This window comes from Malania oleifera, chromosome 4 (assembly GCF_029873635.1).
Source record: "Malania oleifera isolate guangnan ecotype guangnan chromosome 4, ASM2987363v1, whole genome shotgun sequence".
Lineage (NCBI taxonomy): Eukaryota > Viridiplantae > Streptophyta > Magnoliopsida > Santalales > Ximeniaceae > Malania > Malania oleifera.
This window is the reverse complement of record NC_080420.1, coordinates 15,999,019-16,071,107: the sequence shown is the minus strand read 5'-3', so window position 1 is coordinate 16,071,107 and position 72,089 is coordinate 15,999,019. Positions and strand designations below refer to the sequence as shown.

Here is a 72,089-nt window from a genome sequence, read left to right as displayed (position 1 = left end):
CATTTTCAATTCAATTCCCCTGTTTGTTTTTGCTCGAGTTTGTTATCAATTTTTGAATTGAATTAACCCCTGTTAAAGGGATTTGAACTGAATTCCCCCCGTTTTTGAATTGTGTAATGGTGCAGATTATAGTCGCAATCTGCATTGGAGCTAAATTCGGGATTGATGGGAACCCAGGAAATTTGCCCAAATGGTACGCAATCGTTGTGGTTCTGTTCATCTGCATCTACGTAGCGGGCTTCGCCTGGTCATGGGGACCTCTGGGATGGTTAGTGCCCAGTGAAATTTTCCCACTGGAAATCCGATCGGCGGCTCAGAGTATCAACGTGTCGGTGAACATGTTCTTCACTTTCATAATCGCGGAAATCTTCTTGACGATGCTGTGTCACCTGAAGTTCGGGCTGTTCCTGTTCTTCGCGTTCTTCGTGGTGATCATGACGATCTTCATATACATGTTCTTGCCGGAGACGAAGGGGATTCCGATTGAAGAGATGAACGAGATATGGAAGCGGCACTGGTACTGGAGCAGGTACTTCGACAAAGAAAGCGAAAAGGAGGTGGAGATTGGTGGATTGAAAAATGTGTAAGAACTAAGAAGAAGGGGAGAATATTGGTGGGTTTGGGTTGGTCCGTGCATATATATATATATATATATAGGATCATTGCAGAAGCTGGAACTGGAAGAACTGAAGCTGAAGAAGGGATTTTATTAGTTTTATTTTCACTGTTTTTCTTTTTCTTTTTGGATGCTCCCAGTTCTTTTCTGAAATAATCTTTCATAGACCAAATGCTTTTCTTTAAGTGTGCCTTTGTGAAGTGTTCATCAACGCAAAAAATATAAATATATTGATTTAGGGTTCAACAATTAGATGATCTCTCTCTCTCTCTCTCTCTCTCTCACAGTTTGCCATTGCATTTTCATTTGAAAAATGCTTAGAGCCATGTGTTCACAGGATAACAAGAGATAAATTATGGGCCAACGGATTATTCTCTTTGCTTTTTTTTTTTTCATTTTCCAAGCAAAATCTTTGATTGAAACACACCTTCGAAATTTGTTAGACTTTGTCAAAATTGTATTCAAATAAATATTCTTCGAAAAATAAGGGATGGACCCTATTTATGTGTTCCACCAGTTATTATCTCCTCTCAAATACTCTTAGGTTTAATCCCCAAAATTTTATTATTTTTACTAATAAAAATATTTATATTTTCAAAAAACATAAAAATGAGATGAGCATTGATATCAAGGGCTTACGTGGATGGATGCATGGGCCCATCTGTCCTCCTCTCTTAATGTTCTAATGCCGGGCACGTCCATTAAAAGAATTAAATTTTATGGCAGTCAAAATCATAACATACCTTATATGCATTATATAACCTTGCTTAGGTCTTCCTTAATTCGTGGTTGATATGCCAAACAACTGAAGGGGCAAAATGGGTTAAAATTTGTTGAGTGACCATGGCCTTTCCATTTAAATTAGGTTCAGATTTAACTGAAGATGGGTCATTTATAAACTGATCAATTCGAATCATACCTATTTAAGAAATATATTAGACGATTTGAATTAGGTACTTATCAAGTGACCCGTTTAATTTGATATATATAAAAAAATCATTTCATCTTATATCATAAGTTTATAAATCTACTCACATTAAATTGTCTATCTTCACGTTCTATTTTTACTTTATAATTTTCACTTCAAACATAATATTTTATAATTTTATTTTATAGATGAGCATATGACTTGTATACATGTAGATTGATGTGTGTACGCAAGTATATGTGTGCGTCGGTGCAGGCACCAATGAAAATAAATAGCTACAAATCTCTCTAGGAGACTCAATTTTTAGGCATGTTGACTCATGCTTGTACATTTCTAAGTCAAACAAGTGCGGTCCAAATATTAATGTGATATGCTATAATTAGTAGATTCCAAGTTGATTCCAACCCCATGCCATGAATTATTTCATTTGAGATGAAATAATACCAAAAATTCCGGTCACCATATTTTTTTTTATATGTAGTATCCGTTCATTTTTGTTTTACAAGTGAAAGAGAATAATAACTTGAGCACAATTTTTTTATTATAGGATATGTTTGGTGTCTCTTTGGTGTCATTGTGAAGAAATAGATTAAATATAGTGTTAGTTTTTAATTATTTTTGAAAAAAATAAAATCAGATTTTTTATTTTTTAATTGCTTTGACAACTTGTTGTTAGAGTACTTTCATGTTTAGAATTAATTTTTATGGATTACATAATTTATATTAAAATAAAGTAAAAATTAAACTTAAAATGTAATTAAATAAACTATCCATATATTTTATTTTAAAAAATTGAGAAAAGATCATGTAAGTTATTCAAAAAATATCTTTACTATTTTTCAATTATTATGTACAATAAGATTGTTTTGATATTGCAAAAAATTCAGATATTTGAAATATAATATCTAAGCAAAAACCGCAATATTTTATTTTTCTAGTATAAAATTTCAAATTTATATTATTCTTATTTTTAATTATTTAACAATATTTTTAATTATTATTTTATTAAAAAAAAAGCATTTGTTCTGTTATATTTTAATTTATTTTAATTTTACAAATATTAAGTTGTCCGTATTGGCTTTTTAGCTTCTTCTTTTTTTCAAGTTTTTAACTTTCATTCCTAGTTTAGGTTTTTATAGTTTCTGATTACAATACTAAATTTCCCTTTATTGTATGAGAAAAAAGTCAAAAGTTGACATTTTTTTCAAAGTGTGAATTATAGGAAAAATTATACAATTAGGTTATCTAGCCCTCTCCAATTTCAAACAACCAATCATATTCTCAATTTTTTTTATAATTTTGAAAATTTTTAATTTTAACCAATAACCAAAATCGCAATCATCCAAATTCAAAAACATAATAAATAGTATAAAATATAATATGGGGCAAGTAATTTAACTAGGGGTGGCAAATCAGGTTAGCAGGTTGGTTTGGACGGATCATAAACGGGTTCGGGTTCAGATTGACCCGTTTACTAACGAGCGACTAGCATATAAACTCAAATCCGCCCTTTTAATTAACGGATCATACATGGGTACTCATTAAGAACCCGTTTAAAAATATAATTTATTTATTGTAAATTTTTTAAAACATTTCATACAAAGTGACATATTTAAAAATAACATAAAAACAACACTTTTTTATTTTATTTATTAATATCTTAATAAAAAAACATAAAATATAGAAAATAGTACATCTCTTTAATTAAAATTTTTTTAATGTAATATATATATATATATCAAATTAAATGGGTCACTTGGCGTGTACCCAACCCAAACTCGCCTAACCTGTTTATTAAATGGGTCAGGTTCGGATTGACCCGTTTATAAACGGGTCACCTTCTACTAAATTCGAACCCAATTTAAACGGACAGATCATAGATCATGGGTCACGGGTCACCCATTGGGTTCCGACCCGTTTTATCACCTCCTAAGTTTAACCTCATAATTTCTCCAATCATAGGATCTCACTTGTACCAAATGTGGGTTTGGGTGGAGGGGCCTAATTTGGGACCAAGGAGGAACAAATCCATGTTGAGAATTAAATAAATGGTGCACAAAACACCCAAGAAACGTACAAGCTCAACACCATCCCCACCAAGCCATCAATTGAAACGGTATCTCTCACTCCTTATCCTCATCCTGTGAAAATAAAATTCAATGAATAAAATTAAGATAATTTTTCTAGATTTTTATAAAATTAATATAATTTTTTATTATATTTTATCTAAATAAACAAAATAAAATTTAAAATCTTTTCAAAAATAGGATTATGAATTCCTTAAACCCTTCCTCATCCAATAGCATTGTGATCCAATTGGTCATCTCTTGATCTCGTGCAATTAAAAGACAAAAAAATTTAACGCATTTAGCAATTTGTTTACGAATATAAAATTCTTAATCGCATTAAAATCTTCAATTTGAATTTTTTTTTGGATTGATTATAATAAAACACATAAAATTTTATTGAATATGATTAAGATTCTTGCAAATCTCTAGTTACGACTCAAAATAAGGATTTTTTAAAAATGCACGAGGCATGTCAAATTGTTTGAATTTGAACCAAATATATTTAATTTTATTGGTTTGAACATCTAGTTGGGTGTGTATGTGTGTTATATGAGATGACATCCTGTTTATTCTTCTTATTAAAAAAAATTCTTCGTCCTTCATTCTTCATAAGAAGAAGATGTCATTCGTTTAGGAATATCGAAAATTTGAGTGGCTGAAGCTGAAGCAACTATCTTCGAAGTAACAAGAAAAAAAAAATCCATTGGAGTGGGATAATCAAAATTGAAAAGAGAATTGCTCGCTTCCTTAACATCCTGTTTATTCTTTTTATAAAAAATAAAAATAAAATTCTTCATCCTTCATTCTTCATTTTTTTTTTAAATTTATTTTTTCTTTCTCTCATATCAGTTAGTTTTTAAGTTTGACCCCCCCCCCATTTTAGTATTTAAGTTAGATATTTTTATGTTAAAAGTTTTTGTTGGAATTGGTATATTACCAAGAGTAGGATGAATTGGAAATTTAAAAATTATTGCCTAGGTAAAGTTCAAATTCACAAGCAGTATACCGCAACTTATGGTCTTTCTAAATAATCCTAATTATCACAAATATTCTTCTGAACAGATACGTAGACAATTAAAACAATCTTAGTATATCAATCATTCAGAGTAATAGATAATAACATACGTGTGCAATAAATAAAGTGCAGAAATTAAAGAGTATGCACAAGATACGTTATCAGGGTTCAATCAATACTGCCTACGTCCCCACCTCAAACTAACAAGTAAGAGGATTCACCACTAATGCACACTTACAGGTGGAGTGGCACCGATTACAACCTCTCTCTCCTTACTGGGCAAGGGAATACCTCAAGTCACATTCATAGGGTTGACCCCAACCTTTACAACACCTTACAAGATGGTGCACCTAGTTCTCTTAACCGAGTCTGAACCAATCCGGTGTTCTCTTAACCGAATCTGAGCAATTCGGGACTCTTCACAGGGCGAGTCTCCCTCTTCCGACTACACATCGGGATTACAACCAATAAAATATTTGTATACAAATAAATTGCTTCTAACACAAGTTGATGTGTACACCAATAAGCACAATATGCACTCACGTATGATATGAAAATAAGCTTAATGTGAGTATGGTGATTTTCTCATAAAATAATTTTTGTATAAAGATGTTTATGATAAGTGCTCAAAGATTTTAACCCAAATAAGAAATCCCTTCAAAAATATTTTTCTAAATAAAATATTGTAGAATCTAGGGTTTATGGTTCAAAAATATTTTTGCAAGCACAAGCAAGTGAGCCTTTAAATCTTGCAATGGATATGCAAGATTCACAAGCAAGAAATAGTTTTTCTTCAAGGATGTTTATCAATGAAAATATATGGAGAAAACTTAGGATTTACTGTGGCGACCCGAAAAATTTCGCTTAAATTTCTTTGATACTACTTGTAATAACCTGAATATTTCATATTATAATAATCACTAATAAAGACAACAAAAGTCCTTAAATGCTAATTACCAAAGTACTTAACTAACCCAATACAACAACAATATCATTTCCAACATCACAATTTACATATCCTTAAAAGAATAGTCTGAATACATCAAAAAGATGATTTAATTAAATATTTATTCTAAATAAAACTTTCTATCCCTGATTACTATTATGCTCCTCATGGCATCTGAAAAATATTTGATGATGATGGGGTGAGACACTTCTTAATAAGACGAAATAGTTTATTATCAATGTGTAACAACATGAGTTTTAGTGTAGTATAAACACATTCAATAATTAACTTAACTTTAATTGAGAAATCATGTAAAATTGTACTCACACCTATATATTTGAAAATACTTACTTTCTTCTCAAAACATGCTCTAGCTTAATAAATTTCTCTGTATACGTAAATTCACATATATGCATAAAAGAACCTCCCTGAGTGGATAATTATATAACAACATGAATTAACTCCGCATGATCAGGTTGTGCAGTTCGAAGACTGGACTTAACCATGGCTAGCCTACCACCAAGCTAAGTCAAAATTATATCTGTAACTGTAACTGTAAGTACGATTTGCCTACCCAGCTGGTCTAGACTCTAAGGGGTAACTCTACTCTTCACTAGTCAAATCAACTATATACCATTAACACTTTCACAATAGTGCGACTGCACCGATATCTATGAAGTTACGGTACTGAACTTAACTCTGGTCCATCAGAGTTCTTAAACCATATAATGCGATTTATAAAATAATATAGTAACATGATCTCATTTTCACAATTCGGTATAAACTATCATACTATAATTCTGTATAAAACACTATCATACTATAGCTCTGTATAAAGCACTATCATACTATAGTTCTGTATAAAACTCTGTCATACTGTAGCTCTGTATTAAGCACTGTCATACTATAGTTTTGTATAAAACTCTATCATACTGAGCTTTGTATAAAACACTGTCATACTATAGTTTTGTATAAAACTCTATCCTACTGTAGCTTTGTATAAAACATTATCATACTATAATTCTGTATAAAACTGTGTCATACTGTACCTCTGTATAAAGCACAGTCATATTATAGTTCTGTATAAAACATTGTCATAAACATATTATCTTTGTCTATATAGTACCATAAAAACTGACAAATTTAATTATGCATAATAGTCAATCTCATGTCACACAATTTGAGTGATAATTCATAATATAATAATCCACCTAAAATAACTATATTTTTCTGCTGAAACAAAATAATGGTATAATCATCTCCAGGTTTTACTTAAACTCAAATACCCAGTTTTTCTCAAAACAAATATATAATAACTAAAAATTTACATTTCCATATGCCTAGATACTCAAAAAAACTTATATATTATTCTTGATAATCTGATAAAATCAAATCCCTTTCATTTAATTTCAAAATATTCCCCAAAAATCTAATATAATCAAATCCCTCCAATTTAATTTAACTCATACATATTCTTAAAATAAAATCTGAACATAGATATAATTAATTTCACATACTCAATTTAAATCGGACATATTTTACTTAACATAAATCTAATTAAATTCACATACTCAAAATTTAATCGGGAATATTTTAAAATAAAAATCTGATATAATCTATTCCCCTTACCTTAGCCCTAGAGTGGTGCCTACGACGTCCCAATGACAAATTCACTCCGGTTAAAGTGTTCAGGAGCGGAGTTAGGACTCGGATATGATGTTCGTTTTTCGACTTGACTTGCAGAGAGAGAGAGAGAGAGAGAGAGAGAGAGAGAGAGAGAGAGAGAGAGAGAGAGAGAGAGCTTGAGGAGAGAGAGTGTGTGTGTTTCATGGCCAAGGGGTGGGAAATTGAAATGGGAAATGAAATCTTCTTCAGGATGATTTCATTACCTTTATATATATATAAAATATTATAATATTATGTTATATTATAATATATTAATATATTATTATTATTATTATTATTATTATTAGGATCACTATATCTTACTGTCTTCCTTTCTGCAATATACATAATACTTCTCATTAAAGGGAATTAATTTTTAAACATTATTTTGTTAATTTTCAACATTCACGTATACTAATTATGTTTATATACACTTATATGTATATTATTTTCTGAGGCGTTACATTCTCCCCTCCTTATAAAAATTTCGTCCTCAAAATTTGCTGAATATAACCCCAAATAAAAATTTATCGTTAACCTAACAAGTTTTTAGTTAGATTCATAAACAACTCTATTAAAAAATGATAACCAACACGAACAGATGGATTGGACATCTTGGTCTAATACCCCTTGCTTTAGCACCAACACTCAACAACTTTAATTCTCATTTTTAGTTCCCCAAAGATCTAACACTGACATAACCTTTCTCTCTCAACAGATAATATATTCTGGATCCTACTTTAAAATGGTGCCTACAAAATCTAGTATCCAAATTGTAATATGGTTAGGATCCCTAGTAACCATCCCCTTATCATCCTCTAACTCCAAAATAAAATTCCTTCTGAATAAAGAGGTGTTTAAGGCTTTTATCATCTGAATACAGTTCAAATTTGTTTCCATATGTATTTGAACGCTATAATTTTAATACAAACATAATAGCAGCTAATTCCAAGTCATGGTTTGGATAATTGCGCTTGTGAGGCTTTAAGTGTCATGATCCATAGGCAACCACATTTTCCTTTTGCATCAATACACATTCCAATCCATTCAAGAAAGCATCTATAAATAAAACATAACGATCCTCATTAGTTGGAAGAGTTACTCTTGGAACTATTGTTATTTGATGTTTTAATTACTATAACTCTCATTCTCATTTTTCACTCCACACAAATTTCTTTCCTTTCCTTGTCAACTTAATCAGTGGCACAGACATTCTAGAAAAATTCTGCACAAACCTGCGATAATACCCTGCCAAACCTAGGAAGCTATGAATTTAAGCCACATTTTTAGGGTTTCCCAACTCAATACAACATCAACCTTAGAAGAATCAATAAATAACCATTCTTTGGTTATGACATGTCCCAACAAATTTCGCACTAGTTGTCTAGAACTCACATCTCCCGTTTAGCATATAACTAATGCTCCCATAATGTTTGTAAATTTAATCACCAATGTTGTTCATGCTCTTCTTGAATCTTTAAATATATCAAAAATCATCTATAAAAATTATAATAAATTGATTCAAGTATGGTTGAATAACTTGATTCATCATATCCACGAAAATGTAAGGTGCATTGGTAACTCCAAATGGTAACACAAGAAACTTATAGTAATCATACTATGCACTAATGTCCGTCTTTGGAACGTTAAATTCTCAAATCTCAATTGGTGATAATTTGATTGCAAATCAATCTTCAAAAATTTTTGGATTTTACCAATTGGTCAAATAATCCATCAATTCCTAGTAGTCGATACCAATTCTTAATGTAACGTGATTTGTCACGCCTAAACCTACAAATGACCTCAGGTGTGAATATAGTAACCTAACATGTCTTTGTATCAATTAAAACATACATGATACTATATTAAATGAGGGTCCGACCCTGTGGGGTTCACGCACACCCTATACACATCCATGCTCATCAAATACGCAGCGGAAAATATTCTTTCTATACATACATCATGACATACAACGTACCATACCAGAGTCTATACATAACTAGAATCTACATTCCAAATACCATACACACCCTATGTGTCTACAAAACCCAATAATGGCAACACGGTTACAACATCCGTACTTACATAGGTACTCTACCTAGCTAACCGACAACCACGCTTCCGGACGCTAGGATGCTAGTTTCGACTACCTGAAGGACCTAAAAAACATTTATATATTCCAGGTGAGACACTTCTCTGTAAGGAAGAAAGCAAGTTATATTAGTGAGTGACATACAAGTGTTATTTCAACATAAAACATAACACGATACAGTTCCAGTATTTTCACAATTCTATTCTAGTACATACGATACCAAACATACGGTCAGCGTCATCACACTCAAGCACCCGATACCCTGCAATAAGCGAAGCCTCACAGTGATATCGTTGCTAGTACGGTGTCCACTCACACCCATCAGTGACCAGCCAAAACAAACAAGCAATATTCCACACCCTCGAATATAGAGCCTAACACTCTCGCCCATGATAATTAGTCGAGACATGGCGTCAGTGTACGGTAATTAGCCGCCCCTAGCTGATTTACAAAACCTGAAATAACTTTGAACTCATGTTCCTATACCCATCAGCGTACGGTAATTAGCCTCCCCTAACTAATTTACAAAACCTGGAATATTTTACATGTAGCAACTTGCTTAATTAACTGATTTTTTTTCCCCCATATTATACATGCTCTGATACCATACTGAGGAAAAACCCATTCATAAACCTAGGCAGCAAGAAGCGGAAATCATACAAACATAACCATTATATACAATACAAAACCAATACCACACAATACCAGAGTACTACATATTTCCCAAAATATACATATATCACTGATTTCCCAAAATACCTTCATCTAGCTAGGGTAATACAAAAATGCTCCCAAAAATGATACTCACTCTTTGTCAGGGCACAACTGAAGCCCTTCTATTTGCAAGCCTGGTTTGCTCGCCTACCTGGATCGCCTGAAAAATATACCAACACTGGGATGAGCCAACGCTCAGCAGAGAAGAAATGTGCTATTACTAGTGTGTGGCAAATGAGCTACTATATATCATGAAATTTGTTTCATATAAACATGAATAACTGAGTACAAAAGTACATCACAAATAATAAAATACACCACCCCTTTTCCCTATTGCTTAGCACATCAGTATTATGGTTATAATTCAGAATACTTCTAATGTATATAAGTAGGATCCCTGTTACTATAAATCTCTACATATGTAATAGTAACTGAAATTGTTCCCTGTGGCTATCTGTGTCATGACATGCCCCTCATGACGAGGTTGTGCGGCCCGTAGCTGGATTTATCCTGGATGGCCAACTAGAAACAAATCACTGAACTCCGTCAGTCGACCTGCCCACCTCAACCCATATCTGGATGGGGAGCCTAACCTCCTCAAGGGCCTAGGTGGTCGACCGTACCATGTATTATCTGAATAAGTGGTTGCACTCATAAAGTAACATAGTATCTGTAGCAACGGTACCGTGCTCTGTAGCTGCAAGTCCAACAGGGTCTGATATCATATAATATATTTCTATACATAACTAACTGATTTACCATGATTCTGAAGTACTGAAATAACCATGATGCTACATAACGTACTGAAATCTGAATAATCATAACATGGAACTGCATATTCGTAATACTGGAATTCGTATAATCATGGTACTGAGATTCATAAAATCATGGTACTGAAATATCGTAAAATCATGGTACTGAAATCCGTAAGATCATGATACTGAAGTTCGTATAACCATAATACTGAAATTCATAAAATCAGGAAACTAAATTCGTAAAACATATCCCCATACCATATACATAATCACAAGCCACACCATACTAACATACATAATTTTCATAAATAAATAAACTGTAAAATATTTAGAAATTTCCTAGCATAGCATATTTCCCTTACCTGACTACTGGAAAGCCCCTAAGGAATACAAGTCTAACACCCGCAGGGCCTCTTACAAAACACCCCGAAACCAACATATTCCAGAACAAAACATCAGTATTTTTCCACCTATATCATTTCCTATAACTGCCAGGAAGTCAAAAACTGGATAAAATACCTTACCCTGAAATTGGGATGATTTCCAACTCTATTTCCCCGACAATCCGCTCCGGTAGATGCGTAAAGAACTCCTTCTGGAGCGTCGTGGTAGCTTCGGATCGTCGATCCGACGACTGATGGGGTCGAAAATGAAGAGAGAAGGGAGAGAGAGTCGTAGGGGAGAGAGAGAGAGAGAGAGAGCGGCGAGAGAATGACAAAAATCTCGGGTTTTCACTATTTATAGGATCAGATTCGTCGACGAGACACGTCACCTCGTCGACGTCGACGAGTCCTTCACAAAATTCATCGACGAAGCCCTATATTCGTCGATGAATTTCAGACCGCCCCAGACCCTCTCTCGGTATTTTCTTGTCAACGAAACCCTATATTCGTCGATGAAATTCTGAAGACCTTCGTCAACGAAACCCTGTGTTCATCGACGAAGCTTGGCATTTTTCTAAAATTTTTTAATTATTTAATATTATCTCCAAAATGCAATGTCGTCGACAAACGCGGAGCGTTCGTTGACGAAGTCTACGGCCTCCTTCTATTTCTGTATCTATTTTCTCTCCCTTTTAATTATTAAAATGCTATTATTCTTCGGGTCATTACATTACACATAGCGATTCATTCCAAACTTATTTGAGTATACAACAATCATATCGTTTTCAGTTCGAGAATACAGTTTAATACAAATACAGGCACGGTCATCCCTTTTACTACAGTTTTATACAATATACGATTTTCCAATCGAAATAGAGATGATACCCGAAACCCCAAATTTGTCCAATATACAGAGTTTTATAGAATTATAGTTTACATGGTTATACAGAAATGTGATATATAGTATTTTATAGATCCATGTTTATACAGCATTATATAGAACCATGTAATACAGTATTTTTATAGAAACATGTTTATACAGAGTTTTACAGTACCATGATTATACAGAATGTTTTATAGAACCATGATATACAAAGCATAGAACCATGACATACAGAAATACAAATTATACAGAATTACAGAGATTTATAGCGTTATGGTTAATACAGATGATACAGAATCATGGTAAAATAGATAGATCTTATATAGAAATAGTATTATATAGTATCAAACCCTGATGGAACAGACTAGTTTATAGAGCACGGTACCGTAGCTATACAGTATAGACAGTGCAATCATATGTCTCAGATAGAGTATGGTACAGTTGATTGTGCCACAAGTAGGGTAGAGGACTCCCTGGTATCCAGACCGGGTGAAGTGGGGTCTTTCGTGCTAGAGGCATACATAGATGCATATAATTAGGCTGACATTGGAGGGCCAACTAGTGTCTAGCCCCGTCTATGAGCCGCACAACCCAATCATAAGGGGTTAAATCCTGACATATAGCCATCCAGGGGAGATTTTCAGAGTTATGTATGTATTATAGCATCCACAGAAAACATAGATTACTTATTCTAGATAGAACTAGGATTGAATAGATAACTCAGAAAATAATGTATTTTAAATGACATAGATATGTATTGTTATACTGATACTTTTCATACGATATCCTATTTACAGTTTTAATTAAAGGTTATAATTTATGTACAGACTCATATGCCACACACTGGTAATAACATGTTTTCTCCTTACTGAGAGGTGTCTCACCCCAGCATTATAAATATTTCAGGTAACCTAGAGGGGCGTGCAGGGCCAGCTCAGAGATAGAGGAGGCAACTGAGTCGACGTGGTTTTGGGGTGAGTTTTGGGCTGTGTAGTAGTGCCCATAGTATTTTGGGGATTTTTTAGGAAAGGATGTATATGTGTGTATGTATGTACAAGTGGGTCTGTAAAACTTTGGTATTGTGTATTTTGGGTTGTGTATTGGATGTTATGTTTTTCCACTGCATAGGTAGAACCAGGGATTGCACAAGTTACCACGGTGCCTACTCTAGGTCGTGATGATGATAGATGTTTATTTATAGGGTATTCAGAGATTATGTTTTATAGCATGATAGATGATGAATAAAAAAAAAAGGATAGAAATTTTGGGTCGTTACAATTTAGCTCACATTATTGGCACTGAGCATATTTACTATCACCTGTGCATGCATATTTATCTGGACTGTATTGTGGTACATATCTGCTTGATTAGAAGCACCTCATTCGTATGCAAAAATTATATTGATTATTGTATTCCAAGCATGGGCCTGAAAAGGGAGACTTGCCCTGGTAAAAGTCCCGGATTGGCTTTGACCTAGTTAGGAAAGTTAAGTGCACCATCCTGGTAAGGTGTTGTAAACGGTGTCGCTCCACTCGTGAAGTGAGTCCTTAGTGGAATCCTTGTGCTTGTGAGCCAAGGCGGGGACGTAGGCAGGATTGGCTGAACCCCGATATTATATTCGTTGTCAAGTTTTTATTTCCTACATTATATTCTGCTTTGTGCTTGATTTAATTTTCTTGCTAAATATACTGCATATCTAATTGGCATGATATTGCATTTGATTGGGAAATACTGAAATTGTGTTTCTTGTACTGAAATTTGATTAATATATCAAATCTGAAATTTCATACATACTTAGATTGCCCCTAGGTTGCGTAATATTGTTGCTTGACTAGTTGACCTAGGAAGAAATTTTAAATCTCTAATTCACCCCCCCCCCTTTTGGGATTGCACCAAAGTCAACACACACTGAAATCATCCATGTAGTATAATGCCCCTCTCTTAGTACCACGCCCAATGATCTCCTTCGTAAGAATATCCTAAAGAAGACAAAAAGTAGGATAAATGAGCACAATACAATTTAATTATGTTGTTACTTGGCTAACGGAGAGTAACTTATGAGATAAAGAGGGAAACAAAAAATATTAGACAATGTGAGAGAAGGTGACAAAGTCATCATGCCAGCCCCAGTGACTGAAGAAACAACCCCATTGGCATTTGCAATGCTTGTGCGTCGCGGTGGGGAAGTGTGTGAGATATCATTGGAGTCAAACGTCATGTGGTCAATAGCCTCAGAGTCAAGTGTCCAAATATCACTATCAGCATTTCGACAAGAAATAAATAAAATAACACTAGAGTTGCTGAGGTTGCCAGTGTCCTCCATTGATGTCGAAGGAATCATCGTCGTTTGTCGTGAGGTATGGCAGGGTATCGTCAGCTGTTGACGAGTTCTGGGTTGGAAGATGGGTGTTTGCCGTGACGAGTTTTGGTTTGGATCAGCTATTGATGAGTTTTGCATTAGAGCGAGAGATAAGGGTTCGGGGCTAAGAGTTCAAGGTTCTAGTTTGGATGTAGTGGTGGATGGATCTGTGGTGTCAGTCAGCGAAGGGTTCAGCTCTTCCAAAAGCACCGTCAGAAATTCTAGTTTGGGCAAAAGATGAGGGTTTGGGGCTAAAAGTTTAGGGTTCCAGTTTGGATGTCTCGTCGGCTGTGGATGGATATGTGGTGGTAGGCAGCGAAGGGTTTGGCTCTTTTGAGAGCACCGATGGATGTTCTAGTTTGGGTGAAAGATGGGGGTTTGGGGCTGAGAGTTTAGGATTCTAGTATGGATGCAGTGGTGGATGGTGTTAGTTTTATTGTAATCCCAAGAGGGGGGTGAATTGGTATTTTAAAAATTAATCCCCTAAGTCAATCAACTAGTAGCAGTATTACACAATCCTAAGGTTAATCTAGTGCAGATAAAATAAATCAATATATATATATATATATATATATTTAAGTGAAATTAAACTTCACAAGTAAACTAATTAACCATGCACAATAAAGCAGTAAAGAGAGATAACACCAGATATGTTATTGAGGTTCGGCAACAGTGCCTATGTTCCCGCCTTGACTCACATGCACAAGGATTACACTAAAGCTCACTTAACGGGTGGAGCGGCACCGAAATACAACCAGGTCAATTAGCACAGGGCTGACCTCAACTTTTACAACCAATCCTTTTGGGTTGGATTAACTGTAAGGTCCCGGACCCACCACGTGGGGCCCAGAGTGTTATGAGACCAATCATACGTCTCATTCAATATTTAATTGACGTGGGGCCCAGGTCAATTCACGCAGCAGAATTAATTGAATAACCTCAAACAAAGTACTAGAGTTCTATATTTACATATGCAAACCCATAAAGTTCAATCTCATTCTTCATATTACATAACTAGGACAATATATATTAGACATAAAATTATACACATATCCATTTTGATATCCACTCATAAAAACTAACCTCGCCCTAGAGCTTTCTAAACTCGATCACCTGGAAGACCTGAAAAGATTAAATATTTGCCAGGGTGAGACACCTCTCAGTAAGGAAGAAATAAGTTACAACAGTGTGTGGCTGAAGTGTTTAATATATAATTACCAAATATACAGACAATTGTATTTCACTACCAATAGCAGCCAAGAAAACGCATTCATAGTCACATCATTGTCAACTTCTCTGCCTCCCAATAACATACACACATACATAATTATTTTTACTGATAATTCTCGAGAATAGGGAAGTCTACCCGCACATACAAGTAGATTCCCTCTGCTCTAGTGCTAACACTAAGACACTCACCTTTCTTAGTAAGCCCTTGGATTATGTATCTAGGTATTAGCTTTGTCGTGATCCTAAGAGGGAGGGTGAATTGGTATTTTTAAAATTTAATCTCTAAGTAAATATTCTAACATCAGTATATTCACAACCTTATGATCAATTTAGTGCAAGTAATGAAAACGTATACTGGAAAGTAAATAGAGCAGTTTAATCAAACAGACATGCACCAGAGAACCGTAAAGTAAAGGTGACATGCAGAAATGTTATCGAGGTTCTTCCAATTGCCTACGTCCCCGCCTTGGCTAACAAGCACAAGAATTACCACTATACTTGCTCACTTAAACGGGTGGAGCGGCACCTATACAAACTAGGTCAATTAGCACAGGGCTGACCTCAACCTTTACAATCAGGTCTGTAGTGACCTAGAGAATAATGGTATGTTAATAATAATAAGGGAGAGAAATGGAAACATGAACAGAAGGAGGTCGTAAACTTCGTCGATAAAATCGCATTTTGGAGATAATAATAATAATAATAATAATAATAATAATAATAATAATAATAATAATAATAATAATAATAATAATAATTTCAAGGAATTGCCAGAACTCGTCGATGAATACAGGGGTTCGTCGACGAGTGCATAAGGAAATTCATCGACGAATACAGGGTTTCATTGATGAAGGTCTTCAGGACCTCGTCGACAAAGACAAGATTTCGTCGATGAGAAAATACCGAGAGATAGATTTGGGCTACTCTGAATTTCGTCGACGAAGGGTAGGGTTCATCGACGAATTTACTGAAGGACTCATTGACGAGGTGACATGTGCTGACCCTATAAATAGAGCAAAATCGAATTTTTATTCAAATTTTAGTCTTCTCTCTCTCTCCTCTCTCTCTCCTACGAACCCTCTCCCTTCTCTCTTCGATTTCGGCCCCTCCAATCACCGGATCGACGATCCAAAGCCACCACAACGCTTCTGACGAAGTTCTCTGCAAGTCTGCCGGAACGGATCGTTGATGAAACGAAGTTGGATTTCATCCCAAATTCAGGGTAAGGCCTTTTAGCCCATTTTTGGTCTTCTGACAGTTATAGGAAATGATGTAGGCGAATAAATACTGATATTCTGTTCTGGAAAATATTATTTTTAGGGTGTTATGTAGGAGGCCCTGCGGGTGTTAAGCTAGTAAACCATAGGGGCTTTTCAGTAGTCAGGTAAGGAAAATATGGTATGTTAGGAAATTTTGAAATATTATACAGTTTATTAAATTATGAAAATTATGTATTAATGTATGGTGTGGCTTGAGAATATGAATATGGTACGAAGATATGTTTTATGAATTTCAGTACCATGATTTTATGAATTTCAATGCCATGATTTTATGAATTTCAGTACCATGACTATACGAATTCTAGTACCATGATTATACGAACTTCAGTACTATGATTAAGCAGTTATCAGTGTTATGATTATACAATTCTCAGTATTATGGCGTATGAATTACAGTTACAGTTTATGCAGCATCATGGTTATTACAGTTATTTCAAAATCATAGTAAATCAGATAGTGGTATACAGAGATATATTATATAATATCAGACCCTATTGGACTATGCAGTTACAGAGCACGGTACCGTTGCTACAGATATTATGTTATGTTATGAGTGCGACCACCTATTTAGATAATACGTGGTAGTAGGTCGATCACCTAGGCCCTTGACGTGAACAGGCTCCCCATCAGATATGGGTTGAGGTGGGCAGATCAAACCAATGGAGTATAGTGATTTATTCCTGATTGGCCAGCCAAGGTAAATCCTTCTTACGGGCCGTACAACCCTGTCATGAGGGGTTAAATCATGACACACAGTTATCCACAGGGAAAGTTTTCAGTTACTATTACGTATGTATAGATTTACAGAAATAGGGAACATACTCATGTACTCTAGAAATATTTTGAATAGTAACCTACAATACTGTTTTGTTAAGCAACATGGAAAGGGTGGTGTATTTTATCACTTGTACCGTATTTACGTATTCAGTTATACATGATTATATGAAACATATTTTCATGATATTATAGTTCATTTGCCACACACTAGTAATAGCATATTTCGTCTTACTGAGCGTTGGCTCATCCTAGTGTTGAATCATTTTTCAGGTGATCCAAGTAGGCGAGCAGACCAGACTCACAGATAAAGGGACCACAGTACTGCCCTGTCAGTGAAGTGAGTATTGTGGAGGATTTTTGTATATCCCAATATAGTTGAGGGCATTTTTGGAAACAGATATATGTGTATATTTTGGGGAAACATATTAGTACTCTGGTATTGGTATTGTATGTATATATTTACATATGGTTATGTTTATTTGATTTCTGCTTCTCGCTGCTTAGGTTGATAATTGGGTTTAACTAGTATGGTATCAGAGCATGTAGAATGTTATAGTATAAAAAATAAAAAACCAGTTAATTAAGTAGGTTGTTACAGTTCAATTAACACAGGGCTGACCTCAACCTACACAATCCTTACCGGGCTGGATTACCGCCCCCTCAGGCCACTCCTGGAAATACAACAATATTCTCTCAAATATATGGTACAGAAATAGTGCTTTCACATAAATCAAATATGTACCCAAATACGCGCATTCACATACACATCAATGATATGGATATAGTGTAAGCTCAATGATGCAAATTTTGTGCAATCAACACTCAATATAATATAATCAATAAGATGCTCAAGAGTATTTAACACAAGCAATATCTTGGAATCTAGACAATATACTTCAATAGCTGATCAATATTCCAAAGATACGAATCAGATAATCAAACTAGTTGAATAAGATTTTCCTCAATGAAAGACACACAATACTAGTTTGAAAATATTTGCTTGTTTGAAAAAATCTTTGCACAACAAAAACAAAGCTATTAGACACTTGCAATAAGATGCAAATATCCTAAGCTTACTAGGTTATCCCAACACAAGATTTATAGAGTGAAAATCTATGGGATAAACCTAAGCTAAACTCCCCAAAAATAATAACTCAATCACACAAGCACACTGGGAGTATTAGCTACCTCTACTAATTAATAACCCAAGCAAGAACTCTCACAAAGCTCTTACAATACCAAGATTTATCAAAGGATATTTGAGAGTATTTGAGAAAAGAGAGATTTTGAAATAGAGAGGATTTTTGTTAATGATTTTCTGTTAATCACACACTAATCTTGCAAATGAACTCATATTTATAGTCGGGGATAAAAATATAACCATTTGGGATATGATGGGAATAATTAAAAAAGTCTCAAATGATTAAAATGCAATTAGCTCGAAATAACTCTGTTTACCCGCTGTTAAACTATTTTTAACCGGGCAAGGTTCGGGTGGCTGAACCTTGGTTGGTTCGGTCGCCCGACCTGACTCAATAACAAACGGTGTTCAACGCAGTTCAGTCGCCTGGATGGTGCTTTGGCAGCCCGAATTAAAGTCAGAGACATTTCTTCGTACATTCGGGTGCCCAGTCCTAGGTTCGATGGCCCGAATCCATGTGTTGGGTCGCCCGGGGTTATTTTTGAACTAAACCGCTTGGTAGCCCAAGTTGGTGGGATGTCCCTTTTAAAGGGTTCGAGCGCCCGAGGAAGATATGTGTATTATAGTTCAGTCACCCGAGAGCCCTGGTCAACTGTTGACATGTCAACAATTCAGGTGCCTGAGGAGTTTTGAACTCCAAGGGTTCAGTCACCCAAGCTCTCTCAGCATTTTGATATTTGTTCAATTTTAAGGTGCAATTTTAACACACTCATATATTTTATGTTATGTGTGTGAGTGTTGGAGCCTAAGGTCTTGCTATGGTCTTTTCGAAAGCCGTTTTGAGATAGTCCTAAAAATTCGGCATCGGTCGACCGAAGAATGCCCTAAAGTCATTCAGCCTCTATGGTCATTTTGAGCTTACCATATATCCAATATGCATGATGTGCAGGTAAGGGAAAATACAGACCACATCCTAAGTTACTATTACAGATCCATATTACAAATATTGAATTTACAATTACAAAAAAAGAGTCTTCAGGGTCTTCTAGTTGCTTCAGGTGCCCTTCCTTGGGATATTCATTTAAGCCTACATAAACACTTGAAAACCATCAAATACCTAAGTATTTGTCATTATCAAAAATGGGTGTGACCTATAAGGTCAACACTAGGTAAAGTCTCCGAGAATAGAGAGGGTCACATTCCCGTACAAGTGGCTTCCCTCTACTCTGGTATCCACAGATAATTACCAGAGCACTCGCCTTCCTCGGCAAGCCCTCGGGCAGAGTATTCTACTTTACCATAAATACTTAAACAATTAAATTTGCACGCAACCAATGCCACTCATTTCACCGAGTTCCATACATATACGCATACCACAATCAATCCACACAAGATATACACATTTTTCATTCTCACCCACACATGGTTCACATCTACACAGAATGCAACGTCCACACAGGACTCTCATACATACAACATACACGTCCACACAAGACTGGTCCACACAGGACTATCATACATACAACATACATGTCCACACAAGACTATCAACCACACAGGTTACACAATCCTTACAGGACTAATCATCACACAGATTACAACACATACCACCTTATTCATGGTAAATAGGTAAAACAAACTCCTCATACCACTGCCAATGTTTTAACCCCCAATATAAACGCCCATATAACGACCTCCTCACACCATTGCCAATGTTATATGACGATTATATCAGGTACGATATAACGGTTATATCAGGTACGATATAACAACCTCCTTATACCACTGCCAATGCTATATCACAATTTACATGAACCACAGAACAAATCAATAACAACACCAAACACTCAAGCACATCACGCATCTACCACAGTACATACAATCAAACAATATCCACAACCAACCAATATTTTCAACCAAGCAGAGTTCGCAGCTCAAACAATATTCACAATCACAATAAATCATCATTTCACAGTACTCGCAATCATTTAATTATCAAAGTTGTTTTCATGCCACACGGTTTTTCCCAATATAATATATATTCAAAAACAATATTTCCAATGCCTGCACCATTCAGAATAATTTACCTAAATATATAAAATTGTATACCCAACAATTAACCAGTTTAAAATTAGTATAAATCTGTTATAAAGTATTTCCCCTTACTTGTTCCTAGGGATTTTGCCTAAAATCGAACAAAAACGAGACCCTATATTCCAAAAATCCCAACTACTCAAATCTAAGAAAAACGCTCATTTAATACTTCCTAGGTTCCATATATCTCAAAATAATAATACAACTTTAAAATATCTCCCTTACCCTGATTTTGGGATGGTTCTCAAGTACTCCAAACCGAAAATCTGCTCCGCCTATGTTGCAGAGAATCTTTCCAAGAGTCTCATGGTAGCTTCCAATCATCGAATTGGGCTAAAACCAAGCTGGATTCGAAGAAAAAAGGCAGAGAGGCCTTTTTTAGAGAAAGAAACAGAAGAGAAAATGAATTCTTCCGCTGAAATTTTGATTTTTGCCTATTTATAGGCAACTTGCCACGTGGCCTCATCGACGAGACATTTGAACTCGTCGACGAGCCCAAGAACACAGTTCGTGGACGAAACCGGGAGCTCGTCGACGAAATTCAAAATATGAGAACCTCTATCGGTAAACCCTCATCAACGAGACATGCATACTCGACGACGAGGCTTAGAAGATTGCTCATCGATGAGAAAATCAAGTTTGTCGACGAGCGCCTGCTTATTATCCTTTAAAATTTCTTTTCCCTTTCTTCTATTTCCCTTTTTTTCCTTTTATTATCTTCCTTATTATTTTAAATAGTTAAAATTTTATGGGTCGTTACATTAACGCCCCCTCAAGCCTCGCCTGGAATACAACTGATTCACAATATAGTTTACGTACAATATGTATGCTTCTCAATTAAGCAAATTTGTACCATTATAATTAACACACTACCATATGATGAGATATGATAACCTCAATGTAGTTTTAATGTCAACTCTAAAAAATAAAGCAAGTATAGAGAGTGTATGTGTTAGGATCTTTGTATCAAAATGATAATGCTAATCATAAAAAGCAATAACAAAGATCACAAGCACACTTCAAATATCGTCAACAAATATTTTTCTCAAAATAAACTTCTAAAGATATTTGAAATCGGTTTGTAAAAGCTTATTTCACAAACAAAATACAATACAAGCTCTTGAGTATTGCAATGATTATGCAAAATTCACAAGCTCAAAGAAGTTTTTCCTACGGAAGACTTATTAACGAAGTCTCTTACAAAAACTTAAATGGTACTCTCAAAATAAAATCAATCTCAATCAAAACAAGCAAATGAGAATATAAGCTTAAAGAGTTAAACACAAGAACACTCTTGCTAATTAATTTTCGCAATATGAATGAGTAAGAATGAAAGTAGGAGGCTTGAATGTGAGAATTGGGATTTTTGAATTTTAGAAAAAATATGCTAATTGTATTTGCTAATCTTGTCCTAATCCATGCAAATGAGGGGGTATATATAGGCACCACCAAAATTATAACCATTTGATACCTATTTGGTATTTTTAGAAAATTTTAAATAGGGTTAATAAAAATTAACAGCGTTTTAACCTCGGTAAAATCCGAGCAACTCGAGAGGGTCAGTCGACCATTTTTATGGTTCGATCGACTGGGTTGCCCAATTCGGTCAACTAGGATGAATTTGAACTAGGAAGATGGTCGACCAGGCTTAAGGTGATTTTCAGAACCTCCGAGGTTCGGTCGACCAGATTGAGTTCGGTTGACCAAATTTGGATGTTTGGTCGACCAGGCCAAGTTTCTACTAAAAGTTTGATCGACCAGGGCATTGGGATTTTCCACGTGTCAATTCGATCAACCATGGCGTTGCTACTTATTTTGAGGTCAGTCGATCGAAAGGTCAAACCATTGACCCTAGGGAGGTTCGGTCGACCGAAGTGCTCAGGGTGTTGGGGTTCGGTCGACCGAACATGCCAACTTTGTGCATTTTCTGTCCTATTCTTCTTATGAAATTGTCCTTATTCACATGATAATTAATTTTAAGATTATGGGTCATATGGTCAATCTAAGGCCTTTGAGCTTATCTATCTTATAATGCAAGTGATGCATTAATTATTACAGACTTTTCCTATATTACTATTACAGACCCGAATAAGGCATGATATAAATTACAATAAAAATAAACATTATGGGTCTTTAGTCTTCAAGTCTTCACAAGCCATCAAATATTCTTGTTGATATGAACCTGTATACAAACTTGATAGGCATTAAATGTCTAAGTATTTGTCATAATCAAAACAGGCTATGACCTATCAGGTCAACAGATGGATATGTGGTGGTGGGTGGCGAAGGGTTCAGCTCTTCCAAGGCTTTAGGGTTTTGGTATGGATGCAGTGGTGGATGGATCTATGGTGGTGGGCGGCGAAGGTCTTAGCTCTTCTGAGGCACTTAGGGAGCACCACCGGACGTTGTCGCCTGTCCTTATTGCGACGATTGTTTCATGGAGGGGATCGACTCCGCACCTTGCTCTGATACCATGACAAACTTTTTTAGGAAAAAATTGTATTTCCTTCATAATTTTACAAGGATGGTAATACACATATATAGAAGATTATTGAAACCTATTTTTGGATATACAAATATTATGGTTAGAATAAAGGATGATTCTTGAATCAAGGGATTTACAATCAAGGCTCATCCTTATAATCTCTCTAATTGATTCTAATGACAACTCACGCCAACATTTGATGCTCAAGTTAGTGGATGGCTTCTTCAGAAGATTGGAGAAGTGAGAAAAGGGGGTGAGGAATGAAGTAAGTGCTTTCCTTTCTTGGAGGAGAAACCCTCTCATTTATACTTGCTTCCTTGTGAGAAATCACCTAAGTTACCCTAGTATCGCCAATTGATCATTATTCTTTCACGCCTTCCTCATTAGGGAATTTGTGTTTGGCTAATTGTTGTTGGTACTCTCACATTTTTTGAGAGAAGATTACTCCACATGGATTGTTCTGGTTAGACATTCTAATATAGCATGTGCAATGACGGATTGAAGACCCTTTTGTCAGTGGTGGTTGAAGCTTATGCATAGCACCCTTCTATTTTTATTTTTATTTTTATTTTTAATTTTGTAGGATTATTGCTATTCATTTATAATTATGAATAATTATTATTATTATTATTATTATTATTATTCTAATATAATTTGGATTTCTTTTTCTATTTTTCAAAACTTTTGAAATAGTCCAACAAAATTTTATACTAGGACCTTGTACAACACTTAGATTAGTGGCGCAATCATAAAATAATTAGCTACTTTAAGCTACTCATTATATAATATTGGGAGATTTTTGTCAATTGAATAGCAACTATACATAGTCCATACTAAATCTTGTGTAAATCCACCCTTCGACACATGTAGGCGCCATTTCTAAGCGCATGGAATTAGGGCAAATGGGTTACCTTAGTTTGTGAGTTCATAATAACAGATTGTTATTTCATGTCTTTTTTTCTTAGGTAATATATGCTTAACCTTGAACAACACGCTTATGTTCTTGGATGTTGCATGTTTTGGTTGGGTCGGTGCTCTGATGCGGTGCGCGGAGGAGTTACATTAGACCCTTGAAATTAGTGCATTGTTAATGCCTCTAATGTCGAGGTTTATTAAACTCAAGCTGCTTTTCTTTGTGAAAACTGTTCTGATAATGTAATTAGCACATGACGGACCTGACCTGCCATCCACTTAGAGCAGCCCCTCTAGTCACAAGATCGTCACGTGACTGACCTGATTCACTCCTCACTTGACGAATAACCAAGCCCACCCTTATTTAGAGAGATTTCTAATTATATGATCAGCATATGAGTGACTTGATCTGTCTCCGCTTATAAAAACTCCTGATCAAATACTCAACTCTCATAATGACCTGATCGATACATGACTAACCTCATCTTCTCTCTAACTCAAAGCCTCTAGGGTTTACTTTGTATGCGCTTGAAAGTAGTTGAAAAGTGGCAGGGAGGCAATGTTAAAAATAAACCAGTATATGGGAGTGGAGTGGGTGCCCCCTGGAATGCAACTACTAAGGCTGCTTCCCTTTCTCATATAATGTAATAATTGCGCCTCTGTATTGTGAGTCAAACGCGATTCCATTGTAGAAGTGGTAGAGTTGTGGAATTGCTTCCCACCCCTTGAATGGGCTCATCCCATCTGCCTTCTTTCTTTTTGTCCTTGCCCTGCCAAAAAAAAAAAAAATTTGAAAACTACATCGTGTCCATGGCACAATGGTTCATCTCCTAATCCCAAATTAAAATTTAAATAAATATAAATTCTTGATCATGTGCTCGAGAAAGATTTGCGACTATACAAATCTTGTTGGGGTTGTGATGAAAAATTCTTTGCGCTGAATTCATGTATATTGAATATATTTATCCTCCATTAACAGGTGTCGGGTAATGGAACATAGTGAAGGAGTCTGAGATGAAAGACAGACTATCTCCGACTGTGTTTTTTTATAGTACCCTAAACTTTATTATCTAATTGGTATTGATCTACTAAAATATTTTTAATTTAAAACAAAAAAATATTCCCTTTGTCTGCCCAATATGATACCCAATTCTCCATGCTTCAACCATGTCGCTTTGTTGTATAGTGCCTTTGCTATTCCGTTTCTTTGTTTATAGAGAGGGCATCTTACTCTTCACTCTTTATATAGCTAATCATGATTCATAAGATGGCAAGGGACGCCTATCAGATTCCCAATGCCATCATAGCCGGAGATTTGAAAGTCCAGAATTGGGTTGTCCTTTGAGAAGGTCTTATCCAAACAAGTGATTCAACAGTTCCCAGTGGGAACTTTTTTCCTGGGAAAGTTGGGGAATCGAATTTCCCGTGCCCTGAATACTTTTTCCGTAGAAAACATGATGACATAGCCAAACACTTTTGGGGCGAGGAAATTAAAGTACTGGCTAGTGCAGCGGTGAATCAGATTTCATAAGAATAATGATGATGATGATGGTGTCTGGATAAAATGAAATGGAGCTTCTAGGAAAAGGGTATAGAGAGGGGCGGTTGGGGTCACGGCCTAGCAATGAGTTAAAGAGGATTCTCATGACCACATTTCACTTTTGTTTGGAACCCTTTAAATCCCTTTCACCCTTTGGACATCTTCTTGGATAAGATAGTGAAAAATGGATTAACTATAAAATGGACTCCCTCTCTCTCTCTCTCTCTCTCTCTCTCTCTCTCTCTCTCTCTCTCTAGGTGTCATGTGCATTTTGTGGTCTAGGAATGGTCGGTCCATTATTCATGACCCTAAAATAACATATAGTATATGATGAGATAGAAATTTAAAGAAGAATTTGTTTGTTGTTTCCCTGCGACTCACATTTTTTGCTATATTTTTAAACCTTTTTTTTCTTGTCCTTTGTGTTATCCTTTCTTGCTTTCTCGTGTGTGTGTGTGTGTGTGTATGTGTGAATATATTTGCCTGAATAAAGTTGATAAAATAGAAGTTAAAGAAGAACTTGTATGATGTTTCACCGTAGATCACATCTTTTGTTCTCTTTTTTGTGATACATTTTTATCGCTTTCTATGTCTATTTTTTTTTTTTTTTTTTTTATCTTACATTTCTTTTCATTTTCTAGTTGAATTTCTTTATGATGGCTTCTGTCTTTTAGTTTATCTCTTCTACAAATTTAAGAACATAATAGATATCATAATTCAATCCTGAAATTCTTCAAGGGCTTTCCTATGAAAACTTCACTTTTTATTTAGATGAAGACAATATCATTTTTATTTTTATTTTGTCACACTGACAATATGTCATTCATATATATATGTCTCTTCATGAAAATGTTGATGTCCTTTAAAATGTCGCACCGAAAATTTAATGTCATGGGATTGAATTTAATAATTTATTAAATAGCAATTTTATCTTTTGATTTCTAGTAAAAATACAAAAAAAGTGGATAAATTTATTATTTTATTTTGTGAAAAAATAATTAAATATTAATAACATTTTTGGAAGTGTCAATAGCATACCCCTCTCTCTCTCTCTCTCTCTCTCTCTCTCTCTCTCTCTCTCTCTCTCTCTCTCTCTCTCTATATATATATATATATATATATATATATATATATGGCTAATGGGGCTTATATATTGAAAGAGATGACTAGAATCAAAGAATGAGAAAGACTTGTGAGAGACGATTTCTCTATTCTTAGCACTTAGCCCATATAAGTGAGGCACGATTTTATGTGAGTCTTAGTGATGTGGGTCTCACTTCATTAGATTCAAATATTCCAAATCCTACATGCGATACTCATATTTTACAAGTGTCTATTATATAATATTATGATAATTGCCCATTTACAATGACAAAGATTTGTAAGGGAATGGGATAGTAGTTCCTCCATGAATCCACCAATCACAAGATGCCATTTTAACATTTCAATCCATGCACATAAGAAGTATGGATTGGTTGCCAAGCGACTAATCATTATTTACACTCTCCATCATAGAATAATTGACTCATCCAATAAGGAAAGTAATACATGGTTAAGGATAAACATTGACACCTTAAATGATAAGGATAGAAATTCTTATTAATGAATGATTCCTCTACATAAGATTGGAAATAACCAATCATAAAATTTTATATTAATGGTAGGATCCACAAAAATGATGTGAAAACACGTCATTTAGACTCATACTAGCTTGTAACTCCCATTTGTAAGTATTCAAATGACAATGCAGTGGCCTTGCAATTGATGAGTTCTTAAATATGGAGAAGTTGTTGCTGTCAAGTTTCTACATAACATTTATAACATAAAATAAGGTCAAGTTTCACATAAGCAAGTAAATTAGACAAGGAGATACTATTGGTAAAAATTAACTTTTACGTCTTGAATTCATCAATTATAAGATGATATTTAGTATTTGAATCCATATTAGTGAGAGTTATGGGTTGGTACGAACCCAATAATGAGGGCTCCACATCACTTTTGTAGATCTTACTGTAATGACAAATGTCGTGCCTTAAAAATAAAGATAAGAAAATTGAAACAAATGTTAATTTACTTTATAATGAAAAAAAGAATGGATACAATCTTTGTATATTTTATAATAAAGTAAAATACCCTTTGATTCAATCTCCTTGAAAATGGATCTAATGATTTGAAGCCTTGAGGAGCATGTTCCCAAAGACAATATGGTGGATCTGCCAAAAAATCAATTGGATGCTTTGCAAATAATGAATTTCTCTAATCTAGACTTAATTTGGCCAGATCTATTGCTTTGATGAAATGTGTGATGAATCTTCCAAAAGATCAATTTGATAACATACGAAAGGTGAATTGGTTCAATTTTTTATCTCTATGGATGGGACTTGCCAATTTGATGATTCGGGATTGGTGCCGAGCGAATTGATGGTAAATCTTCCAGATGATCAATTTCACGATCTACAGAAATTAAATTAGCCTAATCTTATCAATTTAACAAGATCTATTGATTTGATCAAATTAACAGTTCATTGGATTTAATTTTCGTTAGCGCAAGTATAATCACAAGCTATGGATATCTGATTCTTCAATTACTAGGATTACTGAAGAGTGAAGGTTGGTCCTTGCTTTTTGGCTCCCAAGTCAAGTCCTATTTCTCTTCTTCTCTTTTTTCTTTTTATTTTTATTTTTTCTTTCTTCACCCCTTTAGAGAAATCATGGATGATATTTATAGATAAAATTTGGATTGTGTGGAACCCTTGAAAACTTACATATTTGGCACGTATCCTTCATAAAATTTGTAAAATGGGCCAACTTTGTTACAAGCCCAAGATGCTTTTTATTAATAAAACTCATTATTTATTGGGTTCTTTAAAACAATTAACCAAATATATTTTATTTTAGCTAATTTTTAATTAATTTTAAGCATTAGTATTTTTTTAATGCCTACATCTACTATTGATATAACTTTTAATGATTGGTATGTTTCAAATTATACGTAGAGTTTACTTTTCATAAATATTTCTCGCTATTCAAGTCATCCTTCAATTATTGCACTACATGTGGGAACATTGATTTTGGGCTTATATTTGGATCTAGATGGATTTATACAAAATCTAATGTAATTTTGTATTGTACTTTTTCCAAATCTACACAAATTCAAATCTAAGACATTTCCTAAACATACAATTAAGGACTTTTTAAATTTGAAAAAAAAAAATCGCAGTTAATGAAGATTAGCTAAGCTCAATTTAGCCATCTGTAACTTTTGTATAATAATTGAATCTGTTCAACAAAGTCACTTCAAGATGGGGACGCAGCTCGCTTCAAATTTCAATTGTTATGTTCAATTGTTGGGTGACAGAGAGACATGCCATACCCTCCCACTCAAGATTGATAATGGTTCACTGGGTCGGATTCATTTTTTTATTTTATTTTTTCCTTTTTGGGAGGGGATGGTTTGGATATAGTATTTAACAGCATGAATTTTTTATTTCGGTTTTGAATTTATATAAATTTAAAAAAAATTATAATTTTTGCTGTATTTTTAAAATTTATATAAATTTAAATACAAATTCTGAATTTCAAAATATTTTTCTATATATATATATATATATATATATATATATATATATATATATATCCCTCAGCACCATCTCTCTTTGACTTGTTTATTAATCTATTAACCTCAAGTTATTTGAATAGAAGCAATTATTTTCACTATACCAAGGGAGGAAAAAAAAAATTGGGTGCTATAAGAGTTTCTTGTCCCCTTTATTTAAATCATGCCATGTACTGTATAAGGTCAAATTACTACTAGCATGACATAGTTTTATTAGAGGGGACATATGGTACTCTCGTAGTGTAATGGTCTTGGACTTAACTTTAGTGAGGTATTGTCCTTTTGGTTCACTAATCTCACAAGTTTATCCTATAAAATGTGTCTCACTTAGTTGGAGTCCAAACTCTCTTCATAAGCCTAAAATCTCCCTAGTACACATCCGATGTGGGACTGCTGCAAGCTCTATTGTCCAATTTCTGATGTCTATAATTTCCCAAGTGCACATCCAATGTGAGTTTGTGATAGGCTCTCCCGTCCGATTTCTGACATCTTTGTGAGAGTGATCTCCCTAGTACACATCCGATGTGAGACCGTGACAAGTCCTCTCATTTGATCTCTGACGTCCTCATCAAAGTGGCCTACATCTCTATGTAGAATCCACTCACATGATAGTAACCTCCCCCCCCCCCCCCCCCCCCCCAAAAGATAGATCTACTCTATAAGGAGTCTACCCCTTCAATCTGTTGTCGAGCAAGGTACCATTCCCTTCTCTTTTTCTTTTCTTTTTTTTCTTTTCTTTTTTTTTTTGGTAAAAAAGGGCGGCACCTCCTAACTTTATTAGAAAACCCCTCACTTATGGCGAAGGAAAACTGTGATTACAATTTTGAGACTTTGGGACAACAAAAGCAAATTCCAAGACCCTAAAATTAACTTAACCAACATAAACCAAACCAAAAAACCAAACACCAGCAACCAAAAAACTAAAAAACTAAACCACTAAAAGTGTAATAACACAAAATATCATGAGCGCAAAGAAGGAAAACCCAACAAGTCCAATTGAATCATTCCCTTGACTTGCTAAGGAAAATCATCTTGGCAACTATATGATCAAGAAATACCAGATTCACCTTGTTTGGCAAAGAAATTTGCACTTTTATTCGCCTCCCTGTAAACATGTTCCACCTTAAACTCTATACCTCTTGATGCTAGCGTAAGTTCTTCCCACAATTCCCATAAGTTCCAAACTGAACACTTCCCAAAATTTATCCACTGAACCAACAAAGCAGAGTCACATGCGATCTCTACTTGATAAAATCCGAGAACTTTGCACAGATTAATCCCTAAAATAATCACCTTCAATTCAGCCATGTTATTTGTTCCAAAACCCAATAATGAGGAAAAAGCTGCTTTAAATAAACTTTTTTCATCTCTTATCACCCCTCCACCACCACAATTCCCTGGGTTACCTCTACAGCTCCCATCCACATTCAACTTAACCCAACCTATCCCAGGTTTACACCATCTGACTACATGAGGAAGACGCACCCCCATATTTTTTACTTGAATATCCAAAGCATAAAGGACTGCAATATTCGTGCAAGAAACAAGCGCACATTTATTTAGCTTGTCTGAAATGGATCTCAGCCAATATTTAATATCAAACCACACAGTTCTCTCCGAATCATGAATTGATTCCATCCTAACTCTACATCGACGAGTCCAAAGTCTCCAAATGATGAGACTAGGTATAAGACCTACCAAAATGCCAAACTGTGAGGCCCGTCTTACACAACTAAACCAGACATTAACTCTGTCTTTCCAAGTACTCATTGCCATACAACTAACACCCAACGCCACTGCTGCTTTTTTCCATACCTCCTAAGTAAAAGATCTGGTGCAAAACACATGGTCTAGAGATTCAATCTTGGCATTTGAACAACAATCACATCGAGTGGCCATCTGGACACCTACTTCTTCAATACGAGTATCAACCGGAAGACGAGCGAACCAAAACTTCCACATACAAATTGACACCCTTTTTGGCAACATAGGATACTAGATCCATTTTGCAACTGAGAACTCCTCTTTATGCTCCCTTATAATTTCCCAAGCACTTGTCATGGTGAATTTCCCATCTGTTGAAGGTTCCCAAATTACTGTATTTGGACCCTTCTTACAAGAAATAACAGAGTTCATTACTTCCTCGGCCTAATCTTCACCCAACAGATTCACTAATAAATCAACATTCCACCCATTCTATCCCAACAATCTCGAGTTTGAAGCTTATGGTTACTAATTTCCTGAACCTTAGCACAAAGGGGGCCGAAGGCTAACCAACGGACAAACCATAGAGAAGCCGACCCTTCTTTAATTCGAACACGAACATGATGAAAAACGTCATACAAGAAGGAAATTGCAAAGATGTGGGTAAAAGAGAGTTAGCTCACTCGTTCATCTATGACAAGGCCTTCACCAATAATCTTCGGACCAGTATATTCCAGAGGCTTCTTGCGGGCTTCAAGCTCAGCCTCGGCCTCAGTCAACTGGCGCTTCAATTTATCAAGAGCCTTGAGGGAATTCTGAAGCACAATCTCATGATCGGGTAATTTTTACTTCACATGTGAATGGCAAAATGCAAAATGCCCACAAGAAAATAAAAGTATACTGAAACAAAGTCAAATCAACAGTACTTATAGGATTGGGGTGCTCCACATCCAGAAAAACAACCCGCAGTATCTGCTCCACTGTCACTTGATCCTTCTGCTCATCAAACTGAGCAAAAGAGAAGCATTAAGTTCTATGGCAGTAGAGAGAGAGAGAGAGAGAGAGAGAGAGAGAGAGAGAGAGAGAGAGAGAGAGAGAATGGGGGGTGGGCGCAGAACAAATGGTAAGCAGTAGAGTGGTTTTGCTACAAGTCAACTCTAGTTTTATGAAAACTTAAAGCTCACGAGGCAACAAATCCTCCAAATTCCATTCCCTCCCCACCCCCCCCCCCCCCCCCAAAAAAAACACAAACCAAAACAAAGCAAAACCAAACAAAAATAAAAAACACAAAAAACAAAACACCCCTCTTAAAAGGAACCAAAAAAAAAAAACACAAAAGAAGAGATAACGCTCCTCTACAATCAGAAGCTACTATTAGAGCTGGAGTCTAAAGACAACTAGGAGGAGCTGAGTTGGAAAACGTGGTGAAATTAATCTCACGCATTGCAAGCTAGGAGCTAAGTCAGAAACGCGTGGTGCATTAATCCACCATTAAACCTCTTCGTTGTAACTTCCATATGTAATTGATTTTATTTTAATTGTAATGTAAATTCCAAGCCCTATAAATAGAGGGCTATGGAAGATGTAACATATAGTGCAGAGAGAGCATAGAGAAGCTCAAAGAGAGCAAAGAGGAAGAAGGGAGGAAGATAGAGAGAGAGAGTGTGTGTGAGAATTGTAATTTTTCCGGCGATAGTGAATATTTGGTGTGTGTTCCGTGGACGTAGGTCATTATTGACCGAACCACGTTAAAATTTTGGTGTCACTTTGATCTGAATGCTCACAGGTTCCTAACAAGTGGTATCAGAGCCCGATTAGAGCAGAAAAGCCTAATCGGAAGTGACTCCAAAATTCAGAGCTCTGTCTAGTTGATCAAAACTGTGTTTTGAGGCCACCATTGCATTCAGCTCGCCGAGACGAAGAGAAAGGTGCAAAATGAAGCTTGAACGGAGTTTTGGAGAAGCCTCACGCGCCCCCACGCGCCTTGCCGGAGCAAGACCCCTCTCCATGCGCCGGTGAACAGATCCCTCACACGCTACATGCGTTGCACGTGTCTTCTTTGCCCGATCTGCCTCGACCCGACCCAGTTCACTACCCAACCTGACCCGACAAGTCACTCAGACCTGGGGTAACCTAAGATCCGATTCCTAACCCGGGTCTGACCCTACGCCCAGGGCGCCAGATCAGGAAAGGGCCACGTCAGCGTCAGAGTGCCACGTCAGGAGGTGGACCCCACTGCCACGACAGCAAGTGGGCCCCACCCTACCACGTCTTCAGGTGGGCCCCACACCTACCATGTCAACAAGTTTGACCAGGTTTGACCAAAACTTTGACTGAGCTTTTCGAAGTCATTTTTGGCCGTTGTTCGAGCAACTTGAACCATTTTTAGGGTTTTCAATCGTTTCGGATCCAACCGCACTATCCATTTGAGTTAATTCTATCTTTAGATTAGTGAATCAAGATGTCAAATGAAAAGAGCTCAAAAATTGAAATGTTCAATGGAAACAATTTTGGTTTCTAGAAGATGCAAATAGAAGATTATTTGTTTGGGAAGGAATTGCACTTGCCGTTGAAGGGTAAGCCAGCATCCATGAATGAAGACGAGTGGGAGTTGCTTGACCAAAAAGCCCTCAGAGCCATTAGAATGACATTGTCGAAATCTGTGGCGTTCAATATCAAGCATATAACATCCACCAAGTCTCTGATGGATGCGCTCTTTAATATGTACGAGCAGCCTTGAGCCGCAAACAAGGTACATCTAATGAAAAGACTATTTACGATGAACATGTCTGCAGGTGAGAGTTTCAGTAGACATTTGAATAACTTCAATGAGTTGTCTAATCAACTCGCCTCAGTCAGGATAACGTTTGATAATGAGATTCGAGCCCTACTGATTCTCAGTCAGTTGCCTGAAAGTTGGAATGGTGTCGTTACTGCCATCAGTAGCTCCGCAAGAAAATCGAAGCTTGTACACAATGAAGTCGTCAGCATGATTTTGATGGAGGAAATAAGAATGCAGTCGAACCATGGCTCCACTTCAAGTTCAGCCTTGAACATGGAGAGTCGAGGCAGAGGAAACAGACATGGAAGATCAAACAAGCGCGGCAAATCTAGGCCCAGACGGTCTAAATCCGAAAATCCCAGAGGTACTCAGGACACAGGTTCCCAGAGCACAAAAGTTATTAAGTGCTGGAACTGTAGAAAGACTGGTTATTACCAGAACCAATGCAGAAGTCAGAAGAAAGAATTCGAGATGAAGGCAAAGACAAAAGCAAATATTGCTTCCGAGAATGATGAGATGTTGATCTGCTCTTTGGAAAGCAAGCAGGATTCTTGGGTCTTAGACTCCGGAGCCTCATTTCATGCCACATGCTGCAGAGATTGCCTAGAAGAGTACACACTAGGTAATTTTGGTAAGGTGTACCTTGGCAACGATCAACCTTGCAATGTAACCGGCAAGGAGTTGTGAAGATCAATATAAATGGGTCAGTATGGAAGCTGAAGGATATTACGTATATTCCAGACCTAAGAAAGATTTTGATCTCAATTGGTCAGCTGGCAGATGAGGGATACACGATGAAATTCATTGGCGATGAATGAAAAGTTTCAAAGGATGTACTAACGATTGCACGAGGTAAGAAAAGCGCAACACTTTTTCTAATCTCCAGTTACTCCATGTCTATTTCAGTTGCTGAAAGAAATGATGATAGTGACATCTAACACCAACGACTTTGTCACATGAGCGATAAGGGACTCAAGGTGATACACTCAAAGGAAAAATTGAGTGGTCTACAGTCAATGCAGGTTGACATGTGTGAGAATTGTATAGTCAAGAAACAGAAGAGGGTTAGTTTCCAGATAAACACCCATGCCCCAAAGAAGAAGGGACTAAAACTAGTCCACTCAAAATGTATTAGGCAGAATACCGAGAATCCTCAGGTGGAGGAACCAGTGGAGCAGATCGTCGCATCACCATCTCCTACTCTAACTTCGAAGCTTAGGAGATCTACTCGGTCTCATATACCAAATAGAAGGTATATTTATTACTTACTTCCTACAGATGGAGGAGAGCCCAAATGCTATGATGAAGCATGTTATGTGGCAGATACGAGCAAGTGGGAGCTTGCGATAAAGGATGAGATGAAGTCCCTCACCTCCAACAGAATGTGGAAGTTTCCCAAAGGCCTTCACAACAAGTGAGTGTACAGAATCGAAGAGGAGCATGATGGTTCCAGAAGGTACAAGCCTCGGTTGGTAGTCAAAGGCTTTGAGTAGAAGAAAGGGATTGACTACACCAGCATTTTTACACCAGTTGTGAAGCTGACAGCCATCATATTAGTCCGTAAAAATCGAGCAAACAAGAAGGTGGCGACTACAGAGAAACTGAAGTTGTGCTCAACTTCAGTTAGTCTTCATACTTGAAGACACATATTATGAGCACATCATTTATTCATGATACTCTGGTTGAGGAGGTATCTCTTTCTCCAAGTGGGAGATTGTTAGAATTGGAGCCAGAAGACAACCAAGAGGAGCTGAGTTGGAAAACGCAGTGAAATTAATCTCACGCGTTACAAGCTAGGAGCTGAGTTAAAAACGCATGGTGCATTTATCCACCATTAAACCTCTCCATTGTAACTTCCATATGTAATTGATTTTATTTTAATTGTAATGTAAATTCCAAGCCCTATAAATAGAGGGTTGTGGAAGATGTAACATATAGTGCAGAGAGAGCACAGAGAAGCTCAAAGAGAGCAGAGAGGAAGAAGGGAGGAAAAGAGAGAGAGTGTGTGTGAGAATTATAATTTTTTCGACGATAGTAAATATTTGGTGTATGCTCCGAGACGTAAGTCGTTATTGACTAAACCACGTTAAAATTTTGGTATCACTTTAATTTGAATGCTCACAATCCTAACAGCTACAACTGGCAGCTAGCAAGCCAAGCTTCAAAGTCCAAGAATAGACTAGATGCCAGCAACATGTCAAGACATTGTTCATGTAATGACTAGGAATGCAGGTCAGATGCATGGACCGCATAGCTCTCTTTTCAACAAGTGGCAGGTTTAATGCAGCAAAAATCAGCCTTTTGATTGCATATAAGTCCCCTAAAGATCAAACAATTTGGAGCATGTTCAATCCCATAAAAAAAAAAAAAAAAAAAAAGCGGAAGTACAAAATATTGAATATATATATATATATCAGGCAAGTTCCATCCAAATTCTCAGTCAGACAATGACAATTACAAACCACCATCATATCAGTTAGACATCATACTAGCTCTGGCACATAGTCCACCGGTCCTTTCACCTTTAGACTCATGATTTAAATTTGAGCATGAATTTTTTTTTTTTTTTTTTTTGCCTTTTTGGGAGGGGATGGTTTGGATATAGTAATTTTTTATTTCGGTTTTGAGTTTATATAAATTTAAAAAAAATTATAATTTTTACTGTATTTTTAAAATTTATATAAATTTAAATACAAATTCTGAATTTCAAAATATTTTGCTTTATCCCTGAGCGCCAATCTCTCTTTCACTTATTTATTAATCTATTAACCTCAAGTTATTTGAATAGAAGAAATTATTTTCACTATACCAATATTAAAATCATGTCATGTACTGTATTAGGTCAAATTACTAGCATGACATAGTTTTATTAGAGGGGATATATGGTACTGTCGTAGTGTAACGGTCTTGGACTTAACTTTAGTGAGGTATTGTCCCTTTGATTCACTGGTCTCACGAGTTTGTCCTATAAAAGGTGTGTCACTTAGTTGGAGTCCAAACTCTCTTCATAAGTCTAAGATCTCCCTAGTACACATTCGATGTGGGACTATTGCAAGCTCTCTTGTCCAATCTCTGATGTCAATAATTTCCCAAGTTCACATCCAATGTGAGTTTGTGATGGGCTCTCTCGTTCGATTTCTGACATCTTTGTGAGTGTGATCTCCCTAATACACATCCAATATGAGACCGTGACAAGCCCTCTCATTTGATCTCTGACGTCCTCATCAAAGTGGCCTACATCTTTGTGTAGGATCCACTCATATGATAGTACCCCCCAAGATAGATCTACTCACATAATAGTACCCTCGGAGGCTTTGATACCAAATATAATGGTTCTGTGCCCAACTCCGCTAAGGTATTGTCCGCATTGGCCCATTGGTCTCACGAGTTTATCCTATCAAAGGCGCCTCACTTAATTGGAGCTCAAATCCTCCTCATAAGTCCAAGATCTCCCTAATACACATTCAACGTAGGACCGTGAAACGTAGTAAGAAAAAAACTAATCTTAAAATTGTTCATTGATACATCCTCACTCGAAGTTGTAACTAATTAAAGATCTATTTAAAGTAATGATTTTATTTTAAAAAAAATAAAAAATAAAACAAAGAAGGAAAATTTTTTTAAATTAAGAAAATATAAATGTTAATAATGAGTACATAGAATTTTTGTTATATATTTTAATTGATTGTTTATTTTATTTTTGTTGATAATTAAATAAGAAAAGTTAGAATCATTTATATTTTTTTCTTTTTCCAAATTTTTAAAAACTTCTAATGGGCCCTAAACGTCAGTACCCTCGCATGGAATGTCTTAAATTAATTAAATAATCTCAAGTCTAGTGCTTCCCTAAAAACATCATCCATGTTAATATTACAAGAACCAAAAAGAAAGACATTGCTCTCTAATAATTTAAAAATATTCTTGTAAACTTTAAACAATCATGCGTTCACGTAGAGTTTCTAATAATTTCATAATTTTAGATTCAAATACTCATGCTTTTAAAAAATAAAAAAATTATGATACTAATATGACTTAAAATTTATTTTATTCTTAAAAACTATAATTTAAAACAAAACAATGAGCTCGTAAGTATTTTGAATCATGTGCATAAAATAAAATAATGGGGAAATGCATGCTTATCCATTCTATTTTTCTTGCAACAATATAATTTTATTAACAATATTATCGCTCCCTTACCCTCTCCTTGAAAATATTGTATCAACTTAAATAAAATATTATCCACGTTTAGAAATATAAAACTTCAGACTTCGTATTTGAATTTATACAAATTTTAATAAAATTATATGTAAAATTATCTTAAATTTTATATAAATTCACACAAATCAAAATCTAAAACTCTAAATCCATGCTTCCAAACACAATACTCAAAAGCATAAAAATTAATTATAACATGTTCGCCACAATGCCAATTTGCAGTACCCAATAGATCATTAAGAACACTCCGTTGCTAATTTTTTATTATGAGAAAAACCACATTATCTACAGATAACTGGCCACTAAAAGTGTATGCAGGCTTCGAAGCACACAAGATTCATCTTCCATTTTTTATTGTTTTTTTCCTTCTATAATAGCAACAGATGTTGAAGTTCCCTATCCAATTCTAATAATAATACAACACACTTTTCTCATTACACCCAAATATAACACACAGAAAATGACCCAAGTGGTACATTTCCATTCAATTAAATGGAAAGCATTTCAAAGAAACCGCCCCTCTATAAGGAGTCTACTCCTTCAATCTGTTGTCGAGCAAGGTACCTTTCCCTTCTCTCTTTCTACAAAAGAGACATATGGGGAGTTCAAACAAAATGAAAAACGTCATACAAGAAGGAAATTGCACAGATGTGGGTAAAAGAGAGTTAGCTCACCCATTCATCTATGACAAGGCCTTCACCGATAATCTTCGGACCAGTATCTTCCAGAGGCTTCTTGCGGGCTTCAAGTTCAGCCTCGGCCTCAGCCAACTGGCGCTTCAATTTATCAAGAGCCTTGAGGGAATTCTGAAGCACAATCTCGTGATCGGGTTATTTTTACTTCAAGAAAATAAAAGTACACTGAAACAAAGTCAAATCAACAGTACTCAACAGTACTTACAGGATTGGGGTGCTCCACATCCAGAAAAACAACCCGCAGTATCTGCTCCACTGTCACTTGATCCTTCTGCTCATCAAACTGAGCAAAAGAGAAGCATTAAGTTCTATGGCAGTTGAGAGAGAGAGAGAGGAGGAGGAGGAGGAGGAGGAGGAGGGGGAGGGGGAGGGGGAAGGGGAAGGGGGGGGCGCGCAGAACAAATGGTAAGCAGTAGAGTGGTTTTGCTACAAATAAACTCTAGTTTTATGAAAACTTAAAGCTCACGCTGCAACAAATCCTCCAAATTCCATTCCCTCCCCACCCCCCCCAAAAAAACAAAGCAAAACCAAAAAAAAACACAAAAAACAAAACACCCCTCTTAAAAGGAACCAAAAAAAAAAAACAAACACAAAAGAAGAGATAAAGCTCCTCTGCAATCAGAAGCTACAACTGGCAGCTGGCAAGCCAAGCTTCAGAGTCCAAGAATAGACTAGATGCCAGCAACATGTCAAGACATTGTTCATGTAAAGACTAGGAATGCAGTCCAGATGCATGGACAGCATGGCTCTCTTTTCTACAGGTGGCAGGTTGAATGCAGAAAAAATCAGCCTTTTGATTGCATATAAGTTCCCTAAAGATCAAACAATTTGGAGCATGTTCTTCAATCCCATCAAGAAAAAATGCGGAAGTACAAAATATTGAATATATATATATACATATATATATCAGGCAAGTTCCATCCAAATTCTCAGTCAGATAACGACAATTACAAACCACCATAACAACATACCAGCTCTGGCACATAGTCCATCGGTCCTTTCACCTTTAGAGTCATGATTTTAAATTTGAGCTTGCTCTTCGGATCCATTTGTTTTTCATTGTTCTCTGGATGTTCCACAAACTTGAACACTAGCACACCCATCAAAAATTAATAAAGTAAAAACAATGGAAGTGGCAGCAGCAGTATTAAATATACTATCAAATACACAATCATGAAATAAAACCAATTAACCATATATACAGGCAGAGCACTATGGACAATTTAATACCAGTTGCTATGAGACTTTCCCCAGGAGAAAGGATCGCTCCAGGAGGACGCATGAAACAGCTTTTTGGTGCAGTTGTTTGAAACTAAAACAAAATATGCAACTTGTTAGATGGTACAATCAGGTAGCAAAAGAAAGAAATGTCAAAATATGTCATGCATCAATCATCAAGAACCTAAACAATTCACATCCGACAGAAAACATAAATCTCTGCTGGGATAAAGGGAATATTCCATAAACGTTCTACACATACCTTGAAAGCTACATGGGACTTGCTTGTATTTTTAATCCTAATCGCACTCTTTACCTGCTTACCAGGTTCATCTATAAGCCACATAATGCATGAAGAAAGGGGAAAAAAAGAAAACAAAACATCAGCTAATTATCAGGAAGCAAATAGAAATCCAATAAATCAGAGTTAACAGTTCAATCTCTATCAGAAGCAAAAGAAATAACAGAAACATTTGTGTTCAAGAGAGAGAAGGAGAAAGAGAATACCCTCATGCTCAAATGCATTTGACATCAACAAAAACATGGTTTGTTCGACTTTTGTGCATTTTTCTTTGGAGTGGCTATTGATGCATTTGAAAAAAACTAAGAATATGCATGCATGTAATGTGCATGCCAACATGAATGCATGTAATAAGAACTAATTCAATTGAGCACCATATAACAAAAAAAGCACGAAAAGTAGGATAATAGATTTGTCTATCAAATGGAAAAAATACTAATATTTAGATTATTAGGTACTGCACTTCAGGAAACTTTTTATGGGATCGGGAAATCCATTACTTTGATGGCATTGTTTATACAGCTAGCAGCTGATTCTACCTAGAAGAAAAAGGAGGAAGAAGAAGAAACTACAGCAGAGAAAAGTGCTGCCTCCACAAGTCCTACACCCATCCAAACTTCTGACAAGTTAAACAACTTGCAACCGATCAACATATTTGATGAAACGCCCTTTCAGAAAACAGTAAAAATTGACTAATACCACTTTGGGAGTTGCAACAGCCAAACTTTACCCAGAATTTGGTTCAGTATTGAAACTGACTTCAATTAGGATTGAGTATAAACATAATTATAAACAACAAAAAAATGCCTTAATTCCCACTAGGCAGGGTCAAAACAAACTCAATTTGTTAAAATAATTTGCATAAAAATGTTTCTAACTTTCAAAACTGAAGGTGCAAAGTAAAACAATGGAAGATCCAGGAAGTTTTACAAATGGGATCAAGCAAGCAATACACATGCGCATACATGCACACGTGAATAAACCTACACATTATATATTATATATTATATTTTTATATTATATATTATATATTATATATTATATTATTTAAGCACAGAAAATAAACATATGAACAATAAGTTAATTAAGGCTTTTTATAGAAATTAACACATAAGTGAACCAACAACAGCAGCAGCAGTAACAAAGTCCCATTAGGTGCGGTCGGCTACATAAATCCTTTCCCGCCAATTCACCTGATTCAGAGTGTTTCCTCTATTAGATTAAGGGTTATTAAATTTGTGAAAGGGTTTTCTGTTAAGGCAAAGTCCCATTAGGTGCGGTCGGCTACATAAATCCTTTCCCGCCAATTCACCTGATTCAGAGTGTTTCCTCTATTAGATTAAGGGTTATTAAATTTGTGAAAGGGTTTTCTGTTAAGGCAATACTCAACATAAATTAACCTATATAATATACATTACGTAGGTTTATTAGCAAAATTAAAGTCCTTAAATTTAAGATGGCTTTAGAAATCTATAAGACCAGATAGCATACCAATTGAAGTTTGTAAATGTTTAGGGGATAAAGTATATTATTAACTAATCTATTCAACATTATTATTAAAACCAAGAAAATTCCAGAGGAATGGAAGAGAAGTACATTAATACATTTATATAAAAACAAAGGTGATATTCAAAATTATAATAACTAGTGTGCAATTAAGATAATGAGACATACGATGAAACTATGGAAAAGGGTAATTCAACAAAGAATAAGACAAGAAATGAGGGTTTCAGAGAATCTGTATGGGAAATAGACAACAAAAACTATTCATATTTTAAGAATATTAATGGAAAAGTTCAGGGAAAGGAAGATGGACTTGCATATATCGCACCTAGGGAAATTCTTTGGCGAGTGTTAGAAAAGAAAGGAGCATGCAGCAGATATATTGAGGTCATTAAAGATATGTATGATAAGAGTTATGACTAGCATTACGACTGTAGGAGAGGAATTTAGAGATTTTCCAATCACAATAGATATATATTGAAATTCTACTTTGAATCCTTAGTTTTTTTAATTTAGTGAATGATTAACTCACTAGGAATATCCAAAATGAGATCCCTTGGTATATATTGTTTGCAGATGATATTATCTTGATTGATGAGAGTAGGAGTGGAGTGGAATCCAAGTTAGAACTTTGGAGAACTTCTTTAGAGTCTAAAGGTTTTAGGATAAGTAAGAATAAGATAGAATATATGAAATGTAATTTCAATAACTAAAGAGTAGTGGAGAGAAGATTAAATTTGATAATCAAGAAGTCAATGGTACTTGTATATTTTGATATCTTAGATCTATTATGCAAGTGAAAGGGGAAGTTGAAGATATGATACATAGAATTAAAGCAAGTTGGGTAAAAAGGAGTGCGTCAGACATGTTGTGTGATGGTAGAATATCCTTAAAATTAAAAAAGAAAGTTCTATAAGGCGGCTACAAGGCCAAATATGTTTTTACGGTTCAAAATGTTAAGGTGGATAAGTGGTATAACATTGAAAGATAAATTAATGAATGAGCATATACACAATAATCTAGGCACAGCTCAAGTCGAAGACAAGATAAGAGAGGGGTTGCTTAGATGGCTTGGGCATTAGAAACACATGCCTAACAGCACACCTATGAGGAAGGAGTTAGTTATTATTTCTAGCATGAAAAATAGTGAGGGTAGGCCTAAAAACTTGGAATGAGGTAGTGAAGAAGGATTTAATAACTCTTAATCTAGTATAAGAAAATGCTCACAACCGATGATTTGCCGGAATAGGATTCATGTAGCCAACCCCACTAAGTGGGACTTAAGGCTTGTTATTATTGTTATTGTTGTAATACACATTATGCACTATATTATTTATGCACAAACAAAAACAAGCATATAAATTATTGATAAGTTCGGGTCATTTGGTATCACTGTCAAAAATAACGAAAATGAAAACTAAAAGCCAAAAACAAGAACTAAAAACCTAAAACCAACAATCTATTGGTTATTATTTTTAAAGCTAAAACAAATTTAAAATTCACTATGTGTTCATTTTTGTTCTTAAATTAAATAACAAGTAAAAAATATGATCAAATAAAAAAGTAAAAAAATAATATAATCAATATTATAATAAAATAAAAAGTATTATATCATTTTACTCACTTTACAAGAACAATTTTTATTGTACATTATGATTGAAAAATATTAAAATATTTTCTTTAAATGGATTTCATTATTTTTTTAAAACTTTGAAAATTTTATGGATATTTTATAGCATTTTAAACTCATGTGAATGTTTATTTTAATTTTTAATTAAAAATTATGTATAAAATGAATGATTAATCAACAAAAATTAATTTTGGATATGAAACTATTCTAGCAATAAGTTGCCAAAATAATTGAAAATTAGAAATTTTGTTTTTTAGTTTTTTCAAAAATAGCTGAAAATCAATAGAAAAAAAAATTGATAATATAAGCAAATGTGTTTTCATAATCTATTTCTTCACTATAGAGAAATGAAAGCTAAAAAATAGAAAATGGAAATGACATTAAACAAACACTAATGGGCAGTGTGGTATCATTGCAAAATATTATGAAAAAAGAAAACCAGAAGCAGAGACTAAAAAACTAGAAACCAGCAACTTGCTTGGTTAATTTTTCTAAAACTAAAACAAATTAAAATTTTTCTTAAAAAAGAAATGTTCATTTTATCCTTGACTCAAATAACAATTGAAAAGATATGATTAAAATAAAAAAGTACAAAATAGTACAAATTTAAAATATGATAATAAAAATAAAAATTATTATAATGATTTTACTTAATTATTATATTTCAAAATTCACTTTTGCAAAAATAATCTTATTGTACATGAAAATTGAAAAATAGTAAAAATATTTTGTAATTGGATTTTACTATTTTTAATTTTTTTTGAAATTTTATGGATAAATTTATTTTAATTATATTTTAAATTCTTATGATCAATTTATTTAATTTTAATTAAGAAGTATGTAAAAAATGAATGATTTAATCTAAAAAAATTAATTCTAGATTTCAAACTATTCTAGCAACAAGTTGCCAAAATAACTGAAAACCATAAAATTGAAAACATGATTTTCAATTTTTTCGCAAACATTTGAAAACCAATTACAAAAGCATAAAACTAGCAACATAAACAAATGCGTTTTCATAATCTATTTATTCACTGTACATAAACAAAAAGGATACAAAACAAACCCCTAGTTAAATCCCTTCTATAGACATTAAGCTTTAAGGCAGAGACTTTTGAGAATTTCAACAAGACGTTGAACTTTTTTTTTTTTTTTTTTTCAAGTGGGAACCATAAGTCATAGTAGTTAAAAGCGCACCTAGGCACGAGGCGCAGCGAGGCAACCAAGCTAGCGCCTCATCCTTTTTTAGACGAGGCGACCTTCAAGAGGTGCAGGTAGGCACACTGATTCTTCAGGCGCAGTGAGTCGCGCCTTGAAATTTTTGAAGCTGTTAAGAAATAAAACGTAGCTAGAACCAGCCCCAGCCCACTTCCAGCAATCCAGCCTTCGACAGTTCGACTTGCACCAGCCCTAGCCCTTCGTCTTCGACCCTACGAAGCAGCACAAAGCCAGCAGGAGAAGTTCGCCTTCAACCAATCGATCCTTTGAAGCAGTACGAAACCAGCAGGAGCCCTTCATCTTCAACCCTTCAAAGTTTGAACCAACATGAACTCTTCGTCTTCGAGCCTTGAAACCAGCAGGAGCCCTTCGTCAGTTCGTCTTTGAGCCTTCGAACCAGTAGGGGCCCTTCGTCATTGAGTTTCGAGCCTTCGTGAGTCGTCATGCTGCTTCAATTTTCAAGCTAGTAAGTCGTCGTCGATGTCTTCTTCTTCTTCTTCAGTTCTTCTTCTGCTTCTTCTTTTTCAGTTCTTCTTCTTCATCTTCTTCTTCTTCAGTTTCTTCTTCTTCTTCAGCTCTTCTTTTGCTTCTTCTTGTTCGGTTCTTCTTCTTCTTCTTCTTGAGTTCGCTTCTGCTTCTTTTTCCGTTCTTCTTCTTCTTCTTCAGTTCATCTACTTCTTCAGTTCTTCTTCTTCTTCTTCTTCTTCTTATAATATTAATTTGCATTAAGCCTCCAAGTTAATATTATATAATGTGTGTAGTTTAATGCAAGTTTATACTTTATAATTAATATATAACATTTTTTACAGAATTTTGCTCCTATTTGGTAATTTTTTTGGAAATGTAGTATACAAACTATGCATTTCTCTGAAATATATTAATATATAACATTTTTTTTACTGAATTTAGCTACTGTTTTATTGTACTCTTTTCTTTTTATAGTGAAGATGCTTTTGGGCCTTCAGCCTAGAATTCAGCCTGGAAATTTTATTTCATTTCTAATCTGAAGCTTGAAATCTTGCATGTGTAATTACTTATGTTGAACTATGTTTGTTTCACTTGGAACTGGTACTTGGGTTGTCATAATTACTATTGAATATTTTGGCATTTTAAATTCTAATATAACTATTGATGTGCTTTTATGTTAATTACCCACCAAATAAGCATTGTACACAATTTTAATAATTGTGTGCCTCGCGCCTCGGCTCCAACTATCCTCTGCGCCTCGGTGCGCTTGCGCCTTTGACTACTATGCCATAAGTACACACAAAAAAAAATTTAAGATAAAAAATAAAAAATAAAAAACTACAAGTTCTATGTTATGTATTGTGTCCATGCGCAAACAAAAATAAACATATGAACACCAATAAATTAATTAAGGCTATTTTCATAGAAATTAATGCAAGACCATTTGGAATGTCAATGAGCCATGGAATCCTTTTTTTTTTTTTTTAGTGGGAGCAATATATACACAAAATTATATGCATAAATAAACCCACATATTATACATTATATTATCTATAAACAAACAAAAATAAACACAAAACAATTGGGTCAAAAGTAGGGCATATTTTTTAAAAGGTTTGCGGGCAATAGAGGCTTTTTTTTTTTCAAAAATAGGGACAAACTAATACGGCACCCTCAAGCAACTGTCAACAGTCATAGGGACAGGTGCCCCCCCTCCCACCCACCCCCCACCCCCAAACAAAACCACACTCACAGCATATCTGCTTGCAAATCTGTGGAAATAACCTAGACTGTTTCACTTGCCATGGATCTAGAATCTTTTTTTCACCTATCTTTTGATAAGTGGAGCTTTGTAATAGAAAACCAGGACAAAATGGAGGGGGCAATCTAAGGTGCAAACTTCATCTCCTACATTTTGAACAATTGGTTAGAACAAATGTAATGTTCCCATGCATGTCACTTTGGAACATGACAAAATTATTTTCATCTACCCAACAATCTAGAACAAAATAAACCTAGTTAAAGGCTACACTTGCCTGGTGGCAACAAGTAAAAGCTTCGCTGCCAAGTGATTAAACAGTAGGGATCATAACATAACTGGATTTGACCCATAACATAGCTCTCGAGGCCTTGACCCAATACCGATATGCCCTCGGTGTGCGATTAGGGCCAAGCTATGGCTCACCCTCTAGCAACATTGGCGGCAGCCCAGCATCACACCTCCAAAATAAGGGGCCCTAGTCCATGTATAATCCACCTGCACCTTCCTATCATTAGTTCAATACTTTTCCAAAATATAGGAGCTCTTATAATTGCATTTTAGAGACCATTACCGAAAATTGGAATCCTTAATTTGAAGCATGTGCTTCCCTTCCACACAATGGTCCTTCACAACTCCTCCCAACAACTACAAAAGTATAAGCTCTCCTTTTGGATGATCAAACTTTAATGCATCTTTTTCTTAAATCAACTAGCTTCTTTTGTCACCGTCAGGATTAGAGTCGCGCTTACCACCTCAGATGGAATTTGTACTACCCAAAATAATTTTGAACAAGCATTCATTGTATAGCTGATCCAGTAACAAAGCCATTTAAATTACATCTATGCTTAAGCTAGTAATATTATCATCCCATTACACATTGCTAGCCCATTCCCTAACACTTGAATTTCTAGGCCCAGCTCAGTTTAACTTATCCACTTATTGTTACTGCTTTGCTTGCCTCTCTGCATGTCAACAGGTGGGTAGCTGCAAGTAGTATACATTGTTAGCTCATTTCCAAACCACTTAAGCTTTCAAGGCCTATTCCTAGTTTAACAAATAAAACTTGGTACACAAGAACTACTAAACACACGAGGTCTGTTTAGCAACAGAAGCACTTCTGAATCAAAACAATGTAGCAACGGTTCTAATAACAGCTATTCCCTTAGTCAAAAGTCGCTTTTTGGCCTGTGGGCAAGTGATCACTCTAGGTAAGTTCAGCCCATACTTCCATTACTTAATACTTTATCTGATTAGAATTAATGTTAAAACATTTAAGAGGACACCAAAACCAGCAATGCCATAAGGCCAATCCTCTCCAAAAGGTTCCCCCTTTCCCTTTAACCGCCTTTTTTCCCCCTTCCAGTTTTCAATTATCAGAAACAAATTTCCTTTTTTTTTATTTTCACGGAAAAGATATATAGTTTTATCAATTAATGTCAAGCAAGTCAGAAAATGGCTAATAATGATTACTTTCTGCACATGCTAAAATGGGAAGTCCGCTTAGTGGGGCAATTCCTTAAGCTCAAGAAAACACTGAATCCAAAGAAACGGAAAAGATTTCAAGACGAAAATCCATCAGATCACAAGTGTAACATCCATTTAACAACAAAAAGAATAAAACCGAGGACAAGACAAATTCAGCTAAAACAAACAGAATATTGAAGACGGCGTACAGGGAAAGTAGAGCTTGTTCGACGGATCAAGCCGGAGCCGACGCTTCGCAGGTAAGAAAGATCTCGCGACGGAGGAAACCGAGGAGTTGGGAGGGTGGGGAGTCGATCCCTGTACCTGTTGATTGCTCTGGTTGTGCTGATGAGGAATGTGGTGCGACGACGAAGACGACAACGTTTGGGTGCTCCCCGAGTGGCGAAAGGGCAGCTTGAAAAGTCCCCATACCCTCCCATCGGAAGGCGATCTCGGCTCAGCTATTGCCATCTCTTTGTTCCACCGGAAAATGAACTGCCCGCCGGTCACCGCTTCTCAGACCATCAGACGCCGACCACCAGAGAAGATTCCAGAATTGTACGGCCGTGATCGCGGAAAAACTCGCTCTTTCTCTGAACGTGTTTTCACAGTGTAACTTTTCCGTCGGGCTTCGGAGATGGGGGAGTAGTCGTCTTTTTGTCGGAGTCTTGTCTCGGGACAGTTCGGGTTTTGGGGTTGGATTTAACTGGATTGGAATGGTGGGGTTCGCGTCCGGTCGTCGCGGGAGGCCGATGCGGAACGGCGTCGTATTTAATTTATTTTTTTTTTCCTGTTAAAATTAAAAATGTTGGTCTTTTTCGGTGTCGGCAAAAATGCACTGCGTTGACGTGGAGTTGTTGAGGATCATGCTTGCCTGGTCAGGTAAGGGGCAGCCTTGTTTGGGGCATTAATTAACTGTTAATTAATTATTAATTAAATAATTGATAGTTAATTAATAATCATTTAAATAAATAGTTTCCACATTGGATAGTGGCACATACACGGAGAAATGATGACACTTTGAATTTATTTAATATTATTGATGTCAAATAAGGAAATTAAATAAATTACATAGATTAAGCTGCGTTTAGCCGAGTATATATTTATGAGTGAGATAAAAATAAAACAAAAATGCAATAAAAATTATAGAATAACATAATAATTTAGAAAGAAGTCACTTATTCAAAATTTATCTTAGGAATTATTTGGGATACTTGTAAAAACTTACTTTTTTGAAAATGTATTTAATTTAAAAATACTTTAAATAAGTACTAAATTTAAAAACAGTTAAAGTGATAAGTATTATTTAGATGTTTATAAAGTAAGTATTGATTATAAGTACTAATAAAATAAATGGTATTTTGAATACTTACTTTTATGATAAGCATTGTTTGAATATATAATATAATAATTAATATTATCATAATGCATTACATAATAATATGTAATTATTCAATTATGCTAAATTTTTTAATTAATATTTTCTAATTGATATTTGATATTAAATTTTTAATAATTTTAATTAAAAATTAATAATTACTTATTTTAATTACCATTTAACTGTCCATTATCAAATTAGTTAACAAATTAATGATGTTTTAATTAAAATTTGAAATATTTTCTAATTAACAAATTAATTAAAATTTTCTAATAGCATATTTAATTGCATTTTTTATATTTTTAATTAACAAACTAATTAATATTTATGTTAATTGATTTTGAAATTGATGTGTTTAGTATTTTTATAAATAAATAAAACAATATATGGTTATTATATAATTAACTATAATATTATTAATGAATTTAGATTTATACTATTATTAGGCTTATATTAATCTTTTATAGTTTATCATCAATTCCTAATTCATAAAATGAAATTCAATAATAAGAAAATAGGGGTTGATGGTGGTCTCGTGAGTACCACCAGACCTAGTGGAGCAGCACCAAATTAGGCTTCGACACGATGATGAAGAGAAGTAATGGGAGGGAGGGGGAGACCGAGGAGGAGGAAGAGGCTTGCATAGGAGGAGGTGTTACTAACGGTGGCATTGGCAGCGACATGAGAAAGATATTGTCAAATACAACTAAGGGCGAAGGAGAAGGAGGAAAAGATAGTGCTAGTGGCAACATAAGTTGAAGGAGGTTAGTGAGGGCAAAAGGAGGAGGTAGCAGAGGAGGAGCAACCTATACATAGCAAGTGCCTTGGAAGAGACAGAGGGGAAGGGAGGGAGTTTTTTTAACATTTTACAAGAATTATCATTAAAGTTGTCAATATTACAAGTGCTATCATAACCTATCTACAATAACTACTAATAAGTGGTCAAAAAGTTGTTTGGGAAAATATTATTTTGTAGTAAGTACTTATTTGAGAGTAAGACAAATAATTTCTTTTTAACAAGCACTTATTTTAAGTACGATTTATAATAAGTGCCCTTTTTTATAAACAAATCCAAAAAAGGGCTTATTCCATTCAACATGAAATACGAGAGAAATACATATCCCATAGTGAAATTTGGGAATAACTATTCATTATTTATATTTTAATATAAATTTATAAAAAGTTATAGGCCAAAAGACACTTACCTCCTCTAAGATTTGACAAAAATATAGAGACCTCCTTGAGGTTTCAAAAATACGACAAACCTCCTCTAAAGTTTCAAAAATATCACAAACATTCCTTAAGGTTTGCAAATAAGGCACAAATCTTTCATCAAAAAGCTTGTCTTTTTACAAAATACAAGGAGGGATTTGTGTCTTTTTTACAAACCCCGGGGGAGGGTCCTTAGAATTTTTGAAATCTCATGGGAGAGTATTATCTTTTTATCAAATCTCAGTAGAGGTTAATGTACTTTGCCCAAAGTTATATTATTATTTGCTAAATTGTAATAACATAATCATTTTTTTATGAAAACTATCGAATTCTTTTATTATAGTGTTTTCTGCATCTTTGTGCACTTCCAAAATATAATTGACTAGGTGACAACTCAAATAGGGTAAAGGGAATAGGATAGCTTAAGGCCGCCCAAGTAAGGCAAATATCACCCAAACAACAAGCCACGCCCCAAATACAAGAAGTTGGGCAAATAAAGTGAATAAAACACCACCCAAAAGACCAAAACACCAACCTAAGTAAGGGACATTTGCCCTTGGATTGACTAGCAACCAAAGCCAAAGAAAATCAGAAGGTACAATTGGCCGAGGAGCACCTACTTTGACCATTATCAAGAGAATGATAGTAAACAACCCAGTTTGTGGACACATAGGAAAAAGCTTGGGCAACCAAGAAGAAGGTCAGCCAAGATGTACATTACTTGGAATCAAAAGAAGAAACCTTACCATGATGACCAAGAAGTGGTAGAAGAGTTTACTTCGCACACATTTCAAATGAAACTAGATTTAGGAGAGGAAAGGAGAATAGGGTCACTACAAAGTGTCAACATTGAAGGAAAATCCATTTATGCCAAATATATATATGTCAATTGTTAGGAAAATTAAGATTAGATATGTTTAGTGCACAATCGAGGGATAAGTTGTAACTCTAAGTTTGACTTTGAGTGGGGTATAAATATATGATTTTGACCTTGTAAGGGACTGAACACATTATACCAACTAGCCTAGTGTTAGTACAAATGACCCAATGCCATTATCTCTCCCTCTCGTTCTCTCTCTCTCCCCCCCCCCTACATTATCATCTATCTTTGCTTTATTCCCCTATAATTTCATATTACCTGTTGTAATATGTGGCTTATATGTTGAGTAGAACACATGTATAAAGAGAAAACATTGTAGAAAACAGTGATGCTGACTTATAGGAAGAAATCGGCGACGGTTTTCCTGAAATCGTCGACGATTTTGTCCAAGTGCAAAAGAAACAATTGATGGGTTTTGTAGTAACCCAAACTAAGAAAATAAAGAAATAAATAAAAGAACAGAGAAAGGAAAAGGAAAAAGAGGAAATTGGTTTGGCACAGGACCAGACCGTAGACGATTTTAGGAGGCTCAGAAAAACCGTCGATGATTTCAGCTGCGGGGAATGGTTTAAGTGCCAAATCGTCGACAATTTTGTCAAGCTCAAGAAAACCGTTGACAGTTTTCCTACGGGCCTACTTACTTAAGGGCTAAGTTATGCTTTTGTTTTCATAACTCTCACACTCGACTCTTTTTCTTTCTCCATCTAAAATTAGGGTTTTGACCCTCTCTCTCTCTCTCTAGCCCCAAGAACTCACCGCACGTACTCTTCGACTCTCTCTCCCTCCTCCTAGTACGTAGGCCATCGATATTCAACAAGTTCAAGCAATTAGGGTTTTCGTGGTTTTGAAGGCTTTAGGCTGTTTCTTTTTGAACAAGTAAGGGGATTATATTATGTCAGTTAATTTTGTAAGTTTCACCAATTAAAATAAAGTATATGTTTATACACATATGATTACGACTTTTACTTTCTAATCCAGTTGTTCAAACTGAGGTTTTCGAGCCTAGGGTTTGGTTAATAGATATTATTTTCAAAACCAACCGATTAAATTTGAATATGAGATTATCATACTAAGAATCTCACAAAATTAACCAAACTTGCAACTGTGTGTGTTCCTAGCTTAACACCCAAAAATTCACATTTTCCCCACAAAACTCCAGTATTATCTCACCTAATACATTTTCCTCAGTCCAAAAATACCAAATACCTTATAAAACTTAAAATAACCAACTTACCCAAATTTTGGGATGGTGCCCAAGTTAGCCTAACCAACAATCTACTCCAGCAGATTTTTGGAGAATCTTCCCAGGAGTAGCGTGGCAGCTTTCGATCGTCAAACCAGCGAAGAACGAAGCCAAAAATCTAGAGAGAAGGTGGTGAGGATGATTTTTAGAGAGAGAGAGAGAAAGGGATTGCATGCAACATTTCTCGCTGAAACCCCGAATTCAGCATATTTATAAAGTGCCTCCTCGTCGACGAGCCACGTCACCTCATCGACGAGATCAAGAAGGAGGTTCGTCGATGAACACATCACCCTCGTCAATGAATTTCAGGCCCTGAAATCAGCCCTCTTGGTAAGTTCTCATCGACAAAACACGTGTCCACGTCGACGAGCCCAAGAAGCTTGTTCGTCGACGAACGCAGCAGTCCTCTTTGAAATTCCCTTTTTTTTTTCTCCTTCTTTTAATTATTTAATTACTATAATTCTTTAGGTCTCTACATTCTCCTCTCCTTATAAAATTTCATCCTCGAAATTTGCTATCCACAGTATACACCATCCCTTGAAGAAAAATGGGTTACTTATTTTATTACTTACCCTCACTTGTAGAGAAGGAATACCGCGGTTACATTCAGGGTTCTAGGAGATTACAAAAACACATAGAATAAAATTCACCAAAAACCAAAACACTACCTACTAACAGCAAATTATTACATGTACTAATTAACCTGCACAAAAGAAATTTTACATATTTTGTAACACCCCGACCCCGAGGGGCCTGGGATATTAACTTTTTACTACTAATTTACAGCGGAAGCAAAATAAATTCAATTTTATTCAAACCAGAGCGCTAATTATTCATGTTACAATCACTTATTTCAAAAGAAGAAAATTACACAAACGTAAATATCTGAAATCATACTATATTTCTAATTAATCTTTATTTTTCTAATCCCCACCCGCATGCTTGCTAAGCCTGATTTCCGACATGTCCTTCAGAGTTATCTGAAATAAAATATGATTGGGGTGAGACGACGCTCAGTAAGTAAATAAGATTATTATTAGTGTGTGGCCAAAATGAGCTTTTAAAGAATTTCGTAAAATAATATTTAATACTATAATTTCAAGATTTCTTTTAGAATAAACATAAATTTAAAGATTTCTGCATAAAACTTTTGTCATCAATTTCGACAGTAAATTTTTACAATCATATACTATAACTGCTAAATTAAACTTTTAACTTTAAAACTGTAAAAATATTTAATGATAAACATACATATACTTTTCCTTATACGTGATTCCTTAGATCGTCATTTAAGTACCAAAATGATCATTTTCACGTAAACTTACACTTTTCCTTCAAATTATCAGTAACTTTGTACACGTAATTAAATATGTATAAACATATATTATAAAAACCCACCCTTAGGCCTGTTTGCCGTAAGTCATGTTTACCCCCATGACTGGGTTGTGCGGTCCGAAGACTGGACTTAGCTGGCTGGCCGACCAAACTAAATCAACGTACGTAAACTTTAAGTGAGATTTTCCTTATTAAGTCCTGGACTTAAACCAGGTGTGCACTCAGGAGAAATCCACTAACATAAATAACCACTCTGTAAACAGTGTGGGTGCACTCTGATCCGTATAAACTTTAAGCTGCGGTACCGAGCATCTGTAACTTTGAACTTTCGTTGCCATAAGGGGTTTGAAAATCATCTTATTATAATTTATGCAATTTAAAATAATATCGTGAAAATCTTATCTTTAGTCATATTTACATAAAAAATGTAACGTAAAAATAAACTCATGCCACACAATTTTTGTGTTAAAAATATATATATAATTTTATTTTTGAATAGAAAGAAATGCTGAAAATTTACCCGAGGGGATTGGAACATTTCTTAACCCAAAAATAGATGCAAGTATATTAAAGATAGAACTGGTATAATTAAATATGCGTAAAAATAAAGTCATGGAAATTTTGTGGAACTAAGTAACATAATTAAAATTTACGTACAAAATAAGCTCGAGTATGAATTTAAAATAAAAAGAAACTAACATAATCAAAATTTACTTACCTTCTTCTTTTACCGTGTGCTACGAACACAATAATTATCTTTAAGAAATGAGATCGGAAAAAGTGGGTGATTGAGAATTTATTCAAAAATTCTCTCTCCACCACAAATTCTTTCACTCACTAATCCTTCTCTTCCTTGGAAAATTGTTGTGAAAAATGAAGGTTGAGAGCTCCCTATTTATAGGAAAATTTTGGGGAAGAAATAGAATTTATAAAAGTGTGGGGAGATGGGTGAAATTATAATTTTAAAAATTTAAGAATGGGCAAAGGATGGGCAAGGTATGGGTTGAGTATGGGATGGGGATGGAGGCCATGTGGGAGTGCTTGCCACCATTCCCATTAAATAAATTCTTAATTTATTACTTACCTAATTAATTAATCAATTAGTTAATTAATTATTTTATTATTTTATTATTTTATTATTTTATTATTTTTCTTTATCATTATTATCATTATTATTCTTATTATTATTACTTTTAAACTATTTTTAGTAATCATTTATTTTATTATTTATTTTTGAATAAGAATTAAATTTGAATTTTAAAAACTCATGTGGGCCCCACACGGTCTTGTGGGCCCCACACAACTTCGAGACCCGAATGGATCCTACGTAACTCGAATAATTCTTATACGATTTTATGCATTCTAAATAGCTTTGAGACTCGTGTAAACCTCCATACGGCTTCGGGACTCATGTGGGCCCCACATAGTCTTGTGGGCCCCGCATATGATACTTACATTATTATTATTTTATCATATATTTCTACAAATTATATCAGTTAAAACATTATTTTATGTACTTATTTACGTATATAAACAGTGTCTTGTGGCTCCGGGACTCATGTGGACCCCACATAGTCTTGTGGGCCCCACATATGATACCTATATTATTATCATCTTATTATGTATTTCTACAAATTATGTCTGTCAAAACACTATTTTATGTATATATACTTATTTACGTGTACAAACAATGTCTATCCTGTTTATCCTATGAAATTCCATTTTGACCAGGCCGACCTCCAGGGAGCGACTGAGCCGCAATGGTCTCTGAGCACTCGCTAAGACAAGGTCTTTCTTAGGCATCAAACATGGAATCAAGGATCCTACAGAAAAACACTTCTGTATTGATATTAACTTAATGACTATTTTTATTATTTTATTATTATTGTACTTTAATCATATATATATATTTTTGGGTCATCACATATTTACCTGAGTCTTTTCCTAATTATCGCTGGTCCCCACTGAATAGGTGCAGCTATTTCTGTCGTATCTCTTCCTCAAGCTCCTATGAAGCTTCTTCCACCGCGTGATTCCTCCATAGGACTTTTACTAACAGAATTCTCGTACTGCGCAATTTTTGTTCCTTTCTGTCTAAAATCTGCACTGGTATCTCCTCATAATCCAATGAATCACTAAGTTTTATCTCTGCATAACTGACCACGTGGGAGGGATCTGGGACATATTTCCTCAGCATGGAAACATGAAATACGTCATGTATCCTAGATAAAACTGGTAGTAAAGTAAGCCAATAGACAACTGACCCTGCCCTATCAAATATCTCAAAAGGGCCAATATACCTAGGGATCAGCTTACCCTTCCTCCCAAACCTCATAGTTCCTTTCAGTGACGCTATTTTCAGAAATACATGGTCTCCCACTTTGAATTCCAAATTTCAACGGCGAGTATCTACATAACTTTTCTACCGAATCTGAGCTGCACTGATTCTTTCTTTAATAAGTTGGACTTTATCGTACGCCTACTGCACTAACTCTGATCCCAAAACTCGCCTCTCACCCATTTCATCACAGTTTAGTGGAGAACGACATCTCCTACCATATAACGCCTCGAAAGGTGCCATGCCGATGCTGACTTGATAGTTGTTATTGTATGCAAACTCTACCAGCAGCATATACTGGGTCCAACTACCCACAAAATCTAGCACACATGCCTGTAGCATATCCTCTAATATCTAAATCATCCACTCTAACTGCCCATCCATTTGAGGATGAAACATCGTGCTAAATGATAACTGAGACCCCAAAGCCTTTTGCAAGCTCCTCTAAAATCGTGACGTGAAACGTGGGTCTCGGTCTAATACTATAGACACTGGCACACCATGTGATCGTACTATCTCCTGAATATATAATTTTGCCAGCCTTTCAATGGAGTAGTTGATCATGATAGGGATAAAGTGAGCAGTCTTCGTCAGTCGATCTATGACCACCCAAATAGCGTTTTGTCCCTGTCGCGCCGGTAGTAAACCCATCACAAAGTCCATAGAAATGTGATCCCACTTCCACTTTGGGATGTAAAGTGGTTATAGTTGGCCGCCGCCTCTGGCGTTTAGCCTTTACCTATTGGCACATCAAACACCGCTGCACAAACTTGGCAATCTCCCTCTTCATGTCGTTCCACTAGAAAAACTCTCAAAGATCCCTATACATTTTAGTACTACCTAGATGAACCATGTATAAGGATCTGTGAGCGTCCTCTAGGATCATTCTTCTGATATCCTCATCTGTAGGCACACACAGCCTAGTACAGAACCTCAAAGCTCCGTCATCAGAAATACTGAACTCCTCTCCCTGTCCGTCCTACACTTTAGCTATTAGCTCTACTAATTCTGTGTCATCCCTTTGAGCGGTTTTAATCCATTCCTGTAGGGTAGGTTGCACCACCAGGTTAGCAATAAATGTCTCGTGATCACTTTCTACTAACTCCACGTCGATCCTCTCCAAGTCCATCAGAATCGGGTGCTGAATGACTATTGCTAACTGTGATGTTAACCCTGATTTCCGACTCAGTGCATTAGTCACCACATTAACCTTTCCTAGGTAGTAACTAATGGTACAATCATAATCCTTGATGAGTTCTAACCATCTTCTTTGCCACATATTCAAATCCTTTTACATGAATAAGTACTTTAAACTTTTATGGTTTTAAAACAATTCACATCTCTCTCCGTACAGATAATGCCTCCAAATTTTCAATGCATGAACTACTGCAGCCAATTCTAGATCATGAGTGAGATAATTCTTTTCATATTCTTTCAATTGTCTGGAGGCATATGCTACTATTTTGCCTTACTGCATCAATACACATCCGAGCCCCCTCAAAGATGTGTCACAGTAGATCATGTAACCATCACCTCCCGATGGAATAGTCAATACTGGTGCAGTGACGAGCCTTTGTTTCAATCCCTGGAAGCTCTACTCACAACTGTCATCCCATTTAAACCTAACATTCTTTCTAGTTAGTCATGTCTGAGGCCCTGATAATGCTGAGAATTCTTCCACAAACCGACGGTAATATTCTGCTAGTCCCAAAAAACTCCTGATTTCCTGAATGTTCCTCGGCTTAGCCCAATTCACCACTGCCTCTATCTTGCTGGGATCTACTGAAATTCCATCCCCTTATATAACATGCCCCACAAACGCTTTCTCTAACCAGAATTCAAATTTTCTAAACTTGGCATACAATTTCTTTTCCCTGAGCATCTGAAGTACTAGCCTTAGGTGCGTCTCATGCTCTTCAAAACTCCTCGAGTAGACCTGTATGTCATTAATGAAAACCACAACGAACTGGTCTAAAAACTGGTGAAATATTCTATTCATCAAATCTATGAATACAGTAGGAGCAATTGTCAGACCAAATGGCATAACTAGAAATTCATAATGTAACGACCTGAAAAATTTTAACTATTTAAAATAATAAGAAAGATAATAAAAATAAAAAGGGAAAATAGAATGAAGGGGAAAAGAAATAGTAAAAGGTAATAAGCAGGCGCTCGTCGACGAGCTGGATTTTCTCGTCGACGAGCAATCTTCTTAGCCTCGTCGCCAAGTATGCATGTCTCGTCGATGAGGGTTTACCAAGAGAGGTTCTTATATTTCTAAATTTCATGGACGGGATCCCAGTCTCGTCCACGAGTGGTGTTCTTGGGCTCGTCAACGAGTCCAAATGTCTCGTCAACGAGGCCACGTGGCAAGTTGCTTATAAATAGGGGAAAATTAGATTTCAGCAGAGGAATTTTAGTTTTCTTCAGTTTCTCCCTCTACCCACGGTTCCTCTGCCTTCTCTCTTTATTTTTGGGTCGGATTTAGCTCGGTTCGAAGATCAGAAGCTACCACGAGACTCTTGGGAAGATTCTCTACTATATAGGCAGAGCGGATTTTCAATTTGAGAAATATGGGAAACATCCCAAAACCAGAGTAAGTGAGATAATTTAAGGTTTTATTATTATTTTGAGGTATTTGAAGCCTAGGAAGTATTAAATGGGTATTTTTCTGAGATTTGAGGAATTTGGAATTTTTGAAATACAGGGTCTCGTTTTGTTGATTTTAGGCCGAATTCCGAGGAGTAGGTAAGGGGAAATGCTTTATAACAATATTTTTATTAATTTTAAACGGACTAATTTTGGGTATGATTTCTACATACTCAGGTATAATTTTCTGAACCATACTGGTATTGAAAATACTGTCTTTATATATATATATATATATATATATATATATATATAAAATATATTGGGAAAAATTGTGTGGCATGAAAATAGCTTTGAAAATTTTAATGGTAGCGAGTACTGTGGAATGATAATTTATGGTGATTGTGAATACTATTTGGCTGTGATTTTGCTTGGTTGAATATATTGGTTGGTTGCGAATACTGATGTTGTGTATATTGTGGTAGAGCTGTGGATGTGTTGAGTGATTGGTTTTGCTATTGATTTGTGTTGTGGTTCATGTAAATTGCGATATAACGTTGGCAGTGGTATGAGGAGGTCGTTATATCGTACCTGGTATATCCGTCTTATAACGTTGGTAGTGGTATGAGGAGGTTATTATATGGGCGTTTATATTGGGAGGTAAACATTGGCAGTGGTATGAGGAGGTTGTTTACCTATTTACCATGAACGGAATGTTTGTTTTGTAACCTGTGTGGTTGATTACTCTTGTGTGGACATGTATGTTGTATGTGTGACAGTCCTGTGTGGACCAGTCCTATGTGGACATGTATGTCGTAAGGTTGATAGTCATGTGTGGACGTGTATGTTGTGTGTGCTAAAGTCCTGTGTGGACGATTACATTATGTGTGGAAATAGACCCTGTGTGGGTATGATTGAAGATTGTGTGGATTATCCTGTGTGGATTGATTGTGGTAGACCTATGTGGACACGTATGTTGTATATGTGACAGTCCTGTGTGGACCAGTCCTGTGTGGACGTGTATGTTGTGTGTGCTAGAGTCCTGTGTGGACGATTACATTATGTGTGGAAATAGACCCTGTGTGGGTATGATTGAAGACTGTGTGGATTATCCTATGTGGATTTATTGTGGTAGATGAATATGCATGAAACTTTAATTTCTTAGATATTTTTGGTAAAGTAGATTACTCCACTCGAGGGCTTGCTGAGGAAGGTGAGTACTTTGGTAATTATTTGTGGATACCAGGGTAGAGGGAAGCCACTTGTATGGGCGGGTGACCTTTCCTATTCTTGGAGAATTTACCTGGATACATAACCCAAGGGCATACTGAGGAAGGTGAGTGCCCTAGTGTTAGCACCAGAGTAAAGGAAATCCATTTGTATGGGCAGGTAGACTTCCCTATTCTCGGGAATTATCAGTAAAATATTTATGTATGTGGGCATGTGATTGGATAACAGAGATGTTGATCATGGTGTGATTATGAGCGTGTTATCTTGGCTGCTAATGGATTATGAATGTGTTGTATGGATATTTTATTTATATATTAAACACTTCAACCGCACACAGTTGTAAATTATTTCTTCCTTACTGAAAGGTGTCTCACCCCATCGATGATTTAATCTTTTCAGGTTTTCCAGGTGATCGAGATTAGATAGCTCTAGGGTGGGGGTTAGTTTTGTGAGTTGAATATATCAGAAAGGATATTTGTTTAGTTTATGTTTAATATATTTTTAATTCTGGTTTTGTATTATGTAGAATGAGATTGTTTGCATATGTAAATATAGAACTTTAGTATTATGTTTGAGGTTGTTCAAGTTATTTCCGCTACATGAATGGTATCAGAGACGCGTGTTGGTTTCATAACACTATGGGCCCTATATGGCAGGTCCGGGGCATTACAGTTGGTATCAGAGCATAACGGTCTTGTGGACTTTAGGAAGATTAATACTAGAGTATCGGTTTAAGTTGAATGAGGGTAAGAATGGGTAGATTAGGATGTTGACAAGAGCTTAAGTTTGTTTTGTAGCTTGGAGGTAGAAATCCCTTGATGGACTTCTGTGATTTTCTGAATTAGTCGACGGTTTTAGAAAACCACAATAAATCCATCAACGGTGATGTTTTCGAGCGGAGAAACTAAAATTTGGAATTTGAATTTGAAAGTTACGATGAGTATGGATAAATGGATGTTGGATATTTAATAGATGATTTGAATATTAAATTGGTTTCATGTTTTGTGATTATGTCAGATATATTAAGATGTGGAGATTCTAAATTGCCTCTGTTTTATATTTATATTCAGGGATGGATCCTAGAGGCAAAGGCGTGGATGAAGGAGGAGGAAGCAAAATGGGAGCTTCCAGAGGAAATGAGATTGACACCTCTCGATTGTTACGAGGAATAGCTCATCGGGTTAGGAAAGAAATGAGACGGGATTTCGGGGGAACAAGCTATCCACCAGTGCACGAGGGTTGCACAATTGATCAATTCACCCATCTAAAACCTTCATCTTTCGAGGATGGTACTGATCCGATTAAGGCTGAGATGTGGATACAAGAAATGAAGAAGATACTGGTAGTGTTGAACTGCACCGAGGAACAGAAGGTTCTTTTTGCCACTTTCAAGCTGGCAGGAGAAGCTGAACGGTGGTGGCATTCAATGAAGTTGTTGGAGGATCAGCGAGCGGTACCTATAGCTATGACCTGGGGTTATTTCAAGCAGGTCTTCTGTGACCGATACTTTCCTGCCACCACCAAAAATGTGAAGGTGGAGGAAATTTTCAATTTGACTTAGGAGTGCCTCGCTGTTCAACAATATGCTGCTAAATTTCTGGAACTATCTCGTTTTGCACCTTCTGTGGTTCCAGATGAATACCAAAAGGCAAAGTGGTTTGAAAGATGCCTGAATTAGAGGATTCACGAGCATATGGCATGTTTGTAGATTCAGGACTTCACAGAATTGGTGGAGAAAGCTACTGTTGCAGAGTTAAGTTTGTAGAGAGGTACAAAGGCATCGGAACAAAGGAAAAGGCCTGTGTCTCCTCGTTCCCAAGCAAATGTCAAACAAGGGTCGTGGAGAACCTAAGAATATAAGTGAAGCAATTGAGGATGAATCGTTGGTGTTGTCCATGCAAGAATAGTTAAACCAATTTGAGATAAATAAAGTATGGACATTAGTTCCTAGACCTGCGAATAAGACAATTATTAGAACAAAATAGATATATAAGAATGAGAAAGATGAACATGAGATAGTTGTTAGAAATAAGGCAAGACTAGTAGCTCGGGAATATAACCAGGAAGAAGGAATAGATTTTGAAGAAACCTTTGCACCTGTAGCTAGAATGGAAGTCATTCGAATGCTTTTAGCCTATGTTGCTTTTAAGGATTTCATGCTATATCAAATGGACGTCAAAAGCGCATTTTTAAATGGTTATATAAGTGAAGAGGTATATGTAGAACAACCCCCAGGCTTTGAAAACCATAAGAATCCAAATCACATTTATAGACTAACAAAAGCCTTGTACGGTTTAAAGCAAGCTCCTAGAGCTTGATATGAGAGACTAAGTGACTTTCTACTGGACAATGGATTTATTAGAGGGAGGATAGACACAACACTTTTATAAAGTCTAAGAAAGATGACATGCTCCTAGTTCAAGTATACGTAGATGACATCATATTTGGAGCTACAAACAAAGACTTGTACAATGAGTTTTCTAACACTATGCAAAATGAATTTGAGATAAGCATGATAGGTGAACTCAATTTCTTCCTAGGACTTCATATCAAACAAGCAAAACATGGAATCTTTATAAATCAATCGAAGTACATTAGAGATCTGCTCAAAAAGTTTAATATGGAAGATGGAAAATGTCACGCCCTGAACCCGGAAAAGGGACCCAGGGGTGAGAATGTAACCTAACATGTCCCTGTATCTAATAAAACATCCAAAGATACAGTACAAAGGATGAGGGTCCGACCCCGTAGGGTTCCCGGGCACCCTATACACATCCAAATATAACAGAATATACGCAGCGGAAAAAGGTCTTTCTATACAAGCATGGTACCATACCAGAGTCTATACAAGAGCAGAAACAGGGCTCTATCATACAATGTACAACTGAGTGCCCAACATGTCTCAAAACGGCAACCTACAAAAACACAAGTCCTAGCACTTACCCAAGCGCTACTCGCAGTACACCAGCCACTATGCTCCCGACACAAGGACGCTAGTTCCGGTTACTCAAAAGACCTGAAAATATGTACGTACAGCAGGGGTGAGACACCTCTCAGTAAGGAAGAATACAGGTTATATTGATGTGTGGCATTTAAGTGTTATCATGATGCACATACACGCAGTTAAATGCAGTTCCAGTACTAATTTCACAACAGTGCATACACGCACACACACATGATCAGCAATCCCGGTGTCGTCACACCCATCAACTCGAAGCCGGCCCACGACATACGGCGTTGGCCCATAGCCAACCCTTGAAACACGGCGCCACCGGCACATGGCTAGTCCCCGACTCCCATGGCATCGTACCGGTGCTAAACTGGCGAATCCACACCCTTCGGTGATCAGCTGGGATAGGCTCACGCCCTCAGATATAGATTCAGACACTCTGCCAACCTATGGCCAGCGATTTCATACGCCTTCGGATATAGAGCCGGACACTCTTAGTACCTAGAACAAATTCAGAACCACGTTCCTACTAGCATTTCAACCAAACACAACATAAACATGCATGCTCATATAACCAAAAAAACCACACCCATTTGGTAATCTAAAATCATGGTTATCTAAACATTTACAGTTTAAACAAGTCAAGGCATGGTCATCCCTATAACACAGTATAAATCAATATACACGTTCAGTTTTCAACAAAACCAGGGATGCAACCCGTCGCCCCCCTTTTCCCAAAACTGTAATTATGAAAAGCCCATAGTTTTTCCCATTAGATTCCCCCAAATGAGTAGTCAAAACACACATAGGATCGTGGACCACATTTCTACCAAGTCCGATTTCAAAAAGAACCGATATAAACACAATTCCCCTTACCTTTTCCTCGAATGGAAATTCCCGAACTCTAAGGCCCCTAAACAGCGAACCGAGTTCCAAAACCTACAATCAACAGTACAAAAGATACTCACAAGATTGTTCCCTACAAAGCTACCGAATCAGAAAAGAAAACTGAGTCTTACCTCGATTTTTCGCCAAAACCCAAAAATGGTCGAACCGAAAATCCGATCCGTAGAACTTGTAGAGAATCCTTCCACGATCCTCGTGATAACTTCAGATTAACGATTCCAATGACGAACGGAGAAGAAATCTAGAGAGATGGAGAGTAGAGAGAGTTTTTAGAGAGATAGAGAGAATTTTTAGTTTTCTTAGTTAAGAAGAAATGAGAAAAAGATATTTATAACTCCTTTAACCCGGCTGCCCTCGTCAACGAATAGCGTCCTCGTTGATGAGACGATGGATTCATCGACGAGACAATGGATTCGTTGACAAATCCTGATATTACCGGTTTCCCAAAATCTTTCAGCTTCCCCTTGTCGACGAGCTTCTGAATTTCGTCAAAGAGACTTACATGGACTTCGTCGACAAACCCTGACTTCATCGACAAAACCTGATAAATTTCCAATTTTACCCCTCTCTGATTTTAATTAAACCCACCTATCACGATTCGAGTTCTTACAGTCTCCCCTCCTTACAAAAATTTCGTCCTCGAAATTTTCCATCTCTCATTCATGAATTCATACATACAACTGAACACATATATGCAACCCTTAAAGAAAAAACTGGCGACTATTACAACGAAATCCCATCATACACATAAATACACACCCTCACTTATGGCAGAGGAATATCGTGGTTACATATACAACCATCTCAAAAGTTCACATTATACACCCTCCTGACGACTAACCACCTACCCCAACCCAAAGCAGAATGACGTACCAATACTCAAAACAACTGTGGATACTTTTGGCATATCTCTGTTTCTAGTTCCCAAGAAGCCTTCTCAACCTCATGGTTCCGCCACAATACCTTCACTAATGTTATATCTTTGGTACGAAGCTTCTGAACTTTACGGTCCAGAACCTGAATAGGTATCTCCTCATACGCTAAAGTATCCCCAATTTCCAAACCATCATAACTGATAACATGCGATGGGTCCAACACATATCTCCTCATCATGGACACGTGAAACACATCATGGACCCTCGAGAGTGCTAGGGGTAGTGCAATTCTGTAGGCTACCGGACCCACTCGCTCAGGAATCTCGAATGGTCCGATATACCTCGGGCTCAGCTTGCCCTTCCTCCCAAATCTCATCACCCCTTTCATCGGAGCAATACGCAGAAATACCTTACCCCCCACCTCGAACTCTAACTCACGGCAATGAACATCTACGTAACTCTTCTGCCGACTCTGAGCTGATCTAATCCTCTCCCAGATCAAACCTACCTTCTCAGATGCCTGCTACACGAGTTTAGGTCCTAAAACCTTACGTCCACCAACCTCATCCCAATACAAAGGAGATCGACACCTTCGACCATACAAAGCCTCGAATGGTGTCATCCCAATACTAGCCTAGAAGCTGTTATTATGAGCGAACTCCACTAGTGGCATAAACTGTATCCAACTACCACCGAAGTCTAACACACAAGCTTGCAACATATCTTCCATGATCTGTATTGTCCTCTCCGACTGTCCATCAGTTTGGGGGTGGAACGCTATACTGAAAGTAAGCTTCGTCCCTAGTGCTCCTGCAAGCTCGTCCAGAATCGAGAAGTAAACCTCGGGTCTCTATCTAACACAATGGACATTGGTACTCCGTGCATTCTCACAACCTCATGCACATACATATCTACTAACCTACTCAAAGGATAGCTAAGCTTCATCGATATGAAATAAGCAGATTTCATCAATCTGTCCACGATCATCCAAATGGCATTCTGCCTATGAAGTGCTGGCGACAATCAAGTAACAAAATCCATAGAAATATGCTCTTATTTCCACACCGGAATAGGCAAAGGCTGCAACGGCCCTGCCGGCCTCTGATGTTCAGATTTCACCTATTGACACGTCAAACACTATTCCACGAACTGAGCAATCTGCCTCTTCATACCAGACCACCAGAAGGTCTCACGCAAGTCCTGATACATCTTTGTACAACCAGGATGTACCGTATATAGAGAACGATGTGCCTCCTCCAGAATCATCCTTCTGATCTCATTGTCGTTCGGAACACATAACCTGGTCCCAAACCTCAGAACACCTCCCTCAGAAATGTAAAACTCTGTAGCCAATCCCTGTTGTACCTTTTCCATAACCTCTACCAACTCTGCATCACCAATCTGCACGACCTTTATATGCTTAAACAAGGTCGGCTGGATCACCAAGCTAGCAATGAAAGTCTAATGATCACCATGCACCAACTCTATACCTGAACTCTCCAGATCCTGTCTAATGTGATGATAAGCTACAACTGCAGATACAGCCGTAGGTCCCAACTTCCAACTCAACGTATTAGTCACCACATTAGCTTTCCCCGGTGATAACTGATGGTGCAATCGTAGTCCTTAATCAACTCAAGCCACCGTATCTGCCTCATATTCAACTCCTTCTGCGTGAAGAAATACCTGAGGCTCTTATGGTCAGTGAAGATCTCACACTGCACACCGTACAGATACTATCACCAGATCTTCGGTGCATATACAACAGCAGCCAACTCTAGATCATGCGTAGGGTAACTCTTCTCGTATTCTTTCAATTGCCGAAAAATATACCCTACTACCTTACCCCACTGCATAAGCACACATCCTAAGCCCTTCAAAGACGCATCACTATAAATCACAAACCCACAATCCCCCGAAGGAATGGTTAAAACTAGAGCAATAATCAGCCAGTGCTTCAACTCCAGAAAGCACTGCTCGCAATCACTGGTCCATTCAAACTGCACCCCCTTTCTGGTCAATCGTGTCAGAGGCCCAGACAATTTAGAGAACCCCTCCATGAACCGATGATAATAACCCGCCAGTCCTAGAAAACTCCGAACCTCCTGCATATTCTTCGGCCTGACCCAGTCGACCACAGCTTCAATCTTACTAGGATCAACTGAGATCCCATCACCAGTCACCACATGGCCTAAGAATGCAATCTGACTAAACCAGAATTCACACTTCTTCAGTTTAGCATACAGCTTCTTCTCCCGCAGAATTTGTAATACTAACCTTAGATGGTCCTTATGCTCTTCTGTACTCTTCGAGTATACCAGAATATCATCAATGAACACCACCACAAATCAATCCAGGTACTCATGGAAAATCCTGTTCATAAGATCCATAAATACCGCCAGAGCATTCCTCAACCCAAAAGGCATGACTAAGAACTTGTAGTGGTCGTATCTGGTTCGGAAAGCAGTCTTCACTACATCCTCAGATCTAACCCTCACCTGATGATACCCAGACAGTAGGTCGATTTTTGAAAAGACCTGTGTCCCATGCAGCTGGTCAGAGAGATCATCAATAAGAGGTAAAGGATAGCGATTCTTCACAGTCACCTTATTAATCTCACGGTAATCAATGCACATCCGCATCGACCTGTCCTTCTTCGTCACTAACAATACTAGAGCTCCCTAGGGCAAAACACTAAGTCGAATGAAACCCCTATCCAGTAATTACTACAACTGCTCCTTCAACTCCCGAAGTTCTGCTAGAGCCATCCAGTATAGAGCTTTAGAGATCGATGCCTTACCAGGTAGCAACTCTATCGCGAACTCCACCTCACGGTCCGAAGGTAAATCGGGTAAATCATCTGGAAACACATTTGGGAACTCACTAACTACCTGAATATCCTCGATTCTCAACTTATCTCACGGTGGTTCCTTTACACAAGTTAGGTACCCCTGATACCCATCTAAGAGTAACCTTGAAGCCTGCAATGTTGATAGAATCTGTGGCGTCGAACGCACACACGATCCCACGAATTCGTACTCTTACTCCCCATGAGGTTTGAAAACTACTACCTTCCTACAACAGTCGATCACAACATAACTAGGGAATAACCAATCCACCCCTAGAATAACATCGAACCCTAACATGTTGTATACCACAAGATTCGCTGGTAGCAGCTTCTTCTAGATTATCACTGGGCAGTCTTCCAACATCTTCCTATAGAGTGATACACTCCCAGATAGTGTAGTAACAGATAACACCTTGTTCATGACTTGGGTCTTAACCCCACACAGTTTAACAAAACTCACAGATACAAAAGAATGGGTTGCACCCGAATCAAACAAAACAGAAGCTTTATTTGAAAGTAATAATAGGGTACCTGTCACTACGTTCCATGCATGCTCAGCGTCCGCTGGAGTAAGAGAGTATACTCTGGCCAGAGCTGTATTCATCTGAACGGTTCCTCGAGGCATCTGATTGCTCCCTCGGTTCACACTGGATGCATGTACGTCTCGCTTTGGTGCACGATAATCACGAAACATGTGACCCGACTAGCCACAGTTGTAATAGTTACCCCCAAATGACTGGCACTCACCCACGTGCCATTTGTGGCATCTGGTACAACAACCACTAGTCTGGCTCCCTTGAGAACCATGGCGCTCGATATCCTGACGGTAACCCGAGCCCTTGTTCCTCTTTTTCCACGATGCTTGACGAGATCCTAATTGAGAACCAGAAGGTGCTGGCCTCTTCTTCAGCTCCTAATCCACCTCATCCTCTCAGATACAGGTCTCAATCACTGTGGCTTTATCCACTAACATCGAGATCTCGAGAATCTGAAGCATACCCATTAGTCTGCGGATATCTTTCCTCAAGCCCTTCTCAAATCTCTGAATCTTCTCATACTCGCTCGAGATCGAACACGGCGTAAACCGAGATAGCTCTATGTATAGAGCCACATATCCCTGCACCATCATACTCCCCTGAGTCAGAACAGAAAACTCATCCGCCTTCACATCACGTACTGAAGTCGGGAAGTATCTGTCAAAGAACACCTCCTTGAAACAGCTCCACGACATCTCCTCAAGACCACCCCTCTACTTCTCCAACGGATTCACTGCAATCCACCATCAACCCGCCTCCCTAGATAACTGGAAGGTAGCATAGAGGACCCACTGCCTATTCGTGTAGTGCAAAACCTCCAAGATCCTCTCAGTCTTTTCCACCCAATCCTCTGCTATCTTTGGGTCATGTCCTCCATGGAACGTCAGAGGATGCATGCGTGTGAACCTCTTAATGGTGCATCCCGCAGCAATAGGAGAGCGTTCGCTTCTCCTCACACTCCACCTCATCTCCTATAAAACCTGCCTCGTCAAACCTTGAGGCACAAAAGGAGATTCATCACTCGCAGTCTCCTCAGAGCCACTTCCAGATCATTATCCTTGGGCTCCATTCTACAACACAATAGGAATTTATCAGTATCCCAACAACACGAACAGTTAACACAATGATCTATAACTAATCGTGTTAACTACTCCCTGCCAGGTCCAGGTCTGTCCTATCACACCAACACGAAAGTCATCAATGGTCTGCCCTACTTTTACTGAAATTGTCATTCCAGGAAAAACGCGGAATACCGCCGACAAGTCCCGCTCTAGCAACGGAACAACCCTTAACCAACTCTATCCATATCCAACATCCTACACTCTGGTATGTACTCACAGATAAGCCTAACCAAGTCTACAAGACCTAACAACCTAGTTAGCCCTAATATCAAGTTGTCACGCCCCGAACCCGGAAAAGGGACCCAGGGGTGAGAATGTAACCTAATCTGTCCCTGTATCTAATAAAACATCCAAAGATACAGTACAAAGGATGAGGGTCCAACCCTGTGGGGTTCCCAGGCACCCTATACACATCCAAACATAACAGAATATACGTAGCGAAAAAGGCCTTTCTATACAAGCATGGTACCATACCAGAGTCTATACAAAAGCAGAAACAGTGCTATATCATACAACGTACAACCGAGTGCCCAACATGTCTCAAAACGGCAACCCACAAAAACACAAGTCCTAGCACTTACCCAAGCGCTACCCGCAGTACACTGGCCACTATGCTCCCGACACAAGGACGCTAGTTCCGGTTACTCGAAGGACCTGAAAATATGTACGTATAGCAGGGGTGAGACACCTCTTAGTAAGGAAGAATACAGGTTATATCAGTGTGTGGCATTTGAGTGTTATCATGATGCAACATACACGCAGTTAAATGCAGTTCCAATACTAATTTCACAACAGTGCATACACGCACACACACATGATCAGCAATCCCGGTGTCGTCACACCCATCGGCTCGAAGCCGGCTCATGACATACAATGTTGGCGCGTAGCCAACCCATGAAACATGGCACCACTAGCACATGGCTAGTCTCCGACTCTCATGGCATCGTACTGGTGCTAAACTGGTGGATCCACACCCTTCGGTGATCAGTCGGGATAGGATCACGCCCACGAATATAGAGCCGGATACTCTGCCAACCTATGGCCAGCGATTTCATACACCCTAGGATATAGAGCCGAACACTCTCAGTACCTAAAACAAATTCGGAACCACGTTCCTACTAACATTTCAACCAAACACAACATAAATATGCATGCTCATATAACCAAACAAATCATACTCATTTGGTAATCTAAAATCATGATTTTCCAAACACGTACAGTTTAAACAAATCAAGGCACGACCATCCCTATAACACAGTATAAATCAACATATACGTTCGGTTTTCAACAAAACCAAGGATGCAGCTCGTCGCCCCCCTTTTCCCAAAAATGTAATCATGAAAACCTCATAGTTTTCCTCATTAGATTCCCCCAAATGAGTAGTCAAAACACACACAGGACAGTGGACCACAGTTCCACCAAGTTCAATTTCAAAAAGAACTGATATAAACACAATTCCCTTTACCTTTTCCTCAAATGGAAATTCCCGAACTCTAAGACCCCTAAACAATGAACCGAGTTCCAAAACCTATAATCAACAATACAAAAGATACTCACAAGACTGTTCCCTACAAAACTACTCAATCAGAAAAGAAATTACCTCAATTTTTTGCCAAATCCCGAAAATGGCCGAACCAAAAATCTGATCCGTAGAACTTGTAGAGAATCCTTCCATGATCCTCGTAGTAACTTCAAATTAACGATTCCAATGATGAACGGTGAAGAAATCTAGAGAGATGGAGAGTAGAGAGAGTTTCTAGAGAGAAGAGAGGATTTTTAGTTTTCTTAGTTGAGAAGAAATGAGAAAAAGATATTTATAGCTCCTTTAACCCGGCCTCCCTCATCGACGAATGGTGTCCTCATCGACGAGGCCATATAGTCAGCTCGTCAACGAGACGATGGATTCGTCCACGAATCCTGATATTACCGGTTTCCCGAAATCTTTCAGCTTCCCCTCGTCGACGAGCTTTTGAATTTCGTTGACAAGACTTACATGGACTTTGTCGACGAACCCTGGCTTCGTCGACAAAACCTGATAAATTTCCAATTGTACCCCTCTCTTATTTTAATTAAACCCACCTATCACGGTTCGGGTTCTTACAGAAAAATACTAGGAACACCTATGAGCTCTTCGTTGAAATTAGACAAAGATGAACAAGGTATATCAGTAGATATCAAGCTCTATCATGGAATGAGGGTAGCTTACTTTATCTAACTACTAGTAGACCAGACATAATGTTTAGCATATGTTTGTGCGCAAGATTTCAGACTGCACCATAAGAGTCACATTTGTTAATTGTCAAACGAATACTTAGATACCTGATAGGAACTGTGGAACTTGGGTTATGGTATCCTAAGTATACATCTTTTGAGATTATCAGCTATTCAGATGCTGATTTTGCTGGTAGCAAAGTGGATAGGAAAAGCACAAGTGGTACATGTAATTTCTTAGGACATTTGTTAGTCTTTTTCTTTTCCAAGAAGCAGAACTCAGTAGCTCTTTTCATAGTTAAGGCTAAATACATAGCGGCAGGAAGTTGTTGTGCTCAAACACTATACATGAAGCAACAACTGACGAATTTTGGGTTAAGCTATGACACAATACCTATAAGATGCAACAATACGAGTGCAATAAACATCTCAAAGAATCTCATATTACATTCATGAACTATACATACAGAAATAAGAC

At 36.6% G+C, this 72,089-nt stretch overlaps 4 protein-coding genes across 4 annotated transcripts in view; 2 read left to right on the top strand and 2 right to left on the bottom strand.

Moving 5' to 3' along the window:
- Positions 1 to 865, top strand: part of LOC131154028 (sugar carrier protein C-like) — a 3,170-nt gene extending 2,305 nt beyond the window's left edge. Inside the window, exon 4 of the mRNA XM_058106491.1 lies at positions 126 to 865. Coding sequence (XP_057962474.1) covers positions 126 to 587 — 462 coding nt within the window. The 3' untranslated portion in view covers positions 588 to 865. The remainder of the gene's footprint in view (positions 1 to 125) is intronic.
- Positions 866 to 30,156: 29,291 nt separating this feature from the next.
- Positions 30,157 to 36,520, bottom strand: LOC131153703 (vesicle-associated protein 4-2-like). The gene is made up of 4 exons (XM_058106151.1): positions 36,476 to 36,520; positions 32,126 to 32,212; positions 31,888 to 32,007; positions 30,157 to 30,216 (listed from the first exon to the last, which is right to left on the bottom strand). Exons 1-4 carry the CDS (start codon positions 36,518 to 36,520, stop codon positions 30,157 to 30,159), a joined length of 312 nt encoding a protein of 103 aa, XP_057962134.1.
- Positions 36,521 to 38,434: 1,914 nt separating this feature from the next.
- LOC131152863 (vesicle-associated protein 4-2-like) lies at positions 38,435 to 48,728 on the bottom strand. The gene is made up of 7 exons (XM_058104800.1): positions 48,169 to 48,728; positions 40,377 to 40,447; positions 40,127 to 40,208; positions 39,868 to 39,986; positions 39,102 to 39,179; positions 38,876 to 39,007; positions 38,435 to 38,782 (listed from the first exon to the last, which is right to left on the bottom strand). The coding sequence occupies exons 1-7, from the start codon at positions 48,428 to 48,430 to the stop codon at positions 38,723 to 38,725; spliced, it is 804 nt and encodes a 267-aa protein (XP_057960783.1). The 5' UTR covers positions 48,431 to 48,728; the 3' UTR covers positions 38,435 to 38,722.
- Positions 48,729 to 61,281: 12,553 nt separating this feature from the next.
- On the top strand, positions 61,282 to 61,837 carry LOC131153702 (uncharacterized). Its single transcript, XM_058106150.1, has 2 exons — positions 61,282 to 61,698; positions 61,799 to 61,837. The coding sequence occupies exons 1-2, from the start codon at positions 61,282 to 61,284 to the stop codon at positions 61,835 to 61,837; spliced, it is 456 nt and encodes a 151-aa protein (XP_057962133.1).
- The last annotated feature ends 10,252 nt before the right edge of the window (positions 61,838 to 72,089 follow it).

Excerpts from the sequence above, each read along its gene's own strand:
- LOC131153703 (XM_058106151.1), bottom strand. The coding sequence starts at position 36,520 with ATGAGTCTAAAGGTGAAAGGACCGGTGGACTATGTGCCAGAGCTA. Across the intron at positions 32,213-36,475 it reads TGGACTATGTGCCAGAGCTA|TTTGATGAGCAGAAGGATCA; the intron begins GTATGATGTCTA and ends TCTTTTGCTCAG. Across the intron at positions 30,217-31,887 it reads GCCTTGTCATAGATGAACGA|AAAAAGAGAAGGGAATGGTA; the intron begins GTGAGCTAACTC and ends AAAAAAGAAAAG.
- LOC131152863 (XM_058104800.1), bottom strand. The coding sequence starts at position 48,430 with ATGGCAATAGCTGAGCCGAGATCGCCTTCCGATGGGAGGGTATGGGGA. Across the intron at positions 40,209-40,376 it reads AGTCCCATGTAGCTTTCAAG|TTTCAAACAACTGCACCAAA; the intron begins GTATGTGTAGAA and ends ATTTTGTTTTAG. Across the intron at positions 38,783-38,875 it reads GCCTTGTCATAGATGAATGG|AAAGAGAGAAGGGAAAGGTA; the intron begins GTGAGCTAACTC and ends TCTCTTTTGTAG.
- LOC131153702 (XM_058106150.1), top strand. The coding sequence starts at position 61,282 with ATGGGAGCTTCCAGAGGAAATGAGATTGACACCTCTCGATTGTTACGA. Across the intron at positions 61,699-61,798 it reads CCACCACCAAAAATGTGAAG|ATGAATACCAAAAGGCAAAG; the intron begins GTGGAGGAAATT and ends CTGTGGTTCCAG.